Genomic DNA, 72,089 nt, shown 5'->3' on the forward strand with positions numbered 1-72,089 from the left:
AACCACGTTATTTCATTGCTTAAAATGATAATTTCACATCTTAAGGAAAAACACCTACTTTGCTTCTAACAACCTAAACTATGTGAATGACTAGGAGAGAACTCAATTTTCTTAAGATGAAAACATAATGTCTTACAACCCCATTCACACAACAATTTTAATATATTTAACCTAAAGAAAGATGTGTATCCTACTCCTTCCAAATTTGACATATGAATTTTAATAAACTAACACTTGTTTTTAACTATTAAATCCATTTACTATATACTCTATTTTATGTTTACCCACCTAATATTCAAGAGCACCTAAATATTTTCCATACAACCAAGTTAAGAACATTTGTCTCCTTCCAACATCTCACATTTCACTTCCATAAACTTTAATAGAAAAATCATTGCATAAAATGATAACCTTAAAATTAAACTATTTTATTATTATTATTATTATTATAAATACCACATAATATCACAACCAAAAACATGTAAAAGCCCATCAGTTTTTCAAGTACAACTAAAATATGTAAGTGAAAATAAAATATTGTATCTATTTTCTTGTATTAGAAAATTTTAACACTTTTTAAAAATTTAAATTTAAATTTTTCTATACAGTACCCCTCCCAACCACAATTTTTTCATAGGTTGGGAAGATGACATCTGAGAGAGTGTTGTAAATTATGGTTTTACAATAGCTGATCCAATATCAAATGGCACCATCAAATATTTAGCCCATTGATCTCGACATACCCAATATCAAATGCCACCATCAAATTTTCAGTCCATTGATCACTCAAAAATTCAATATCGAATTCCACCATCAAACATTCATTGGAAAACTCGGAGGCTTCTATTCATCTTGTGGTTGGAAATATCTATTCTTGAAGTAGTTGTCCTCTTATTAATATAGTCAAAATTCTGTGAGTCATTCCCAGTTTTTAGGTCATCTTTAAAAGAATGAGACTACTATTATCATAGAGATTAGGGTTTGATTTATACTATAAAAACTATCCCATTCTCCCTTCTAGACATGAACCTGGAAAAAAATACCAAATATGGGGGCTTTTGGTGTAAATATCCTGCAAGATAGCCGAAGTGCTGTAATGAGAAATGCACCATGACATCAGATTCAGGTGAGAGAACAACACTACGAGTATAGAGCAATGCCAGGACGACATGGGATCCAGGGATTTGATGCCATTAAAGGAAGTAACAGTATGAGAATAGTCTTCACGATTATAATCAAAGCCTATACGTAGCATACTAGGCTGGAATCCCATCATTGGATATTAAGGTAACTGGGTGACTAAGTTGTCTTCCTTCCTTTTTCAGTTAACGGGCTGTTCATTAATTGTTTAATGATAACATTTAGTTTGACAGATAACTTATTCTATGAATGAGGACTTTCTACATATTGGAATCATTTTTGTTTTCAGTGCTTTTCATATTAGGCCCTCTCCTTAGGTCTGGTCATTTGGATACATCTGGAATATCGTTCGATCCTTGTATTTCCACCTCTTATAGTTTAACTAGCAACCATATCACCGACACTCGGCTAGATACATCTGGAATAATGTTGCATCCTTGTATTTCCACCTCTTTTTGTTCCACTAACAACCATATCACCGGTACTTGGCTTGCCATCGTACTTGAGGCTTCCCCACTCATCCTCCTTGAACATGTTTAACATCCTCACATATGAAATTATACATATTTTCATCATATTTATCATTGCTATATATATCCTATATTGTATCATCTATGACCATTTGAGCTTACTTCGCTGGAGACGATGTAACTCTATGGATTGACATCCTTAAGATTGCATGTCCTTCATCACATCAAGAACATGGGTCTTATTTAGAGACCACTAATTACTCATCTCTCTAGAGGAAGTGGATTGGCACTTTCACCATTTCCCAACCTTGAAAAAACTTTGGTTTCAGATGTTGTAGCTGATGGTGGACATGTTTGGGCTGTTGTTTCTGTTGTTGCTACACATCATGATTATTGCACTACATTACACAATTGAATTGTAGTTTCCTTCATGATTACACTGTAATAGGATCTGAAAGTGTGGTGAACCATTTCCGGTGGACCTTACCGAAATATATCTCATATCTCTCTTTTTCCGATCAGTTAAAATTATTCTATGGTTTCTTTTCCGTGATGTTGATGGAAGCTTTTTACGAGGGATTATAATTTTTCCACCTTGAGGTATTAACTCCCCAATGTCCATTTGTCATCACATCCTGATTTTCATACATGCCAACTGTTTAGAGGTTGGAACTTTTGGACATTTCCTTCTATCTAAATTAATTTACCAATTAGGGTTTGGATCGGCGGTGGGGTGGCGATGAGTATATTTGTCATGGACACTATGTGATGACCACTTTCACACCTAAAGGGAATCAAATACTCATGGACTTCTTCCCGAGTTAATTTTTAAACTTATTCAAATCATCTCCATCAACCATTTGTTCTCAATGGGGATTTCCTCCGTCTCTTTATCCTACCTACCTCTGACACCCCTACCTTTCTTACCTACTCTTCCCCTTCACACTGGACTGGTCACCCTACCTCCATCGTTTCCACCTGTGGGCCTATGGACCTATTAGATATTTTTAGAACGTACACATTGAAACATGAATCTGATATCAGAGCCACCGTGGAGGCTGAATTGGCACATTCACCTAGCCCTTCTCTGACCCCACAGCCATCTCAATAGAATTCTCATCTTCACCCCACCCGACTGCCCATATGTCATCGCAGATCCATGCAACAACATTACTACCTGACATAGAGACGATCCGTGTACACTCAGCCAAAGGGGGTCTTCCAATCGTCTCACATGCAGAACAACCTCAATTTGTGAAACTCCATGACTCCTCACGGGCTCCTAAGACTAGACATCGCCTCCTAGAGATTGAGACTTCTCCTCGGACATAGTTGTTGAGTTTGGATACTATTTCCTCCTGGACTGAGTGATCGACTTGTAGAAAAGATAGTTTTTGGGTCACTGGTACTTCTCAAATTTATAGGAAGAGGAGATTCGAACATGGGTTTTCACTTAGTGGAAAGCGCTCCTTTGTTACACTCCTATGGTCAACTGACTCATAAATTCTTGTTACAACTTCCACTTCTTACACTAGGAGGACCTAGACAAAATACTCAAATTGTTGTGTGTTTGAGGACATGGTTTTGTATCACTTCACCTTTGGTATATTTGTTTTAACCGACTAAGTGATACCCGTTGAAACAAACTGATTTTGGTGAAGCTTTTAGGACTACCCATTGAGTTTTGGACTAGAACAGTGTTTATAGACATTGAAAATGAAATTGGTAAATTCATTTATATGGATCGGAAGTGCTTGGGGGCTAGGGATGAAAGGGTTACCTAGATTTTGATAGAATGTGGTTTCTCTGGGGACCTTCCTGTGCATATAGATTTGGTTTGGGATAAAATCCACGTACATCAAAGGCTGGAATTTTAGTTTATACCATTTCAGTGTCTCGTTTGGAACCAGACAGGACATTATTTGGCACAATTCCCTCTGAGACAAAAGAATAATGGTGTTGTAGGTGGTGATGCTCAGGTTTTCGAAGGCGCTGGATGGGACATTGTTCATCAACGTGGCCAACGGAGCAATGGATCTTGTTGGACATATCACAAATATCGACAAAAGCTATGAAGTACCCCTCCTTTTACCCACCCCTCCTCTCCTGGTTTGATGTTTAAGGAGTATCAATCTTCCATTTCCCCCGATGTTGGACCATCCTCCCCTCACACCCCCTATTGTTTCATCAGACTCAGGTACTATGCATTCTGTTACCTCAACTCTGTCGCTTTAACATCCCCACATATCCCTACACAGTTTCCCTCCTTTGATTCTTAGGAGTTCGCCTCCCTCGCCCTGTTCCTCCTTGATTGTCCCTCAGAATTTGGCATCCCAATCCCATCCTTCCTTGTTGAGGAGTCTAGAGAATCCCCCACACCCTACGATCTTTCCTCCCCATGGCTCCCCACCCTCCCCTGGATTGCCTGCATCATCCCCCATGAGCTTGGTGGACAATGACATAGAATTTGTGGTTGTGATCTCGACACTTGACCTGAAAACCCAGTCCATACATGAGGAATGTCCTCAGACCTCTTTGACTATCAGCCCCAACTCAAATCTTAATATCACCTTTGACGTCGAGAGAAGAGGGGAAGCAAACATTTTTGTGAGTGACCCAAATTTAAATAAATGTCTTTTGTTGATTCTTCCTCCATTATTAATATCCCAATTGGTACCTATTTCGAACCTCAGTCCCTTAGAGCAACTTTGCTCAGACTGCATGCGTCATGACTCTCTACCTTTCCCTCAATATGCGGTGCCTGGTGGACTCACAAGAATTCCTCTCCCTTAGAGAATTATTTTCATTTGTCAATCCCCATCATATTTCTACAATAATCTTTGACGATGTCTAATCGGGTGTTTGAATACTTGCGATTTTTTTAGTTTTTTATTTTTTTTTATTTTTTATTTTTTTTTTTTTTTTTTTCTTTTCCGAATTAGCATATGGTGGTTGTTAACTATGTGGTTCTTTCCAGGGGTTTTGCGGCACCGTGGAATCCAAGATGAGCGGCTTTTTGAGATTATAGATGCTTTGATGGTATATTGCTCATTGGACGTCTTAGGGGGATGGCTAGTCATTTCCACATGCTAACTACATATGCTCCATATCGGGATAGAGGAACTTTTTGGGACAAATTGGAGTCATCATATATGTTTAAAATTTGATCCCTCATTGTGGTGGGATATTTTAATGCCACTGTAACACTGGATGAATGTTGGGGTTTAGTTTGAAGGGTAGATCCACTTGGCGATAGGCCTAAATCAACATTAAGTTTAATAATCTGATCGACATTCGACCCCAAAAAACTGTGCCCACCCTGGCATAATCATAGATCTAATTCACAACATATTGCTAAGCAACTAGATTGATACTTGGTCCATGAAGATCTGATTGAAAGAATGGGGTTCCTACAATATGAGGTCCTAAAATCATGTATATCTGATCACCTACCCATCACCTTTCTATCCAGGAGAGAACAGATGCATTTGGGAATGCCCTTCAAGTTCAATCAATTTAGTATTCGTTCTCTAGATTTAGTATTTTTATCAACACTTCTCTTAGTCTTAGGTGGCAGTGTTTGCACAGGTTTATATAGGTCTCCACTAGCTGAAGCTATTAGGTATTGGCATTCATCTTGTCTAGCCATAAATTCATCCACATGAATAGATGGTGGCCTCCCACCAATAGACCCTCCACATTGAACATTAACAACATTGGAGTTGCTACTCATGGCATTATTGCTTCTCTCTCTTGAAACATAATCATCAACATGCATAGAAGGTGGTCTATTAGTAGTAGCTTTGCATTTCTGAAATGTGTCTCTTCTAGTTGGACCAGATGAGGAAATACTTGTACCTCTTGCACGAACAAACAATATAGTGGCTTTAGCTCCCACCACAAGTATTTAACCAACAAATTCAATTTTTTGATCCCTATTTGGGCCATCAACTTAAGCCAATATTCTCTTTAATGAAGAGACAAACAATGTAGGCCTATCTGGTGATGAACCTGGGCACTCCCACATAAGTTTGTCTGCAATACCCCCTATAAAATAAGAATCATCTACTGTTACAATAATCTAGATTTATTCTTTGGTTTTTTCATTGGAGGGTGCTCACTCTTTTGAAATATTCATTAGGATTAATAGATTGATGAGGTGGCAACTCCCAAGATGAAACTATAATCTCAGTTGTAGAATATGGAAGCTATTTTTTTGGCACTATCTCTCTCAGCTGAATTATACCTGTAGGTTTATTTAACAAATGAAGAATTTCATTGATATTTTTTTTAGTTTTTCATTAATAACTATTAGCTAGTAGAAAGCAATAAATACAAGAAAGAACTAGATTAAAATGAAACATGCTTAAGGAAACACAATAACTTCAATGTTTGTTACCTGCTCCAAGGTAGTTCTTATGTGCAATGAAACATTTATGCTATGGCCATTTATTCTTTATATGAAGGTCCATCATGGAAAACACATATTTCAACTTTTCTTTAATTTGATGGTCTGATGGCCCCAAATCAAGTCCAAAAAGAGACTTCAAGGCTACAACACCATGTTTACTCCATGTTTGGCCAATGACATTATGGATTGTGAGTATAGTGATTAAGAAAAAATAGTTAATGCTCATGAAGGAATCTACAAAGCACATACTACAAAGGTGAAGAGTCTATGAGGTGTTTTTGATGTAATGGAAAACATGTGATGCAATCCATATAGTACATACAACGAGGAGATGCAACTTAAAGCACCTGATAGAAATTTCAATGTGAAAATTGTGATCAATGAAAAAATTCTATTGCTACATATGCACCTATAAAATAAATGGATTATTAACCACGGAATGTGAATATATTAGTTGAAGAAAGCAAACATTGATGCTACGACAAAATGGAATTGTGAGGATTAGTCAAGTAGCACAAACCATTCAACAAAATGTAACTAACATTACTCCAACATTCAAGGTCACTATAAAAAATATATTGATGTTCTAAAAGATACCTGAAGCATTTGCATCAATTTTGGGTGTTGTTCGAAAAGTTGGTGAAGTATTTCTTGATCGCTCAATAGAGCCTGAGTGACAGTTGTAGAGATTCCAATTTACTTGAAGTGAAAAATATGGCCCTTTTCCATCCATTTTTTCAAATAAATAAAATATCCAAACATGTATACATACCTCAATGGATTAAGGAGAACTAAAATATTGTTGCAGTGTCACCCCTGATTCTTGTTGTTGAACATTTTCAACCTGTTGGCGATAATATTGTGGGTGAATATGTTCCCCTTGATCATGGTGTTGTTTCTCTAGATATCATGAAATGTAGTACATTCTAGTATTTTCACATTAGTTATCTTCCAAATAGTATTTTTCACTGTCTTTCATTTTGCATTACTCTAAAAGAATTTTGTACTCTCATCTTCATCCTTGAGCCAAGTAGCTCTACTGTTTATTCTACATTTAGTTTGTTTCCTTTCCAAAAGGCGCCCTCTATCTTTGTCCAACGTAGCTAAATTGACCTTGATGTCTTCTAAAAATCGAAAATTTAGAAAGCCTATATTTAATTTATCAATTTTATTTTTTGTGCAAAGAAGAGTAGCACCAAAAACATGAAAAATATTCTTTACCCAAGATTTAGTGATACTTTTAATTTTGATTAAGATTTCTGGAATGACTTGCATGGCACGTTCTCCATCATCATGAACATACTTAACGGATGAAGTAAAATTAAATGGTGGGGTGAGGGGTTGAAGTCGAAAATGCGTACTTCAAAAAAAAATTGGAAGGAGATCATATCTCCTCCCTGATCCTACCCAAGAACTGAATCTTCCATTATCCATTAAGAGCCCAAATATTTTTTAAGGAATCTATCTAGGCACTTAGCTACTGCCTCTCTTCCTAACCCCTTATTGCTCCATGATAACTCGAACTTCACATGTACCAATGAGTGCTATGAAATTGTGTTACATGTCTTAATATTTCCGGGAGCTTGTTTCTGGAAAATAATTTTAATAACGCCGAAGATTTCTTTTTATCTGACATTAGGCTCCCATTGTTCACCAATATTTTGCTAAATATTTGGAAATTAAACAAAATTTCATAGAGCTAGTTAGCATCATTATAATTATGAATTATTTACCAGGAATAATTCAAACATATTATTACCTTATTTGCAATCTTGAAATGTGTTTCTTTAGCATCAAATGTAGAATGAAAAAATATAGAAATCCCTAAGCTATGAACTTTGAAGTCATTTTGAACAATTCATAATGGATACCAAAAGAAGACCAATTTTTCCTTCAAAATCCATGCATGTAATCAACTTTAATATGCATATAGTAGAAGAGATGTCAAATATATTCAAATGATCTAGCTCTAAGAATAAGAAAATGGTAATTAAAATTTATGCCGAATCCCCTACCTTTTCCCTTAGACCATACATGCTTTTGAATTTCAATTTTTTTCACTTGGCGTCATCAATAATATCCACAAGAACACTACACATCCTTGTAATGATGGAAATAATTTGTATCTCTTAGAACAATTTCTCATGAAACAATCTTAGAGATGAAATTTGTTGTAGAGTGGAAATTAACACAAACTCTGTTGGGTTGTGTTATATTCATTCCACGACTAGCCCACGTAGTTAACCGGGGGGTTAGAAGCGGGGCAGAGCCACCGCTTCATTGTGCCCATTGCATAGCGGGGAGAGTGATGGGGGGTTTGAGGGGTGCAAGTAACCCCACTCTATGGGGTAAGAGGAAGCGCCCCAGAAAATTTTGTTTTTGGACCCTATATTAGGTTGGGCTGACCTACCTATGGCATTGTGCATGATTTTTTGAACATGGTTTTGGATCAGATGGTTTTTGGTCCATGGTATTAGATGCTTCGATATATATATATATATATATATATATATATATATATATATATATATATATATATATATATATATATGTATATATATATATATATATCTATCTATATATATGTATATATATGTGTATATATATGTATATATATATATATATATACATATATATACATATATATATATATATATATATACATATATATACATATATATAGACATATATATACATATATATACATATATATACATATATATATATATATATATATATATATATATATATATATATATATATATATATATGTGTGTGTGTGTGTGTGTGTGCGTGTGTATTTTAACATTGAAAGGAACATAATGAAAAATCAAGCTGGTAGTCGCGATTTTGGGATCCAAGGGAAAATATCTGCGTATATGTGTTTTATGTGGTATGCTCTCGCATTGTTTATTTTTTGTGTTTTAGAATTCGTATGAAGGTAATTTCTGTATGGGGTTAAATCCTACAAACTCTAAGGTTCTTGATAACTCGAATCACAATCCTTGGTGATTTGTTGGTGAGCCCAAACTAGAAAAATAAAAACTATGGATAGGCATGTGATATGTACATTTTTGACCATATAAAAGAAACATGTTTTGTTGGCATTATTTCTTGTTTAGAACACAAGTAATAGATGAGGAAATAAAGACACACAATAACAATATATATATATGGCATCTAAGATACTCATTTGTTTGTGTGTTGACTTCTTTACGGTACAGATATGAAGTTGAAGAAATTGCAGCTAGGTGCTAATAGCATTGATAATTTGATGTTGTTTGGAAGCACTCAAAGCTTACTGAAATATCAATAACCATCATATTAGGTGATGGATTTCCCTTCTCCGTTCCTTCCATTATGAATGATGCATTTGTTTCTCACCTTAGCCTTTCTTGTTACACACCCAGAGTGTAAATACATATGTATTATAGTGGCATCATGCAACATAAAACATTATGGTGGAGAGATATAGTATAATCAGTCATAATGAGCACCAAGGATCCCTACATTTTCTACACAAGATGAGATTTTGAGGGAAGGTTATGGATCTTTCTTCATCTTCTTTAGGAAATCCATTTTTGAGGGATGTAATGTCATTTATAGCTTTCTTATGGGTGATAGGCCTGACATTGAGGTGGCCATACTCCTATGGATGTAGCTTCTTTCCCTTGCTATTGCTATGATTGTGTTGTTAAAATATACAGGGATAGTGAAAGCCATATTATTAGAATTGGATGAATCAACTTAGTTTGGCAGCTTCAGATGGTTTTTTTGGGCAAAATAAATCCAATTCAGATGCTAATTATGTGCTTTTCTTAAGTTAGAGTTAAACTAAATCAGACAAGAAATTTACTCAATAAATTAAGTATCCTAAATATGCTTTTGATGATCATCTGCATGCTTGACATCTATCCAATGGAGAAGTACCTATCCACTACTACAATCATCAACAAAGTTTCATTGAGTCGCTATTGAAAATAGTTACTCATGTAGACGCTTCTGTAATACTCTCAACTTCCCTGGACTCCTATGAAACTCCTCATGTCTCGTGAAACTCCTTTGGAATTTCTTAAGGATATCCAAACGCCTTTGAAACTCCTTAATATTTTCAGATGCATCGACAAATGAGAGGAGTAGAAAAATCATCAATATTGTTGTGGCTCTCCCTAAAATAACCATGCTCTTGAAACCTATTGATGAATTGTCACATGAAAAGGATGGAAATATGATATATTCATTCTTGATGGATGTTTTGGAAGAAGTTGTGGGTCAAAATGTTGTCCAAGTAATCATGGACAATTCTGCAAATTATGTCGCAGATGGAAAATTACTATGTCCAAAATACCCTACTATTTTGCCTCTTGCATTTTTAGAGGACATGCGAATGTTGGAGTGGGTGCAAGATATTATTTGCAAGTGAAAATGAACAACCAAGTACATTTATAATCATGCTTTGGTGTTGAACCTTATGAGAGAGTTCATAGAGGGTGAGCTCAATTTCCCCATTGTGACATGCTTTGTCACATACCTTTTCTCTGTTAGCCTTCTAAATGAGTATCAAGCATTGAGATGGATGTTTTGTATCCATGGATGGCTATTTTGGAAAGATAACAGAGATTAGGATGCAGTTTTTGTGGAAGTATCTATCTTTAATGATAATTTATGGGATAAAATCACCAAGGTTGTTACTAGTTAGCATGCCTGAGTCATTTGTGAAATTACTGAGGATCATGGATGGAGACAAACCTCCAATGGATACATTTATGAGGGCATAGACATGGGCAAAGAGGCCATCAAAAATTTCTATAAGGCAACCTCTTGGAAGAATGATTAGAAACTCCCCCACAAAAACCACAAGTCTTCTATTAGATTTGCATGGTCACAACTCACTACATGTCTTCCCAGGAAGCTCACGTATCTCACTTCCCAACCAACTCCAAGGTTGATATGGTTAAGGATAATATGAGGTAGGTGTCCTACGTTTCGAATAAGATAATATTGTTTCTCTTTTCCCAACTTTCATCCCCCTAAGCCCCCTTTCTTTCTTCTCTTGTGGAATCGAAGACCCCTATCTTATGTCCTCCATTTCTAGCATTTGTTGTATTTTTATTATTATTAACCTAAGTATGTGATAGTCATTGCATCATTTAACACTCAACGTTTCATTATATGCACATATATGCATTGCTAATCCAGCGATCAAAATTGGGGTATTAGATGGCACATCACCATCATCCTTGTAACTGGTTGAGAAATGTGAACTAGCTCATCATCCTAAACTGTGTGCCACACTGCAACCATATGATATCTTTGGTTTTCTACTTTCATGAAATAACTTTCTTGTATATCTATTTTTCTCATGCAAGCAGTTGTCGGCGTGTTCCTTAACAACATCTTCTTGGATATGTTCACAATTTGATAAAGGGTTCCTAAGGCACCTCACATTCCTTTGGCAGTCTTTGTCATAATGATATGATGAATTAAGGGATCCTTAATTGAATCCATCAACAATATGATGAACTAGGGGATCCTTAATTAAATCCATCAGTTTTTTTCTTCATACCTACTATCTTCTTGTTTTCTTGCCAGATATTTGCAATCTATAAGCAGTGTAACTTCCTTCTCCATATGATACCATAAATATTCCATTTCAGGAGGTTCTTAAAGTTGGACACTGGCTCCAACAAGTGACTCTTTTTCATATTGGGAATGCCCATTAGTACAGTTCCATTGAGCAAACTTCATTCTTGGCTAACTAGGTCAACTAGGGTTTCACACCCCAACACTCTTCTTAGTCACATATGCTGAACATTGGGAAAGGTATTTTAGTCATTCAAGCCTAGACATACTACACATTGAAACCCTGTGACAACTGAACATTGGCACATATATTTCAGTCATTGAAGCTTGGACATATTGCACACTGAAACCCTCTCACAACTATATACTCTTGACAACTTGCCTTTCTGTACCTAGAATCTCGAATATTTTAGAAATTGTCCTATGATACCATTTAGATTTTCCAAACCATGGGAAATAGGTTTTGCACTCTAAGAGAATTCCTACATGAAACTAAACAACTAAAATCTTAAAGCTACTAAAAAATGCATCATGTAATAATTCCTAGAATCTATAAAGACATAAATATATAATGGAAACATAGTAAACTAACTGGAAAAAATTATCATTACTTCTGAAAAAGGATATCTACTATAGAAAAGCAATTCACTACTAGCTGTTGAGCTAAAAGCTCAACGAATAAATATATACCTTTACCTTTTCCTTCATAGATTAAGGAGAATAGTAAGTATAATAAACCTAGACACAAGCACAATAATGCTTGAATTGAACATGATTTGATGTATGAAAGCATGCACCCTATTTACTAGAGTGCATGGGCCTAACTGAAATTACACTGAAGCTAAAAAATTAGAAAAGTCCTTAATACGACTAAAGCTAATAGCCCAAACCCAGTCCAACTCAAATTCTTACGACTCCAGAGCTTGAGTCAGCATTTGATTCAACCAAGTAACCCTCACATGGAAGAGTTAGAAAAAATCTTACTTGGTCGAGTTTGCTTAGCCGATGCATCAACATAATTAAAAAAATACAAAAAGGAAGAAATAAATAGAATAATGAAACAATAAGCTCTGTATAGGTATAGAAGAGGGAGAACCTTAGATGTTACAAACCAATTTGAAGGTGATACACTAGAAAGTGTGCAGCATAACACACCAGTCTAAAGCAATGTTTACCATGAGTTTGAGAAGGAAATTTCAATAATATTTTCTTTCACTTTGTTTGGTGCCTAATGTTTGCATTCTGATTGAATAATAGACATTGTGTTGAAGCATGGTGAAAAGTGTAATTGGATATTAAGTGGAAAATTATGTGACTAAGATGTATGATAAAGATAAAATTGCAGTGTGGCAAAAGTTACAAGAACATAACTGTGACTTACTTAAAGCTTATTCCACAAGATATTATTCAATTGTTTTCTAGAACGACAGTATCAGCTTATGATACTACAAGTTCCACCAACTCGTCCTTTGTTTTCTTTGCAAAATGTCATGCAACCTTCACCTGGTAAATTTTATTTACCTATTCTACCTCGTTGTCTTGTTTCCCCTTTTATTGGCATCTGATTGTTGCAATTGTCATTACTCATTTTCACCCTATTTGTAGTGCAGTCTAGCATCTACACACGGGGTACACTGTCTTGCAACAACCCCTTCTTCCAGAACTTGGAAATCTCCATATAGTTTCCATGTCATGTGGAATATCTAGTCTAGCTGTTGTGAATGGAATTCTTTCTCAAGGAAATTTTTAGTCAATTCGGAGGAGCTCTGCAATAGAGTAAGGCTTGTTTTCTTCATTTTTTTTTCTCAAATTGAAACGTTAATGCTCCTTTAGAAGTTTTAATTCACAGGGAGGCCATTTTAAAGCTGAAGAAGTGGTATTGATATAGTGGTTGTTGATGCAGTAATATTACAGACAATTCAATGGAAGTAGGTTCTGCTATGCAAACACCTTGTAATGGTGTATCATCTATGACTAACATGTCATTAGGTCCAACTTCATCCATTTCAAGTAGTCGCTTCCCCTTCAATTGAATTGATATTTCAGGCATCGATACAAATCTTATGCCCCTTGATGTGCCATTCTTATCTAGTGACATAGTAGGTCCAAATGGAGTTGTCACATTACAGATTGTCCCAGACATTGGAGGAAGAAGCTTAAGGGACTCACTTAGATCACTTGGGAAGCTGCCTCAAAATTTTATTCTTTTAAATCTTACAACATACCTAAAAAATGGAAGAGGTATTATGGTGTTACATTTTTTGGTTGTTTTTCTCTTTTAAGTAAAATATATCATTATAACATAAATAAGTATCTTTTAACTTTAACATGCCTTGACAACAGACTCTTGGTAGTGGGAAAATCATTCACTTCTTACTCAACAATATTCAATACTTATACGAAGGTTAGAAAGAAGGAAAAAATATTTAAATCTATATACTAGGTAAGTACTAAGAACCCCCATAGACAAGATAGAAAAATAAAAACTCTAGATAGACATGTGATATGAACATTTTTGATCGTATAAAAGCAGCATGTTTTGTTTAGATTATTTCCTATTCAGAACACAGGGAACAGATGAGGAAATAAAAACACATAGTTACAAACTTACCTCATATCGAAGACATCTAGGCTATTCAATTGTTTGGGTGTTGACTTATTTATGTTAAATATTTGAAGCCGAAGAAATTGCAGCTAGGTGGCAATAGCATTGATAACTTGATGTTGTTTTCAAGCACTCAAATTTTAGTGAAAGATCACTAACCATCATGTTACGAGATGTATTTTCCTCCTCCATTCTTTCCATTGCAAATGATGCATCTATTTCTATCCTTAGCCTTTCTCGTTACATGACCACAGTGTAAATACATATGGAATGTATTGCCATCATGCAACATAGAAAATTTTGGTGGAGAGATATAGTATAATCAATCAGAATCAGCACAAAGGGTCCCGACATTTTCTACACAAGCTGAGATTTTGAGGGAAGATTATAAAATTTCTTCATCTTCTTTAGGAAATCCATTTATTAGGGAAATAATGTCATTTATAACGTGCTGGTGGGTGATAGGCCTAACATTGAGGTTTCCATACTCCTATATATGGAACTTCTTGATATGATTGTGTTGCTAAAATATACAAGGACGATGAGGCCATATTATTAGACTTAGATGAGTCAACTTAGCTTGGCAAATTCATATGGTTTTTCTGGCCAAAACTAGCCAACTCATATGCCAACTACTCCAGAGCTTGAGTCAACATTTGATTCAACCAATTCACATTCACATGGATGATTTAGAAAAATATGACTTGGCCAAGTCTGTTCATCAGATGTATCAACATAATTAAAAAAATAAAAAAAGGAAGGAAAAACTATAATAATAAAAAAATAACCTTTATAGGTATAGAAGAGGGAGAACCTTGGATGTTAATACCTAAAGTTGATGGATATATTTATCATTACTTTATTTAAACTATAAATCAATGTTACAAGTTAAATGAATAACCCCATTCTAGGAGGTTTTTTGGTTGAATCAATTCCATTAGACCTCACATAGAGATAATGTGGATATATTTTTGGCTTTCAACATATATGCAAAGCAAAGCCTTGTAAACCCTATACTCATTTATCTAGTGATGTAATATGGACAGAAAAACCTTTTAAATATTAGAGGATGATGTATGTTAGATAGAATTAGGGTCATTTAATCAATTGGAGGTGGTTGAGTCAAGCATAGAAAGTGCAAACATTGATCTAGTGGGAATTCTAGAGGATCAAGATACACTAATGATATTGATTAGTCATGAGTCATGAATCATGATTTGTGTCTATAACAAACCTATTAGTGAGTTATTTTTAGATCTGTTATATCTTGAGGAATGTGCCCTTAGACATGGAAGCATAACTCCCTTGAAGTTTGTATGATGTTTATTTTCTCCAGCTTCATTATGTATTTGTTTGGACATAAATTAAATATGATATTGATAGATGAGCGAGGTTACAAAATGGATGGATCAAGTGGTAGAGAAAAGAAGCATGTAAAAGCTATTAGGTTGCTGGAAAATGGTTGATGACTACCGCTTGAAGACAAATCTAGGAGAAAAAATCTCCAATGGGTTCACCCACTGGTGGGGGTTAATAGGTACATAAGAAACCTAATATTTTCTTCAGATAAGGTCTCCAAATGAAGCAATCTCTCTTAAAGTTGTACATTTATCAATTTAAGGATCCTCATGTGGTGTAACCTCAAGCATAGTCTCCAAGTGGCAGGGGCTCCTCATTTCAAGGCTTCTTGCTTTCCAATACAAGTATTCATTGCTCCAGTGCTCCTTGTCAACATATGTGTTCCAGGTCTACATACAACTCTAAGAAATGCATCCTCAACCCTAGCATCCTCAAGTCAATCACTCGTCCTCTTAAGGCATGCCAAGTGGTCCCAATTCCCCTAGAGCTCAGGGGCCTCCATTTTAGTGGGAAATGCTCCTCCTTCAATGTAGATCAAATGACTCCCTATCTTACCTTTGGAAAGACTCCCTTTCATCTTCCACTCTTAGATTCATCTTATGTGTTTCTTCTAAAGTAATCTTTTTGGTGGTTATTATATTATTTATTATACTTTGGTTTTATAGTAGTTAAGCATAACATAAAAACCTAGCTTGCTTTCCATTTGGACTCATGACCATTCACTATTGGGGCCTTTGACTTGGGATTCATTTTTTATTATTTTTGTATATATTGGGGTTTTGGAAAATTTTCTCTTCATTTGTACAACTAAAATATTTCAAGGATCACAAAAGACATTTTCATTGGCGACCTCAGAAACCCTATATATCTAGGGTTTGAGGTTGAATTTTTTGAAGGACGGTAGATATTTTTAGCTCATTTTTATAGGTTTGTATTTATCCAAAGGCTAGATCTGGACTAATTGGGTAGCCACATCCCAAAAGAGGCTAAATTATCCTAGCTGCTACACTCTTTTTCCCTACTATGCTTATTTGCTGATATTTTGAGGAGGTTATGATTACTACAATTGTTATACTTTGATCAAGCATTGTTTTTCCAGACCTAGGAGAAAATTCTTTAAAGGTTTTTGGCAATATTTTCTAGTGAAAAGGAAGAGGCTTGAGACGTGAAAATGAAGAAACTTGAAGAATTTAGGCCCAACGTTATTATAGGGCCTTGAGAGTTTGGTTCTCTTCCCTAGTCATCTATTGCTAATTGATTTCTCCTTTTTGGCAGCTAAGACAACTCACTGTATGACTGTGATAATCCTAGATCAGATTTGAAGTTGATTATATAGTGGTATAATTACATCCTCATCATTCTAAAGAGATCCTAAATAGAAAAAAGACTTATAAAAAATGTTTGGTTGTTACCTTATGTAATTTTGATGACTAATTGAGCCTATTGAAATACTAACATTATCATTGCAGAACCTGATACAATCTTGCAACATTTTGATCTTTCCTCGCAGTGATTGCGTAATGACATCTTTTTATTATTTCTAGCACATAATCTTCTATTTTTTGATTGGTAGTATTCCTAATATCTTGGTGATGCCTTTTGTGCCTTGATTTTCTAACTTTCTTGTGATGCTCGGTGGTTTGATATACCACTTCTAGGATCTGATATAGGTTTGAAAGGTTTTGATTTCACTCTACAGTGGTGTTCTTAAAATCATAATTTGCATAAATCTCTTAAGTTTGCCTTGAGGATAGCATATGTTTATCAATAACATTCTTGGGCTCTAATTGCTTGCCTTTCCTTACAATTTTTGAAGGACTTTCCGGTTAAATTAGAAGTATGATATATGCATCATTAAATATGATCATTAATATAGTCGTGGTAAAAATTTCCTTCTAGAGTCTAAAATGAAATAAATCTAATTGACATGGATTCTTGTTTGAAGGATTGCAATGAACTTTGGAGGATTGTTTAGGCCTGATATATCACTTACATCAGTGATATAAACACCTAATAGGGACATAATAAGCAATCTATAGTGACACCTTCTCATTGGAACATATCTTGCATTGTTGGGTTACTTCACTAATAGGGATTGTATGACACCTCTTGTGATTTGTGGAAGGACTGCCATACCAATCGAAGGTCTGATATAAACAATGTAAGGTCTAATCATATGTTGATAAGTGTAACTAGGTTCAGTATTCCTAACAAAATGTAATTGTGAGTTTGTAAATGATGTAAAGAAGAAATATAAAATCATCGCTATGATTGCTTCATGGGTTTCATGAGCAAGCGATTTTAGTTTCAGATGGCTCCCATTTAGAACCTTTAGGATTTCTCATAAAAGTAAAAGAGTCAATGTCAATGTTAGGTCATATTACAAATGTATTTAATTCTATGGGATTTTCCAATTTCCCTCCAAGACAAGCACATATTTCTCACCTTCTAGTCGACCTCAAGGTGAAGTAGAAACTTATGTCATCTCACTTATTTTGAAGACACATCCACTCAATAGATCATGTCAGCTTATTTACATAGACGAATAACTATATACATGCAAGTATGATCTTCACATTTCCACATTTAGAAATTTGCTTATATCTTTGAAGTTCGAATAGGATTACAGTCAGTAAGTTCAGATACTTCTGAAGTTCAGATGTCAAAGGAACTCAGATAGGGATGGAGGAGCACCGAAGAGCTTAAAGGTTGGACACAATTGCGCTGGCAATGAACAAATAGAAGTTTGGATCTCTGTTATTTGGATCACAGTTAGAGTGACTAGCCAAGATACAAATTCGGTCTCAATACTACAATAGAGGCACACAGTTCAGTCTAAGGTATAGATATTATAGTTCGATGCTATAAAGGAGCTACAGTTATGAGATTTATCACAATTTTTCGGTGATGCTATAGTGATCAAATTTTTGTGACATCACATTGATGTGTTTCGGTGCTATCTATAGTGTATCTATTGTTCGTTGAGGAGATAATCTCAGTGCTAAGAAGGTCAAAGTAGAAGAGGAGTCAAGAAGAAGAAAATAGAAGAAAGATAACTAGTGTCTTGGTCTTGGAGTACCTAATAAGACAAGGGTCTTGGTCTTGGTATTCATCAATTGGAATTTCTATAAGAAGAATGTTTTGCATGGGTGGGTCAAACTACAAAAATATGCTAAGAAGGGCATGAGGTGGGCTCCCAATGTTTAAGATCCAAACTCATACTAATCTTCTTGAATCCATCCAAAACTTGTTTGAAGTTTGATTTACCCCTAAATGTTGTAAATTATTTGTGATCCAATTTGACTAAATGAGGGCACGCGTGGATTGATCAGATTTCAAAAATAATCTAGGAAGGGCCTTAAATTGGCTCCCAATGTTCAATATCTAAACTCATACCAATCTACTTGAATCATCTAAACCTATTTTGTCCCTAATTGTTGTGAATGATTTGTGTACAAATTATCCAAATTTGTGCCATGAGTGTCTGCATCACCACATTCATCAAGATAAGTTGGCACGGCTCAATCTAATTATGAGTAGCCTATTGAGGACTTTGACATGAGTTATCATTAAATTTCTCTTTGATTAGGAAATAACCTATAGTATTTATGATTAGAGATGCCTTACACAATCCCTTGCTACATTTTTTGTCACTTCTCCCATTAACTGTTTTAATCATTCAATGACATTAATATATTTTTTATTTTTTTCCTTCTCTACCTGCCATTACATTTAGTTTTTTGGTTGAAAGTCGATGGAGCTTATTTATATACAAGTATCTGATGGGTGAATACATTATTGTGAGTTGCAACTTTGAAACAAGCAATTTTAAAATCCTTAAGTTGATTATAGGTTAGAAGTTATTTAACGTTTTTTTTCCATTGACCATACTGAAATTTGTTTTATAATTATCATAGGTGAGTGCAAGGACCAAAATACTCTTGATAAATTGCGTGTTGAAAGAGAAGCTAAAATTGATGAACTTAAAGAGTAGACAAACCATTATCTAACTCAACAACGTATTCACTAGTCCAACTATTACAAAGGATTCAAACTTAATCTCTACAAACAAGTACATCTATGCAAACTGCAATTGTCATATTGGATAGCGAGACCTATCCATCAAAGGGATAAAGTTTCGAAAAGAGTGTAGATTTAGAATCTCATCAATATTCTTTATCAAAGGTAGGTGATGCTGCCACATCTGAAGTAAAAATCTTGCAAGTGACCACCTCAACAATGTCATTAAGTGCTCCCTCTAGATACTCACTAACATCTGTAAAAGATAATTGTTGTAAATATGGACAAACCTTCATAATTCGCAGCCTCTGATATTCATCCTTCAACTCAGTGAGAATATATTCAACACCTAAATGCCAATGGAAAACCTATATTAACTCATCAATAAAGTATAGTCACCCAAAGACTTGCCAACATGTAGGGTAACATGATCACCACTCATCAACTTCAAGGTTCATGGGATGTAGTTGTTGTATGGAAAATAATACTAAGTTTCCATTCAGTGACACCCTCTACAGTTTCTTCCTTAAATTATGCTATACAAAGGGAAACTAAGACACATAATGCTCTCACTCGCTTAACTTGAATTTTTAGTCAAATCAATTATCAGAATGATTTAGTTGTATTTAGGAGCAGGTGATAGAAATCATTTCAATAAAAAAAATGAATTCCAAATTAATGTAGTTTTAGCCTCAGACTAGTGAGAAAATCTTAGCCTTGAATGTTGTAGTCATGTATAAGAGTTTGGGTGAATCAGAAAGGTCTACAAACTTAAACTCTCAATAGATTCGTTCAGGGAGAAATCTTGATAATTTGTTCTCTGCCTTAGGATTAGCACCAATAATTACAAGCCACACTAGTTAGTCAAACATGAAAGACGTTCAATCTATAATAACTGTGTGAGCCCCAAAAATCATGACATTGCTAACGATGGAGGGCCACATTCCATATAAACATTAATACTATTTATCTAAAGCAAACATTGGAGCTTTAGTTGCAATTCTTCCTAGTAAACGTAAGAAGCAAGTGTCAAAACTCATTCTCTCGCATGTATATATTACTCAATCTTGGGCGAATCTTCCCACTACAAGATTTTGAGCTACTCCCTAGCAAATCCACTTCTTTTTTTGTTGTTAGTATTTTGTGAATTTATAGAAATGGTTTTCATTTTTTTATTCCTTGTAGTTATAAATGGTTTATGTTTTTTTATGAAGAATAAACCAATGTTCATGCAAAAGGAAAAAGTTTTAATTATTGTTGACCATTTATTTTCAATGATGTTGTGCTAGCATGAGCATCTACAACAATCCGCTTCATAGAAAAGGTATAGTTATATTTAAGGTCTTCCTATGACTATTTTACTATTGGTTAAATAATAAAAATGCATCCTTTCAAATTTGAAGACATCATATGCATATCTTTATTCTTCCTGAACCCAAATTAATCGTATGTTGGCTACAAGAGAGAGATGATATTGATAACCAAGAAGAAGGGGAAGGATCAATATCTCGAGTAAAGAGAAGATTAAAGCTGAAAACTTAGCTGAGGTAGCAACTAATTACCCCAATACTTGATGTGATTGTTCATGATAAAACATGTGTGGAATATGAGAATGCAACATATACACTTTCTAAAATAGACTTGCGAGATGCATGCAAGTTAGCTTCCACCTCTAATAAATATATGGGTAAGAAATATAAAAATGAAAACTTGTATGTATCTAGTTGGATTCACTTAGAATAATTAATCAACTTGATTTCAATTAGGATTTCGGTAGTTCTACTTGTAGTTTTATATCTAGTTTATTATTTTGTAATATTGACCACCTCTTTTAAGTTGCTTTTTCTATCCGAAATATGAAAGTTTTTCTTTTAACATGAAGTCTCTTAGGAAATATTGTACACAATTTTTTACTTACTTGCTTGAATTGTCTATCACATGGTCAAACTATATTTTTTTTCAGTACTAGAAGCATTTGATTGAAATCAATGAACTTCACTGCTCCATTTGGCAAGGTGATCCTGGTCATGGGAGGAGGCCATCAAGATCTTAGAGATTGAAATGGATATTGGGGGGTAGGCCCCCAAGATCTGAAAATTTGAAATTACCAAAAGAAAAAGAGAAGAATGCCCAATAAACAAAACCACAAAGATTTTTTTTTTATTAAAATAGATAATAACTGTAAGGACTACATTATGGGGGACAATCTGTCCCTTTACAAAATGTGACTTGTTACTTATAATATCTTTCAGTTACAATACCACAGGTCAATTCCATGGGTGAATGAATACCATGGGTGGATGTCATAATAGCACAGGTCAATTCCATGGGTTGATGAATACCATGGGTGGATGTCACAATACCATGGGAAAATACCATGGGTGAATGAATACCATTGGTGGATGTCACTTACAATATCGTGGCTGGATAAATACCATTGGTCGATGCCACTTACAATACCATGGGTGGATAATAACATGGGTGGATGAATATCATGGGTTGATGCCATTTTCCATTCAGATCATTCCTCCCTCCTTAAGAAGAAATGGTCCCCATTATGTGAACCTCTGAAGCCTTTGTTGAATATGAAGAGCCAATGAAGAGAAGGGTTTTATGTCATTAACCCATAATGATGATGAAAGAAGATCCAAGGATAGAGATACCCTGTAATTCTTGTGAACAACTGTGATACTGATAGTGTGCGGCCTAACAAATTGACTTCGATGAAGTGTGGGTTTGTGGATGACCCATAACCATGATGAACATAGATCGGAGGATAGAGATACCATTTAATGCTTATGACCAACTATGATACTAATAGTGTGTAGCCTAGCAAATGGACTTCAATGAACTATGGGTTTGTCGATGACCCATAACCATCATCTATAAGTTTATGGGACTATGGCCCACTGAAAAATCTCTACAATCATGGATCACATACCACTGGAAACCTAAAGGAAGGATAGATCTTCACCTTGGGTCTAAGGGTTTCTTTACGGTGGTGTTCACAAATGTTGAAGACAAGGACAAAATATTTGAAGGAGGGCCCTACTTCTATGCTGTTGCAGGACTCTATATGAGACCTTGGGTTATGAACTTTGTCCTAGAAAAGGAGACTTTTACTTCAGTTCCTGTTTGGGTAAGACTCTACTCTCTACCTCTTGACTATTGGAAAAATGAATCGTTAGCAGCCATAGGAAATAAATTAGGATGCTATGTTAAAGCCTTTTAAGCCACTAGAAGGGGAAAATATATTTCCTTTGCTAGAATTTGTGTGGAAATGGACCTATTAGGAGCTCTACCAAAGGAGATAATCTTGGAAGTTTTTGATGAAGAATGGGTACAAACAGTAGATTATGAGCACATTCCATTTATATGTCACAAATGCCATGAACATGGACATCTTTTTAGAGACTGTCCGCTCAACAAGGAAATAAACAAAAGCAGAAGCAATAGAGTGAAAGAATTAGATAGCTTTCAGAAAGTTGTTAACCGAAGTAAAGGAAGTAAGACAGGTCTAAAGAATCCGCAGTGAGAAGAACAATAGTTTAGGCAAAATAGTTTCCAGGTGTTTCAGGAAGAGGAAGAGAATAATAAAGAAGAACAAGCAATGGAAGGGAGTTCTGCAGAAAAGGAGAAAGGAAAAAACCTAAAACAAACACAAAATGATGAGTATCAGAAAGAAGCCACCATGAGTGATGTGGAACAAGAAATGGATCAGGAAATAACCGAGAATGACATGGACCTAGAGGACCATGAACTACTAGAAATTATTGACAAAGAAAACCTAGACCTAGAAGGCTTCTTGAGGTAGGGCACCATGGGGGGAGTGGATTCGCTACCTCAAGAGGAACTCAACAAAATACAACATTTGTTTCTATCAAGATCACAAACAGGGGAGCCAGAGCGATGTTACAACATAGATAAACATGACAGTAGAGGAGTGAAAACGATGAAAACTACACTGGGACTAGTCAATAGAAACCCAGGCAAGAAAAGAGGCAAGAAAAAGCAAAATGAACTCTTGATGGAGTGTGGAAAGCTGATGATTAATTCAGGTAAGATGAAAGACTTAGCCAGCTACTCCTTTACCAATATTTCATAATGAAGTTGACATCTTGGAATATTAGAGGTCTAGGAAGTAAGAAAAAGAAGAGGATGCTTAGTAACAGAATGAAACAAGAAATGTCGGATATAATGTTCATCCAAGAAACGAAATGTTCCATTCAAAAAGTAAGACAAATCCACAACAAATGGCTCAGCAGCTATGAGTTCCTAGAAGTTAAAGTAGAGAATATAGCAGGGGGTATACTCACTCTATGGAATCCCCACAAAATAGCCATTCTGGATGCTGAGGCTTCTAGAAATTACTTATCAGTTGTCATTCAACCGGTAGGAGAAAGGGACACCTTTCTGGTCACAAATGTTTATGGTCCTCAGAAAGTAGATGACAAACTTAAGTTTCTGGACACCCTGGTAGATCTCAGGAATAGACACACAGACAAACCCTGGATCATGGGAGGGGATTTCAACATGATTAAATCCCTTTCAGAGAAAAAGGGAGGTACAAGAGCTCTAAGCAAAGACTCCATGGCTTTCCAAACCTTTTCTGATAACATAAATCTGGTTGATACTAATTGGAATACTGGCCTATTCACTTGGAATAATAGGAGGGGAGGAGAGGCCCTTGTTGCCTCAAAGCTAGACAGATTCTTTATCTCTGAGAATCTTATGCTGAATGGTAAAGAGGTCATGGCATGAGTTCTTCCCTTTGGAGGCTCAGACCATTGGCCAATTCAACTGGAAATCAAAGGTATAGGCACTCCTAGAAACAAACCCTTCAGATTTGAGAATATTTGGCTGTCTCACCCAGACTTCATAAGCAACATTGAGAGATGATGGGTAGAGGAATTTCGGATTTAGGGGACCAATATGTATCTTCTTCGCAAAAGACTAAAGGACATCAAATCCTGGCTTAAAGAATGGAACAAGAAGGATTTTGGTAACATTTTTGACGAGAAGAAAGCAGTTGAAAACAAAATGTTGGTTCTCAACCAAGCTCTAATCAAGGAAGGCTTTGATAAAGACTTTAGCAAGCAAGCAGATAAACTTCATCAATAATGGGATAATCTATGTAAACAAGAGGAAATATTTTGGAGACAAAAGTCTAGAGTTCAATGTCTAAAAGAAGGAGAACGTAACACTAAATTTTTCCACAGAACCACCATGGCCAATAGAACTCACAACAGCATCTCTTCGATCAAGAATGAAGAAGGAGAACCGCAGATCTCCCATAAAGCGATAGAAGATGTGTTAGTTCACCACTTCCAAGGTATAACATAGGAGAACAATTCGGATAGAGAGCAAGCTATCAGGGAAATAACCACTAATGTACTGAAACTGGTATCCAGAGAGGACAACTTCAACCTGAACAGACCAGTAACGGAAGGGGAACTAAGTGATGTCCTCAAAGACATGCAGAATGGCAAAGCTCCAGGCCCGGATGGGTTCAATGTGGACTTTTTCAAAGCTTGCTGGAATATTGTTAAGCAGGACATTTTAAAGGTTGTGGAGGATTCCAGATCTAACAAAACCATTCTGAAGGCCCTCAACACTTCCTTCATCGCCCTAATCCCCAAACAGGAAATTGCTCAAACTCTGGATAAATACAGACCCATAGCCCTATGCAACGTTATCTATAAGATCATATCCAAGGTTGTGGCTAACAGACTCAAACCTTTGCTTCTGGTCCTGGTTTCTGGAGAGAAATCAGGTTATGTGGAAGGCAGACAAATTCTGGATAATATCATACAAGCGCATGAGGTGGTGCACTCTTTAACTAGCAAGAAGCAGGCGGGTATGATCATGCAATTAGATATTGCCAAAGCTTATGACAAGGTAAATTGGGTCTACCTTAAGAAAATGTTGATTGCTTTTGGATTTGATCACAGTTGGGTCAGATGGGTTATGGCACTGGTGACCTCCACCAGTTTTTCTATTTTGGTCAATGGCTCTCCTTCAGAAATTTTTAGTCCCTCAAGAGGCCTCAGACAGGGCGACCCGCTCTCCCCCTTTATTTTTATCATTATGATGGAATGAGTGGGGAGAGAAATAAAGCAGGTGAAACCAACAGGAAGGATCAAAGGTCTACAACTTATTGACAATGGTCAGCCCCTGACTCACCAACAGTTTGTAGATGACACCATGCTGTAGGGGATCCCCACAGTCCAAGAAGTTTCAAACTACAAAAATATTTTGAGGCTTTTTGCCTCGGCTTCAGGTATGGAAGTTAATCTATCCAAATCTAAAATCTTCTTCTTCAATACCAATATTGATATTCAGAAAAATATCTCCAGAATTCTTGGCTTTCAAAGGGATTTCCTTCCTTCAAAATATTTAGGAGTCCCTCTAACTGCAAAACCTTTGCTCAAAAGTATATGGGAACCTTTGATCAACAAGTTGCAGGACAAAGTAAATAAATGGACCATCAGATCTTTAAACCTTGCTGGCAGGTTAGTTCTTACAAAAGCAGTGCTTCAAGCAATCCCTATTTTCATGTTATCAGCCCTCCCTGCTCCAAAAGGGGTCCTTCAACAATTGAGAAATATTCAAAGAAACTTCCTTTGGGGCAAGGAGGAGTCTAAGAGAAAATGGGCCTTGGTGTCTTGGGATAAAATTTGCAAGCCCAAGAACCATGGAGGTCTTGGATTGGATGATCAGGAGATTCTCAGTAAGACTTTAGGGGCCAAACTTTGGTGGCGGTGGGTCCAACATCCAGAGACTCCATGGGAAAATATTTGGAAAGAAAAATATGCCAGCTCTTGGCAGAATGGTAATCTTATAAGAATGATAGGAAATATAAAGGGTTCTTATATTTGGAACAAAGCCTGGGAGAACAGAAGACTAGTACAAGAGAATAGCTTCTGGGAAATTAGAGATGGAAATCTTGCTCTTTTTTGGGAAGATAAGTGGTAGCAAGAACCAATTCTGGCTATAGAAGAATTTTCTGAGCTTAAACAAGAGTTAGATTCCCAAGGGTTAATAAAGATTAAGTATTTTTTGACACATTCTCATCCTACGGATAAGTGGAGAACATGGAGAAACGTAGAATGTAGAAACAACAATCTCCTGAAAACCAAAGTAGAGGAGCTCAGGAAAATACAAGATCAAAGGGAGATCTTAGTGGCAGAGGGACAAGACCAACTGAGATGGGGGAATAATAGTGAGGGTACCTTTATTATTAAGGAAGCTAAAAGAATTCTTCTTGAACTGGATCCTCGGAGTCCAGACAAAATATGCCAAAATCTATGGAGGGATCAAGGGTGGATTAAAATCAAACTCTTCATGTGGGTTGTGTACCACAAAAAAATCCCTACTTGGAATAACATGAGGAAAAGAGGGTTTCTAGGCCTTCTAGGTGCCCACTCTGTAAGTCTCAAGAAGAACCTACGGAAGATTTACTCAACAACTGCATCGTCACATCGTGGTTGTGGTATTTTTTTGCTACTATTTTTCAGCAATCTGATAGAGACAGAGGGTGCATCATTAACACCCTCAACATATGGACGAAAATTTCTTGGAGAATGAAATTATTAACTCAGCTTGGGCTCTCACACCTAGCTTCATCATATGGAACGTGTGTAAAGAGAGAAACAAAAGATTTTTTAAGGAGGAAAAAAATAACCCCCAGCACCTACTAGAGATAATCCTGAAACAACTCAAGGAGACAGTGAGAACTACTATTCATTTCCTCCCTAAAAACCCCCCCTTAGACGTAGATTTAAATGTTCTCAGGCAGCTGGGGTTGAATGGGCTTTCCCTCCTTGGCCTTGACAGGAAGCCCATTTTGTCGGATGTGGAGAAGGATTTTTGGCATCCTCCTCTAGAGGGCTATTTAAAGTACAACATTGATGGGGCTTCAAAAGGGAACCCGGGAACTGCAGGGTATGGAGGGGTCCTCAGAAATGTAGTGGGCAATATCGTTTCCATTTTTCATTGCCACTTAGGTACAGCTACCAATAACATGGCTGAACTAATGGCCATGGAACAATGCCTAGATTCACTGAAGCAAAGCAACTATCTAAACGTCATGATAGAGGTAGATTCGGAGCTAGTTATCAAAACAGTGCAAAAAATTCATAATGGAACTGCCTTAGAAAAATTCTCTAAGCATTATAAGCTTAATCAGGTCTTTCAAAGAATTCAAGGCCACCTTCAGGGCCTGTGACCTATTAGTTTCCACCATGTTTTCAGAAAGGAAAATAAGCTGGAAGATCTTTTGGCCAACCAAGGAGTTAGTTGCACAAAGAATAATATGTTCATGAAGTGGTAGGACTTAAGTCCAAGTAGAATCAGTGTTATTTGCAACGCACAGGCGGAAGAGGATAGGGATGATTTTAGACTCAAAACAAGGGATAATAGCTCGATCTGATAGTCCCCTGGTTGTCGTGTCTTTGTGGGCAATTGGAGCCAATAAGAAGGGCACCCTGTCGGGCAGCCTAGATGCAAGAGCAAGAGGGTTGTTGATCTCTAATTTTTCCCCACGTCGTTGCTCATGGAAACACTCTCTCCAGTTAATTATCCCAACCAGGATGAAGAGGTTATGTGTTTGCAAGTGGATCCAATCCTTTTGGCAGCTGGTGGTCTTAGTTTGCGGGGTCCAGTGTGCAAAACCACCTCCCAGGCGGTTCCCGACTGTTCACACCACCTTCAGGGTGGTAATGGTTTTAGAGTTTTCGCAGCGATCACATACATCCTGCGACACGTGGCAGAGAATGGGTTTGAAAACCACCCTTGATCGCACATTATCTTTCCTCCATCTTGGCCCGTGCGAAATCATTCTCAGTCGTTGGATCCGGAGGCGGCAAATCAACGGTTGTAGTATGGAGGTTAAACTTTAGGCTCTTTTGTTTATCGGCTTCCTCCGCTGTCGTCAATCTCTTCGGTTTGATGGGGCGATTCTTAAGTTGGGGTTTGCTGGAGGGAGGTCGCCGGAAATTTTGCAGGTATCCCAACGAAACGAGTCCCTCCGATCTTCGTTCAGTGTCAAGCCCCTCTTCTTTTCTGGGTTCTAGGTTCAGGCGAGGGAGATCCACATGCGCAGGAAGAGCCCTATTTTTTCCGGGTGCCAGATTTTTAAGAATTTGGGGTCTCAGCTTAGAAACCGCCCCCCAAGCAGTTTCAAGCTGATTGCATGGCTTTCATGCCACTCAACCTCCAACACGTGGAAGGGAGAGGGTTCTGAAAACCGCTCTTCCCCGCTCACTAACGTCAGTCCTTCTTGTCCGGAGTGATATCAATATCATCCGTTGGATTTAGTTAATGGAGATCAACGGTTGAGTTTGATCTTGCAACTTGGGGGGCCAGACCTTTATTCTTCGGTCTTTTTGACTGAGCGTTTTCTTCCTTGGCCATCGATCTCAGTGCTTTTTTTGGAAATCTTAGATGATTCGTGCTTTTCCGAAAGCGGTGAGCGGGAAAGTTCACGGGCTTTCCGAAAGCCAGGTTACTTTTTTGTTCGTTTTCCTTGGGTTCGGGTTTTCTTTGTAAGGCTATAAGGTTCTGCGTGGTAAAATTGTACACTATTTTTCTGTTTAATGAAATAGAAGGACCCACACTTGCTTTAGCAAAAAAAACTGATCTAAAACGGTGACTAAAATTTTCATATATACCACTATTAGTAGGTAATTTATAGTACCTTATAACACGACCAAATTTTTGGTCATATTTCTTTAGTCATTAATTGGTTTTCTTGGGTGATCATTTAGTAATGTATTTTTTTGTATATTTGTTCATTAATTGTGACAATTAATGCCTAAATAAATGACTAAACAAATGACTAACTTGACTACTAGACAATAAAGTTTAGACAAACAATTAATGACTTAGCTATAAGTGATTAAAATTTGGTTATGTTATAAGATACTGTAAATTAGCTACTATTGGTCATTGACTGAAAAATAGTCATTTATATGCAAATTTTAACATATAGTCATTACTAGTGTTAACATATATATTTGTGTGGAAGAGCTTGGTCATTTCTTACTCTTCATGCTACTAAAGGTTGTTCAGATTGACCTCCTTCTACGTTGACATGTGAAAAATATTCTCATCCACATCTCATTTTCTTAAAACCTAGTTGTTTGAATTGGTGGCTATAAGATTCTTCTTTTTATTGTCTTTATTTTTGTTCTTTAGGTTAATATATGGATGCAAATTCGATTTCTCCTCCTTTGTATGACTGTGAATTTACAGAGGTTGTAGTGGTTGCTAAATTTTTTGCATTGGTATGATGTGTTTTCTATCATTTTATCTTTCCCCCTTTCCACTTCTTCTTCCCCTCCTTATAAGCATCTTGTTTCTCATTCTACTTCAATCCACTTTATTTCTATTTCTTTAGGACTACATTCTCTAGGTATTATGCCTATACACAAGCCTCTCCTACCCATCTAGGCTTGAACAAGGTCACTTGCTTCCACATATGGCCATGTCGATCCTCAATATACTCAAGGATCACATCAGGTCCTTTGGAGATATACTTAACATTTTTTCCATCTTTCTAAATTTGATGGTGTATTGTACACTCATCCCCTGCTTCTACATGAAGTAGTGCCATCAAATCCATTGGTCCTATATATACTCAATAGGGTAGAATTATAAATTTATGAGCGTTTTAAATTCCTCCCTCTAACCTCAAGGAATCCATGTGGCTTGTCCATCAGGTCGATGAATGACCGTCTAATTTTAGCACCACAAATAAAACATTCTATTCTTCCTCTATATGATGGACATTAAAATAAAATTATAATCATTGAACCTAGTGATTTAGCCTTAGAGCATCAATATCACCCTTTATACGATTTAATATTGACCTTCACCTCCATTTTGAACATGGACTATCAATGGTTCTTAGCACTTGTACTAGGTTGACCTCTTTTGGGTTGATTATTCGACACATTCTCTATTTATTCCAAATCTCCTCATCTCTTCTCTAATCAATCCTCTATGTTAAAATACCCATATTCTCTGAATAGTCCAATATTATTGGTGAGGAATGAAATGAGGATATTTACACTATGGCTTATATTTACAACTTGTGCTGCCAGCCAAAAAGAACCTGTTCTCTATAAAACCAAAAGGGTTCTTCATATATTCATCAACCATGACTAGCATTTTTTTACTTCTAGCTTAGCCAATATAGGTCCCTTGCAAATCCCCATAATAGATCGAAAGAAACTTGCTATGATACCAATATGATCCATAAACAATCGTGGGTATTCTACCCAATGATTCGTCAAAATAGATATGGAAAGTATATACTTAAAACTAAGAAAAAGTACACTATTATGGTTTAATCCTCTTTAGATTTATGGATCTATAGATAATTGTTTATTTCATATGCATACAAATTAAATTTTAAACAAAAATATAGAGAAAAATGAAATAAAAACTTAAGAAACAAAATTTGACACAAAACGTATCCTCGAAATCCATTTGAGGAGAAAATCCAACTTGAAGGTGAGGTCGTTTTACTCTCTTTCCTTTAATAGAAAATAGTTCTGAGTACAAAGAACTAAGGTTTGTGGCTTCTGGGATACTATAGTGTGTAAATCATCTTTGTGTGTGCTCATCATGTCCCTCTTGCTCTACTCATCTATGGAACAAAATTAACTTGAATATAATTGGGCACCTTTTCCTCCTAGTGGCCTGATTATAACACAACCTGATAGCGTACTAGTGGTTACGTTTCAATACCTCAACACTTAGCCAGAGTTACAATATGAACTCCTTTAGAATATTCTTGATCATGGTCACATTGCTAGCATCTTTTCCATGGTAATGGGGGTTGATATGGCATCCTCCTAAATTATCATGGCCAAAATAGGAAGGTCAACTTTCAAGTGGCACAACTTTTGCATACATAGTTTGATTGAGCTTATTCTTGTGCAATTGGAAAGGTCTCTATATGTAGAATAGGAAAAAATATTGTACAGCAAAGCGAATAAATTTTACTCCAAAAAATATCATTTAATGCATCAAAATTCTCTAGGAAGGTTTCAGATCTCAATTTGCCAAACTAGGTTTCATGAGTAAAACAAGTCATATGAGTTGATTTCTCTATTTTTTCCACTTTCAAAGCATCAAGATGGATGAAAAGCAATATAATGATCTAATCTGTATCAAATGATATGTTTAAGATTTTTAATCTAAGTAGTTTGAGTAACCGAAGGGTTTTGGAGGATGTTGAATCCATCTATGCATTTGAAAACATGTTTTGAACATTGAAAATCCATGATCTTTTGAAAAGTCTCATCATCGAATTCCATGCAAAATGAAAAAAGAAAAAAACATGTTTGATTACTTTTAATTAAAAGCATTATAAAACATCAATAATCTCACTTTCACTATGTTTAGTTTATTAATTGTTCATATTATAACTTAGTATGAAGAAGATGTGCTAAAATATTTGGCTATAGAATATATTCATATCATAAGATATAATATAATTTGATACCAAATTTAAAGAGACAAAAATGAATGTGAAAAATTCAATTACTACCTAACAAATTAATTCTTGATATAAAATTAATATATGACATTTAAAAAATATTAATAATTAATAAGAAAATTTAATTTAAGTGAGAAGTACAATATTTAATATTAATGTATATTTAGAAATATTTTAATAACGATAAAATATTTTCATATCAACAATGTATAAAACAAGTGAGAACTTTGATATTTATATATTCAAAATTATATATATAGTAATTAAAATTTAAAATGTAAAACTTTTTCACATTTTAATAAAATAATTTAAATATATTGAAATACAAACTATTTAATAATTAAATGTTTTCACCAAAATTATACAAATTTCCGTCAAGCTGGCAGACAAATCTATTTTCCAAAAATAACTTCCCATTCTCCACCTCTCCCATAAAATTAGAATCTAAAAACTACTGAAAAGTAAACCCTAAAAAACAATTAATTTCACTTCCCACTTTAAAAATTTAATTAAATAAAATATATATAGAATTGTAAGGCGAGTTCATTGCGTTAACAATGGTAGAGCATTAGCCGACTCTGGAGGAATCAGCCTCCTCGTATCGCTTGTGAAGTTTTAGGGATTGTTTTGAAATTTCAAATTTGTTACACGCTCTAGAAATTTCGTTTAATTTAAGACGAACTAAATTCTGAACCACTTCGTCCAACGGTTAACAATGAATATCAACATTACAACAAAATATATAATACCATAGCAATAGAGAATACTAAACCTCAAAATGTGCGGCCTATTGAAATGGCAATCCTCAAAATTTTCAGGACTGCCATTAAAAGCACCGAGAAGCACAAGTGAGTTTTCATTCTACCGTGAAGTAGCAGTGACGGACAGGCTCCGGGATGACCCTAACGCCTTGAAGGCGCCTGCCCTTAGAACGTACTGGTGGTATGCAGCAGCGGCCGCAGCTCCAACGAGGGGACCGACCCAATATATCCACTGCCATACACGCATTAACCCAAGCAATTAAATACACTACTCACACAACAAAAAATACACAACTCACATAAAAAATCCTAATCAGATCGGGAAAATACAATGAGGGAATCATATTTTTTTCCTTACAAGGTCGTTCCATGATATTTCCCGGTTGTAAATCACAGCGGGCCCAAAGCTCCTGGCAGGGTTGATGGCTGAGCCTGTGATGGGAATGGTTGCCAAATGGACCACGAATACAGCAAACCCAATTGGAAGCGGAGCCAAAACCTGCACGTACCACTTTTAACATTGAAAATTTCCTCGATGACTTAATATAGCTAATACAAGAACTAGGAACTATATAAATGCAGTATGTGTTGCATTGGTGGATTAATGTTTTGTACAGGGATGTGGGAATCGCGGGCGTTGCGCTTGGGGTCTGTTGCAGAGAAAACGGTGTAAACCAAGACGAAAGTGCCAAGTAACTCTGCGCCGATGGCTGTTCCCTTTGTGTATCCCGCCGAGAGTGAACTGGCTCCACCTCCACCGCTATAATAAGATGAATTTTGCATATCCTTTACAACAACGGCCCCGCAGACTGCACCAGCACACTGTGCCACCATGTACAGCACCGCTCGATTGAGGCTCACCCTTCTGGCAACAAGGAACCCAAATGTGACTGCGGGGTTTATATGCCCGCCTGCACCATGCAAAGTTGAATTCTCAATCACAGGTCTTTTCTTTACATCGCTATGTTCACAATTTAAAGAATCATGAACTAGAAAGATTTCATTAGCACGACATTGGCTTTTTTAGTTACTTGTAAAAAAGAGATGGAGATTTATGAGGTGTAATATGTTGCCTTAAGTGGAGTTTAGTCTTCACCCAAATGTTTTGGCTTAAAGGGTGAGGATGGAAGCCAATGTTAGGAGATGGTTGTTCCATACCATTTTTATTCAAGATGGAAGCCAAGGTCAGGAGATGGTTGTTCCATATAATTTTTGTTTAAGCTAACTACCTGATAGCTAATTACTTCAATATGTAGAGTGGTCAAAAAGATAGCTAATTACTTCAGTAGGTAGAGTTGTCTAAATTTATAGGGTCGGTTAATTGAGGAGTTGTATAGTGAGTATGAATGAGTTTGACTTAAGTTTTATTTTGGTTAAAGTGTGTAGGAGGTTAAGAGTTGTTAGTCTAAAAAATTTAAATAATTTTTTTTGTGTGATCAACAGAAGAGTCACAACTCCTGTTATTTTTGTGTGTGAAATTTGGGCTTTACTTTCTATGCATTTCTAGTAAATTGGTATTAGAGTTAGAGGATGTAAGAGGGCAGATAGCATGCAGTAGTAGCTTGCAGAACTGTAATGTGTGGTGGTTGTGTTTAACAGTTTGTGAGTGATAAACACAGCTGAGAAGAAGAGAAGACCGAGAATAAAAAAAATTTAGCAGCCAAGGAGCAATGGGCCTTACCAAAAGATGTTTTTGAATTTCAGAGTGGAAACTAGGGTGTTGTAAGCCTAACTTATGCTTAGACCAATAGACATGTTTGAGTTATCATGAGTCAAGTCTTAGTTTAGAGGTCCAAAGGGTAGTGTTAAAGATAGATAATTACTCCTACATGCAAAGTTGTCTAAACTTCGAGAATCAGTTAACTGTGTAGTCCAAAAAAAATTTAAATAACTCTCACAAGATTCATTGTAATCATCCAGTTTTATGTAATCCCAACTCTTATTATTTTTGGTGTGAAATTTCTACATTACCTTATTTACCTTTCCAACCAACATAACCTCAGCGCAATTAAAAATAAATAAAAATAAAAAAAAATAAAAAATAACACCTGAAATTAAATAAAAAATAACACCTGAAATTCCAGCTGTGCAATACACCAGAACGAAGATCATTCCTCCTGCGGCCCAGGCAATACCGAGGATACCCACGCCGCCACAGGGAGTCTTCTCGTTTGCTTGCCCTATGATTGTGTTAATTACTACATACAGGAACAAAAACGTCGCAACGAACTCGGCTATGATGGCCCTGTAGAAAGACCAGAGGCGGAATTCATTTACGTCTAAAAGCGGAGCAGGAAGGGGATCATTATACTCCACCTTGTCTGATCCTCCTGCCCTAGCCATGCTGCAAAATAATCTCCACTACTATATTCCCTGTTTACAGAACTTAATGAGGGAATGAGAAAACCAAAATATTGGAAGATATTTGTAGGTCAAACGATCCTAAATATCAGCGATGAAACGAATATCCTTGCGAGATGGATTCCCACCTACCCCACGACGTTAATGAAATTTTGTTATGTATTTTATTGGCTTTATAATCCCACATTGACGCTTCAACCTTTTAATTGGTTAATTTTTTATTTTATAGTGCTTCAAAACTCGGCGTCGTTGGATCCGCTCTTAGCTAGATGTCAACGAAAATATGCATTGTATTTTATTGGCTTTTTAATTTGATATTGACGGTTAAATAATTTATTTGATTTAGTTTTTATTTTATACTGGCTTTCTAATCTAATATTGACGCTTAAGTAATTTATTTGATTTAGTTTTCATTTTATATTCTGCTGTTATAATTTGGAGTTGTCTTGAAAATACGTTTTGTATTTTATTTGCTTTTTTAATCCGATATTGACCATTAAATTTAATTTAGTTTTTATTTATGTTTTGCTGTTATAATTTGGAGTTGTTTTGATTCAGATTTTTTGAGTTTCTGGTGTAGGCTGAAAAATTTGTGGTGAAATCTTGATTTGTGTTATTTAAACTAGATTTAAACTAACTTTTTGATTGTGTATATGGATTCAACACCTTGAAAAATACTAGGGCACTTTTATTGTGCAGGGTTTACCCCATCAAACTTTTGATTTTAATGAATTCCTGTCTGATTTTAGAGCAATTAAACCTGAAAAACTTCCAAAAAACCCTCACTATAAACAACTCCCTATATTTAAGCTATTTAACCTTTCTTCTAACACTCTGCCAAATATTTATCACATTTTAAAAACAAACCTTAATTCATAAAAAAAACCATTTCAATTTATCAGATTTTATAATTTGGCGTGGTGTCCAAATTATGTATTTTAATGGATATTTTAAAATTTGATGGAAAAAAGTGAAGTATATTAACTTTTGAATTTTCATGAGTAAGAATGAAGTTAATATTTTAAAAATTTAAAAATATTTTACAAATATAATTTTAAAATTGTGTATTCCAATTGATATTTTGAAATTAGGTAGATAAGAATGGAATGTATTAAATTTTAAATTTTATGAATATTTTAAATATTCAAAAATGTATAATGCAGAATCTCAAATTTTATAAAGTAAAAAGCATGCATCACACTTCTTAATTTAAAATACAATAGCTAGTTCGAAACGTTGGTTTCAAAATTGCTCACAGGTTTTTCCATTTAATTAAATAATCTACCAGCCTGTATGGAATCTCTCTTCAACATAAAATACAATAATCTAGTGCAGTCTAGGAGGTAATACGTCTCTATGACACTTGTTTTTTTAAAGTTTGATTTTAAAACTTGAAAAATCCTTTCATCTGCATGCAGCTATGTCGTTCGGTTTCTTCGCTCTTGTTTATGTATTTTCAAAATATTGTAAATTTCCAAAATACACCAAAATCTACATCAACATTCTCAAATATCAAATTTTATAGCATAGAAATTATGAATCGCTAAATGCAATAGCAGAGTGTAGTCCAGCAGGTACCAAATCTCTACCACAATAAAGATGCAGCCATTGTGTTTGGCTTTTAAAGTTACATTTGAAAACTTATTAAATCCTTTCACATGCATGATTTCACCGCATTTTGTGATTAAATCCTTTCACATGCATGATTTCATCGCGTTTTATTAAATCAAATTAGAAACCTTACGTATCAAACATGATGGGCACTAACACTTATTATGTAAGAAAACATCACGTTCTAACACGTTTGCACAATCAATTATTCCCTAATATCTTGATTTATTATAGTGCAAACATGCGCAGCACGTCTGGATTCCAAATATAATAGAGTTCATGTTAGCCGGAAGTAGTATCCCCAATATCAAATCTCTATAAGACTAAACGTGCGTCCATCATGTTGTATTTGATTCTTAAGGTCTGTTTTAAAACTAAACGTGAAAAACATATTGTTCAGTTATAATGGAATAGTTCATATATATATATATTAAGAAATAAGAAATTAAATTTAAGGGTTTAATTAATAGGAAAAAATATTTTTTTCAAATATTTCGTAATTTTTAAATGATTTAGAGATTTTTTTTAAGGTATTGAATCTATTTATATAATAAAAAATATATTTTAAATAATAAGAAATCATAATCTTATTAGAATTTTGATTGTAAATTTTGACAAAAAATTATTTTATGTATTACTTAAATTAAGTCATTTATTAGTTTTACTAAGTAATATTTGTTTTCCAGAAGGAAATAAGAACATAGTAAAAATGAATTTTGTACTATTTAGTTAATATCTAGATGTGAAGCCAAGGAATTCGACATTCTTTTAGAAGGTATGTTAAGAAGGTAGTAACATGAGTTTTTTAGTATGTAGTTGAACTCTAGACATGAAGACATAACTTTAGTGGAATTGTTGCTATGTGTTTTAGTTAGATTTCCATTAAAGGATTTTATGGATCTCTAAAGGGGATGCAACAAATTTTTAAATTTGCTAAAATATATTGTAGTTGTTTAAGAAATGTAGTGTAATTTGAGTTTACAATTACTAATAATAATTTGAGAAAATATAAAGATGTAAGAATTCAATGTATGTTGGACAAATTCTTGAGTATAGTTGATCACGTGTAACCATAGTTGAGTATAGTAAACTATGTTTTTCCATGGTTGGAAATTTTCTGACATAGTTGACTATATTTTACTAGGGTTGACAAGGTTTAAACATGACTTACATGTTATTTACCATGGTTTCTTCTAGTTGACATGGTTGGAAACGGTTAACATATATGACTATGATTAAATATGGGTAACTATGGTTCACCATGCTCATTATAGCTTAACATGAGTTACTAATTATGTCATATTAAAATATTCATCTAGGCTAATTTAATTGAATTGCTAAGTTTCTCAATGTACATGTGGCATTGCAATGCTAGTAAAGGGTTGTTTCACATTGATTTTGATTGAATTTTGTACAACATGCTTAACAATGGTTGATCAGGGTTGATTGTAATTCAAAATACTTTACCATGGTTGACCATGGCTAAACATTAATTAAAATTAACCATGTTTTATTATAATGATTGACAATATTTAAACATAGTTGATTATGGTTAGCCATGTTTGACTATGATTGGATAGAGTTCACCATGATTAACTATAACTATCTATGATTTACCATTGTTGACAATGGTTTTCCGTGTTTAATAATGGCTACTATGATTAACAATGACTAAATATGTTAAACCTTGTTAAATGTGGTTGTCTACCTTTTTAACTATCTTCAATCATGTATGACTATGTTTGACAATTTTCAACCATGATTAACCATGTTTAATGAGGGTTAACGATGGTTTCAATATGCTTGTTTATGCTTGATCATTGTTAGCCATGGTTGGTCGACTATGTTTGATTGCGATTAACTATGATTGGCCATCTATGAGAATGATTGACCATGTTCAACTTTGGTTGAATCACTACATTCCTTGATGCATATATTGCCTCACATTTGGTTTGACCATGCTTGATTATGGTTAATCATGGTTGACCATGCTCTACTATAATTAACCATGTTTGGTTATGGAAATTATAGTTGACTATATATGACCATGTTCCTTATGCTTAAATGTGGTTGAATTTGGTTATGTATGGTTATAAATGGTTGACTCTTGTTCACAATGGTTGAATAATGTTAATTACAGTGAAAGATGTAATCGATTTAAAAAAATTATTTCAAAATAAATCTACTCATAGAAGAAACCATTCTCAGATGCATATATGTTTTGACCATGGGCAACTAGGGTTAATAAATTTTTAAACCCTTAATTTGTTGTTTGTATATTTTTATCCCTTTAGAACTATTTCTTTCATTAACATAGGGTTTTATATTGTGGAAAAATGGAACAAGGAAAATCAAGGAAAGCATGTAAATAACCGAGTGAGTAAATGAATAAATATAAATTTTATGGTGGTTTTATATATGGTGTGGATTTTCTAGGTGAAGGCCCCATTCATGAGACATGCCCCATGCCCGAATTACGAAGGATGATTTCAAATAAATGTATAATCATTAAGGGAATTTGATGTAAAAAATGGGTTTCAAAATATAAAATATATGAACAAAATTAACTTTAATAAAATTAATAGCATTCAAGATGATGATGCCTCATTAGAGGAAAATGGTTTCAATAAAAAATAAGAAAACTATCTTTTTAATTATATTATTTACTTATCCTTTATAGGTTTATTCAAATGTCATTTGTAAACACTGGTTGGATGTGGAATTAAATTTCACACTTAACGTGTAACCACTATGCTTACTTTTGACTAGAACCACATCTAAGAAAATTGAAAATACACAAATAAAATGTTTTTAACATGTTTTTATTGTATTTATAATTTTATTTGATGTGGGTCTTCTTAGAGCTATATAGAGTGGGTACTCATTGCATTTGAAATTTAAGTGTGCATCGAACAACTATCTACACTAACATTTTAGTAAACCAATAAACAAATAAATTAAAAATACAATTAAAAAAAGGCAGTTTCTCTTTTTTTCTTTAAAAAATCATCTCTTATTTTATTATTGTACTTAGGAGTATTTTATACATCAAAATTCTCATAATGGCATATTTGGACCACCTAACTAGACTCAACTTTTGAAGGAAATATTTTGAACATAATGAAAACAGAAAGGAAAACATATTTATTTAAGCACAACACAATGCATATTGCAAGTAGAACACATTTTTCATTACATATAGAATTGCATAAAACACTCCTTTTTCATGACATATCACATCTAGTTAAAGTTTATTTATGTGTCACACATTGAACATAATTTCATCATTAATATTAATCAAGAAAATAAAAAAAAATTATAGATAAAAATTTGTTTTACTATTTTAAAGTAGGATAAAATGGTAAGGGTTTAAATATGTAAAATTTATTGTAATATTATGTATTACATAGATGAAAAAATTGTGGCCATGTGTTATATCACACTTTAGAGTATTATATAGGATGATGGTTTATGATAGTTTTACCATGGTTGGTTAATTTATATTATCGATAAGCATGGCTGGCCATGGTTGACCATAGAGGAATGTTAAACATGGTTTGACCTTGGTGTTTTATTTACATAATTTGCATCTCCTTATAATGTGTAAAGGGACTTCAAAATGGTAATTTCATTACCACTATAATGGCCATTGGATAAATCTAATATAGAAATGGATTTATGTGTATTAATAGACATGTATCTATTTTATAAGTGGAGAAAGAAAATAATTCATTTCATTGTGGCATAGAGGAAACTTGGAATAAGTATTTTGAAAATTAATAATTTTTAAATGTGGTTAGGTAATGACACACCCTTATATAGGGCTTTGTTTATGCGGGTATTTAAAAAATATGAAATCCTCCTTAGGAATAATGATGGATGGCATGCCCTTAGAAGTCAAGCTTCATTATATATCTTAAATTGATAAGATAGATATTAGATGTGAAGCCACCAAGTGACTGAAGATGATACTAATAGTGTTTTGAGTGGTATGATAACAGTCCTAGAACACACAATCATCCATGTCTGAGCACAAATTTGATGTTGCAGTGTAATTCCCTTTACCGTTATAAGGTCCTTGTCTACAACAAGCATTCCTGGAATTCAAGAATCCTATGGGAAAAATATTTATATTGATTAAGCACTGCAAATTGAATTTAAAACCAAGTATTTATAAATAGAAAACATATTTATTTTAATGTCTGTATACATAAAACTAGTTCCAAGAAGATTATATAATTTTCCTAGTTACTATGGTCATTGTTTCTATATCATATCTCATTTAGTTACTATTTTTATGATTAATACTTGATTATGATTTCTATTTCTCTCTCTCTATTTATTTTATTAGGTTTGACTATGTGCATGATGTTTTGCACCAACCTAGGTCTTGGTCCGCTATGAATATCCTTGTTTCATCAAAGAATAAAATCATGATTATTCCATTTTTAGCCTCGTAAATAATTTTTTAGATTCCTATTTATGATCCATTATTCTTAAGAGAATATTTTTTTACAAAATTTTAATTTTTTGGCTTGAAACCATGGCTAGGAAACTCGACCATTCTACCCACAATGGATGAAATGAAGCAAATATCTTTCTCTTCTTCCTAATGATCAAATTCCCTGTTAAGGATATATAATGATTGAAACAATTAGTTTGTTATAAAGTGCATGATGTCTACCCTTGAAGCATATATTAGCCCATGATATCTATCCTTCTTACCACAAAATAATTTTAAAATTAAATATATATCATCATATTGGGTCAAATATATCTCTTGTAACCTCCCACTTAGTTGTTTAAGAGGCCATCGATTGTTAATGAGGCATAAGAGAATTTATCAAGTTATAATTACACAATATTTGCCACAAAAGCACATCTTAGGGTAGAAGACCAATTGATGTTCCCCCCATCAAATGAAAAAATTGCAATATCACTCTCTTAAGCCATAGGCGCCCTACATATCTGTATCACATGCTCGAATCATGGTTTTCGTTACACCAAAAACAACATGTTTTAATAAATAGACACATCGACAGAGTTAATGGATCCTGGAGAGCCAATTAAAACCCATGAGGAATGCTAGGTTATATAATTCCTAAGACTCACACCCCTATTGTAATCCATGGGTGTTTCAAACTCAATACCTTTGGCTCTGATACCACTTTTTGCAATCAAGATTGTTGTTACACCAAAACCTAGAGGTATTAATAAATAGACACATTGTGAAAGTTAACACATCCTTGAGAGGTCATTAAGCACGTCATGAAACACAAGGATCACTATATTATTCAATTCCAAATATCATCATAGTTATATTAGGCTCCATGGTAAGTGTTAGACCTTTTTCTTGGATTTTAATCCTTAAGAACATTTTTTTTCATAATTTCATGGAGCTTTGCCCAAACCATGAAATTTCGAGGAAGGCCCATCAAATCCCCCCAATGTATCAAACAAATCTCATATCCTACACATACACAATTAATTTTTTTTAATAAGTCCCATGTAATGGCTTAAATTCTTGCACATGTTTCATGAGAACTAAGAGAATTGGTGTGATCATTATGAATGTAATATTTAGATCCTAGGTGCCATATTCCGTTATGATACACATCCCTGGTATTTACGTTAATATATGAGATCATGTGTATCTTCATGTGTTATGATTTTGTTTTCTCTTAGAAGGAATTTGGATGTCATAGGACATCATTCATGGCGTATCAGCCTTAAAAGCACTAGTTTAATCGTATACATTTGTTTTCCTTGGATGCATACCATGTTTTGGGAAATGAATCTCATTTTTGTTGATGCCAAGGGATGAATCCATGCCATTATTCCTTTCTAACACTAAATTATTATATTAAAGTGAAGATATAAGGCAAAGGGATATTTGGATGGCCCACAATCTAGATGAGCATTGGTTTACTCATAATTACATGATTTCGTTCTAGAGATACACATTGAAACTATGAGAACCATACTTATATAACCAAATGGAGGAAATTGGGGTCATATATTTATCTTAGTGATTGAGGCTATGGTATAGGGTCATTTAAACAATTATCCTAATTCTAAATACTTGTGCATATTTAATTTCTTGGTCATTTTATGAGGCTTTACTATGTATTTTTCACCAAGCTTTTCCTTAGATTATTCGATACAAAAGAATACGACTAAGGTACTCTATGATGAAAATATACTCCCCACATTAGACTAACTAAAGAATTATTTCAGAGATAAAAAAGAAAATAGAAGTTGGAATTTAGATTTTTAAAATTTCAGAACTAAAAAAAATTCTTACATACTTAATTAGCAAGATGACCCATTTTTGGTTCTAAAGCTAATTATAAATTCATAGAAACATACCAAAATATTTTGACATTAGTACTTTTCCATTACATAAAGCACACACCTCAAAAATATCTATATTCTTCTCTACTATAAATTCACCCTACCTTCCAAACTCACTTAGTTTATATGAAAAGGAGCATAGATTCATGTCCCAATAAGAATTGGGAGGTTGAAAATATATGCTTTATTCTATAATTTTTGTTATCGTTATTAATATAATTAGTGCAGGAATTATATTAATGTGAGATGTGAAAATGGGTTGTGCCAAAGAAAAGAGGTTGAAAATATATGCTACCTTTTATTCTATAATTTTTGTTATCGTTATTAATATAATTAGTGCAGGAATTATATTAATGTGAGATGTGAAAATGGGTCGTGCCAAAGAAAAAATTTATAGAGCAGGTTTAAGTTCGAGACCCACCATTGAATGAATTTCATCTTCACAAATGAATTTCATGTTCACAATTTTTTTGTGTGCCTTTCTATAATGTTATATTATCTTTTATCCTAGTATTTATCAATGGGAAGATAAGGACATTAAATATGGAAATAAAATTGCATGAAAGAACAAAGAAAGTAGAAGCATTCTTCCAAACTGAAACCTACGATTACTTTAAATATTATTGGCTAATGAAATAACTTATAATTTCTTGTTCCATTTACAATCATATTTTCTACTTAAAATTTGAAGAAAGAAAGTGAACGGTCCTTTCTAGCATTCATTTATCTAGTTACATTCGTAAATTATGCATAATCAATGAAGGAATAATTGGCATGTGCCTTGTATATGGTAGGACATTAGGCATTTTATTTGACAAGAATCCTCCAAGGTTTATTTGAAATAATTATGGCTGAACTAGTTGAACCATACCTAAATGGGGTTGATAAGGATGGTTGATAAGCTCTTTTATAAATACAAAAATGCTCGAAGTTGTCATGCTAGTTCAGGTAGCTTTAAAACGGGATGATTTGCCATTAATGAAGCATACATATTGCATGTATACAATGATGCCATGACCTTTGGTTTTAATTTCAAACGTCCAATGCCTCTTCTTATTCTAATGTTTCCGATCTCTCAGATTTACATATCATAAAATATTCATATTTTATAAAATTCCTACTTATTAGGTTTTTAATATCCCTCTCTCTAATTTGAAGTGGAGATAGTGAGCTGAATAATCATTCTAGTTTTTTCCACGTTTTCTTTTTAAGATATTTAATGAAGATGTCTCAGATAAATAGTTTCGACCTCTACATGATATATAATCAAGTGATACTTTTCCTTGGTGACCTCTACATGATATATAATCAAGTGATACTTTTCCTTGGTGTGTACATGATATATAATGAAATGATAAAAATAATATTCACATGCCCCTTGCAGAAGCTTTCTCTTGATGTGTTTGGTTCGATCATGCAATGTGGGATTATTTTCCAACTTGATCACGAAACTATTTATAAATAGAAGAATGGTAAAATTCACTTATTTATCCTCGAGGTATTCAAGAATTTTCCACATCCAGGCACTCTTAAAAAAAAGTTGCCACATATTCTTCGTTTATCTTGGAATATACTAAAAGTAACTATTTCATGACCTTATTACTCATAATTGAAGACTCATAACATAACTATAACTTTAAGTAGATACTTCAATTTTCATTTCTTCGTTAAAGTCTGAATGAAAATATCCCATCAAACCAACGTTATCCACTTTTTTCAATTGATCAATCTTCTTCAAAATATTTTTTCATAGATATGGAAAATATTTTTACCACAAACGAAATATCTAATATAATAGTAATGAGATAGACACATTGAACAATTTTGAAGTCTAAAATAAACTTCATCAAAATAAACGTTACAAAAATCATTCATATTTTAGAATATAATATCATTCATAAATGTGAGTCCACATTAATTGAATTACAAATATTCTTTTGTCATATATTACAACTGGTTTATTTGGAAATATTTTTTTATAAATAATTATAATTTTTTTTTTTTAAACAGTAATAAATACGAACTTTAAAATAAAATGCTTCACTTTCATTCTATTCATATGGTTTCAATTCAAAATTCATATAATAACACATAATATATAAACACAAATTTTTATTTTATATTTTTATATTTAACTATATAATGAACTTTAGTTAAAATATTATATCATATAATATATATTATAGTTAGGTTAAGAATAGTTACTTTTAAAGTAACCATATCACTAAAATATAATATAGCTTTTAATACAAAATAATAATTTTAACTGTTTATTATAATATACCATTTTACGTAAAATACTAGTTATTTTATTATATTGTTTCATTTTAGGTAGAGTGCTATTTTTCTTTTTTTTCCTTTTATTTTGATATATAAGTTCAATTCAACATTTAAATAATAAAATATAATACAGACTAAACAGTACATTCGATTTTCTTTTATTTTATTACAGTATTCCGCTTCATAAAACACTATCTTTTATTTTATATTGGCATTTTATATTGTAATGTAGTTGAATTAAATTGTTCTATAATATAACATAGTATATATAATATATTATATTTATGTTATTGTAATTATCAAATTATTTATATTAATTTTTTTATTATGAATTAAATTATTATTATTATTACTATTATTTAATTTTAAGTTAGTGTTCAAGTGAGATGTCAAAATTAGTGTATGAGACTTTCGTGACACAAGAAACTCACTTCTATGTAGTGATTTGATTTCACATTAATATAAATTATTATATAATATAATATTTTATATTATATATTATTATATTGAAAATATTCCATATAATTTTTTTGTATTTAAAGAAGTTGAAAATTGAGTTCGTCTTATATTGGTTGACAATGGGTTGATTCAAACATTAACACTATAAATTTTAGGATTCTACATACTCCTCTTTCCTAGGCATAGATGAATTGAGGAGTATTGAACCTCAAATATCCTCACACATAACACTTTACTTCCATGGCCATAATCAATTCAGCGACCCATACAATTATACTAAATAATATTTATATTATGTTCCATAAAATATTTAAATTATACATTATTATATCATTTTTAATTGTATAAAATATTAAAATATTTCTATTTTAATTAACTAAATAAGAGGTTATGAATTTATATTTTTGTGTCAGTTTTGCACAGAACAAATATGACGCGGGTGAGCCAAAGCGACTAGGGTTTTAGGAAATTGCAGGGACTGTCTCTAAAGGAGGGCAACAGAGGGGGAAGCTCAGCTCCTTCCTAGAAAGACACTATTGCCAGGAGAGGAAAAACACCAACAGGGAACAACAAAAGGTTTTGATAATGAAGGGAACAGGGATAATGAAAAGGAGACAGATGGGACCAATACCAAGGATAACAGTAGCACAAAGGACAAAGAGGAAGAAGACAAAAGTCAGGGTTCAAGAGACAAAATATGAAAAGGACCTTGTAAACCAAAAGCAAAAATCACTCCTAGATTAATATTAAATGATCCTGCACTGTAGGCGCACAAGGAACACATGGGGACCTATGCCATTATTTGTAAATTCATGGGACTATGGCCCACTAAGAAAGCTTTACATTCGTGGATGAAGTATCACTGGAAACCCAAAGGAAGCATTGACCTGCATCTTGGGTCAAAGGGATTCTTCACAATGGTATTCTCAAATATTGATGATAAAAACAGAATATTCGAAGGAGGACCTTACTTTTTTGCAGCAGATGGTCTCTATATGAAGCCATGGAGGATGAATTTTGTCCTAGAGTAGGAGACGTTCTCTTCAGTTCTAGTTTTGTTAAGGCTCTCTTCTCTACCTCTTGACTATTGGTAAACTGAATTGCTAGCTGCCATTGGCAATAAACTAGGACATTTTGTCAAAGCTTTTGAAGCCACAAGAAGAGGAAAGTACACCTCCTTCACAAAGATTTGTGTGGAAATAGATCTATCAGGAGCACTTTTGGATGAAGTTATCTTGGAAGTTTTGATGAGGAGTGGATGCAGACAATGGAGGATGAGCATATCCCATTCAGAAGTTGTAGATGCCATGAACATGGTCATCTGTACAAAGACTGCCCTCTCAGTAAAGCAGACAACAAAAACAAACCTATTAAAAAAAAGGACTCTGAAAGCTTTCAAAAAGTAGCAAGTAGAGGAAAAGGAGGAAAATAGGGGCTTAAGCAACACCATAAAGAGGGGAAGAAAGTCAGTCATAACAAGTTTCAAGTGCTAGAAGAGAATGAAGAAATCACAAGAGACAACCAATATCAGGAGGAGGGTCATAATGAAAGAAAGAAAGAAGAGGATAAAAAACAATCTCAAGACATTGGTCCTCAAAAAGAGATGATGATAAGTGAAACAGAAATGGAGATGGACCAGGAAATGACCCAAAGTGAAACAGACCTGGAAGACCATGAACTACAAGAAATTCTAGATAAGGAAAACCTAGATCTGGAAGGATTCTTGATGTAGGGAACCAAAGGAGGAATAGATTCACTGCCTCAAGAAGAATGCAACAGAATACAACAGTTGTTTTTATGGAAAACTCAGGACAGAGGGTTGGATAAAGGTAAAAACATTCACAAATAGGAGCACAGAGGGGTGAAAACAATGAAATCAACTCTAGGATTAGCGACCAGAAACCCAAGAAAGAAAAGGGGCAGGAAAAAGCAAAACGAGCTCTTGATGGAGTGTGGAAAGTTAATGATAGATTCAAGTAAGATGAAATATCTAACCAGTTACTCCTTTACAAATCTTTAATTATGAAATTCATCTCTTCCAATATCAGAGATATAGGGAGTAAAATAAAACAAAGGATGCTTAGTAACAGAATGAAACTAGCAATGGTGGACATAATCTTCATTTACGAAAAAAAAATGCTCCATTCAGAAATTAAAACAAATCCATAGAAAATGGCTTAACATATTTGAGTTTCTAGAAGTTAAAGCAAAGAACATAGTTGGGGGCATTCTCACTCTATGGAATCCCCAAAAAGTTAGCAGAATAGATTTGGAGGATTCAAGAAATTATTTATTAGTAATCATTCAACCAGTGAGGGTTTTAGACACCTTCCTGGTTACTAATGCTTATGGTCCTCAACAAATAGATTAAAAACTTAGATTTCTCGACTTCGTGGTAGATCTTAGAAGTAGACATGAAGAAATGCCTTGGGTCATGGGAGGAGATTTTAACATGATTAAATATCTTCTGGAAAAAAAGGAGGTACCAGAATCTAAGTAAAGATTCAGTAGCGTTCCACTCCATAGAAGATATGAAACTGGTTGACTCTAAAACACACAATGGTGTTTTTACTTGGAATAACAAAATAGGATGTGAGGCCCAGGTCACCTCCAAGTTAGAAAGATTTTTTATCTCAGAGGCGCTGATGCTCACTAATAGAGAAATAATTGCTAGTGTTCTCCCATTTGCTGTCTCTAATCACTAGCCGATTCATTTAGATATCAAGGGGATTTATTCTCAGGGAATATGCCCTTCAGATTTGAGAATATTTCGCTCTCCCACCTAGATTTCATCACCAATATTGAAAAAAGGTGGTCCAAAGATCTACAGATCCAGGGCACTAAGATGTTGCTCCTCCACAGAATACTAAAGCACATAAAACTCAGACTCAAAGAATGGAACAAGAAGGATTTTGGTAATATTTTTGCTAACAAAAGATCAGTGGAAATTAAACTATAGGAACTAAATCAAGCTTTGATCACAGATGGTTTTGACAAAGCCAAAAGTGAGCAAGCTGATATACACAATCAAGAATGGGAGAATTTATGCAATCAAGAGGAAATATTTTGGAGGAAAAAATCGCGAGTTCAATGGCTCAAAGAAGGTGAACAAAATACCAAATTTTTCCATAGATCATCCATAGCCAATAGGGCGCACAATAGAATTTCTTCGATATTGAATAAAAATGGGGAGCCCCAGACCTCTCGTAAGAATATAGAAATGGTGTTGGTTCAACATTTCAAAAGCATCACTAAAGAAACTAATCTAGACAGAGAGCAATGCATTAAGAAAATGACAAAAAACATCCCTAAAATGGTGTCTAGAGAGGACAATTTGAACCTGAATAAACCAGTAACCGAAGAGGAAGTCAGTGAGGTTATCAAGGATATGCAGAATGGTAAAGCTCCAAGACCAGATGGTTTCAATGTAGAATTTTTTAAGGCCTGTTGGAATGTTGTCAAACATGATATTTTGAATGTTGTAGAGGATTCCAGAAGAAACAAGACTATTCTGAAAGCTCTCAACACCTCCTTCATCTCCCTGATCCCCAAGCAGGATTTTGCCTTGACTCCTGATAATTTTAGACCCATTGCTTTATGCAATGTGGTTTACAAAATTATATCCAAGACTTTTGCTAGCAGACTCAAACCTCTTCTTCTTTAATATCAGGGGAACAATCTGGTTATGTGGAAGTAAGACAAATCTTGAATAACATTATTCAAGCCCACGAGGTAGTTCACATACCAACCAGTAAAAGGCAGGCTGGTATGATCATGCAATTAGACATTACCAAAGCGTATGATAAGGTGAACTGGATTTACATCAAAAAGGTCCTTCCTGCCTTTGGGATCGATCAGAGTTGGGTCAATTGGGTTATGGCTCTTGTAACTTCTTCCAACTTTTCTATTTTGGTGAATGGATCGCCCTCAGGAATCTTCACCCTTTCTAGAGGCCTCAGGTAGGGAGTCCCACTCTCTCCATTTTTCCTTATCCTCATGATGGAAGGACTGGGCAGATCAATTTCACATCCCAAAGCCTTGGCAAAGATTAAGGGCTTTCAATTAATGGAGAATGGTCAAGCAATGAATCACCAACAATTTGTGGATGACACCATGCTGCAAGATAGTCCCATAATCAAATAAGCTTCACCATACAAAAAAATCCTAAATGACTTTGCCATGGCTACAAGTATGGAATTTAATCTCTCCAAATCAAAATTTTTTTTCTTAAATACTAACATTGCAATTCAGAGCAGTATCTCTAAAATGCTGGGCTTTCAAAGGGATTCCCTCCCTTCTAAGTATTTGGGAATTCCACTTATAGCTAGACCATTGCATAAAATTATTTGGGAACAGTGATCAACAAGATGCAAGACAAAGTTAAAAAATGGACTTTCAGATCATTGAACATAGCTGGTAGGTTAATTCTGACAAAGGCAATTATGCAATATATCCCTGTTTTCTTTTTATTAGCCCTCCTAGCTCCCAAAGGGGTGTTACAACAATTCAAGAATATACAAAGAGACTTCCTTTAGGTCAAGGAAGAAACAAGGAATAAATGGGCCCTTGTTTCTTGGGATAAAATCTGTAAACCCAAAAGTCACGTAAGTCTAGGCTTGGATGATCAAGAGATTCTAAGTAATTTTTTAGGAGCTAAGCTCTAGTCAAGATGGGTTAAAGAACCAAAGGCTTAATGTTTTAAGACTTGGAAAGAAAAATATGCAAGCTCCTAGTAAAAAAGTGATCTTATAAGAATGTTTGGAAGCATAAAGGGCTCTTACATCTAGAATAAAGCCTGGGAAAACATAAGCCTTGTACAAAACATTAGTTTTTTGGAAATCAGAGCAAGAGATTTGGCTCCCTTCTGGGAATACAAATGGCAACAAGAACTAATGCTGATAAGAGAGAATTTTACGAGCCTCAAGCAGGAAACAGATTCCCAAGGATTAATCAAAGTCAAAGATTTTTGGAATCCTCCACATGACTTAGGAAAGTGGAGAAACTAGTGAAGCATAGACTGCAGTGAGGATAGCCACATAAAGATAAAAGCAGAGGAACTCATGAGCATGTTAAAACAAAGGAAGATCTTGGTAACATATGGGCAGGATCAGTTAAGATGGAGCCTCAATAAATAAGGTACCTTTAATATTCAAGAAGCAAAAAGAATTATCCTAAACCTAGATCCCTACGTTTTGGTGAAATCCTGGCAACATGTTTGGAGCCACCAAGGGTGGATGAAAATCAAGCATTTTATGTGGTTAGTTCACCATAAGAAAATCTTAACTTGGGACAATATTCGGAAAAGGGGTGTTATTGGGCCTTCCAAATGTCAGGTATGTGAAGCTCAAGAGGAGACAGTGGAGCATATTCTCAACAGCTACACCTACACAACTTGGTTGTGGGATTCTTTTGATACCATTTTTCAACAGAGAAATCAAGATAAGGGAAGTATCATTAATACCTTACAAGTGGAGAAAAAGCTTTTCAGAGAATGAGATCCTTAATTTGGCCTAGACCTTTACGCCAAGCTTCATTATTTGGAATGTTTGGAAGGGAAGGAATAAAAGAATTTTCAAGGAGGAGAAAACTACTCCTCTTTGCCTGATGAATCAGATCTTGAAATAGATTAAGGAGACAGTTTCCACCACTATTCGCAATTTTCCCAAGAATCCTCCCACAAAGAATGAATTGAGAACTCTCAGGCATCTGGGTATGCAAGAGATCATTCACCATGGACTAAGAAGAAAGGAAAGAGATTTGGAAATGGAAAAGGAGTTCTGGCATCCTCCACCGATAGGTTATCTGAAATGCAATATTGATGATCCTTCGAAAAGTAACCCTAGAATAGCAGGTTATGGAGGGGTGTTAGGAGACAAAGAAGGAAATATAATCGTTATATTCCACTGCCATTTAGGCATAGCCACCACCAATATGGTTGAATGAATGGCATTGGATCAATGTCTAGAGATTCTACAACTAAATGACAACTCTAATGTCATTATCGAAGCAAACTCAGAGATCTCTATAAAAACGGTTAAGAGAATCAGTTGTGGAAAAGCGCCAGAGAGGGTCTCAAAGCACTGGAGACTAATACAAGTGTACCAAAGAATTCAAAAACATCTCCTGAGTCTTTTAACTGTTAGCTTCAATCATGTTCATCGAAAAGCCAATAAACTAGCGGATATACTGGCCAACCAAGGAGTGATTAATTCAGAATGCAGGATTGAGATGAAGTGGCAGGAAATGCCTCAGAGTAGATTAAAAGCTCTCTGTAATGAACAAGCGAGAGAGGAAAAAGAAATTTTTGGACATTTGGCCAAAGGGAAAGGCACGGAATGAAGCTTTCTAATTAGGCTCAAACATAGTACTTTGGTTGGTACCTTCAAGAAGGGTGGACTCAAAGCGGTTTCAAAAGCCTTTGGTGTAAGTTTTTCAGTCTGCTTCTCACTTCGATTTGTAATACATGGTTTCATTTACAGCCAGCGGATGTTCCCGAGGAACGTTTCATAGCAAGCTTTCGCGGGAAGGGTGGCTGGAACTTTCTAGCAGCAGATATTCTCCTGATTTCCTCCTACGGAACGAAAAACGACACTTTAAGCTGTTTCCAAGCAATCGCAGGGCTTTTGAATGGTAAGTGGTTTGGGAATTTTGAGAGCAATTCCACTAGGCTCTCAACACGTGGCAAGGGTACGGTAAGGAATACCACCCTTCGTCGCACCTTAATGTTCGAGCATCTTTTCTTTGCGATATTTCTCCAAACTGTTAATTTTTGTAAAGAGAATCGACGGTCAGATTTGGCTGTGATTTTTGGTGGGGCCGCTTGTCTTTTCAGGCTTTTCGTAATAGTGATGTAAGTGTTAGCAAAGTTTGACCTTCGGTAAAAAACTATAATGGTTAACTAAAGTTTAATAGGCCTGCTTTACTTCTTGTAGAATGGAGGGTCATATCTATGGCAGGATGTCTTTGATTTTTCCGGAGTCTATGGTGAAGTCAGGTTTTTTTGTTGTATATGCTATAACATTACTTTTTGTTTATTGAAATAGAAGGATTGTCTCTTGCTTGAGCAAAAAGAATTTATATTTTTGTGTCAAGAGGTTTTCTCTCTGCTTTAATGTCAACGCCAATATTTTGAGTTGTCAAAAATAAAATATAATTAAAAAAAATAGAAAAAATATCAATGAGAATTATAAAATTTATAAAGTAAAATTAGTAATTATAACTTCTATCAAAAATCTATAAATTTAAATTAAACTATAAAGTTATTGTGGTGCATAAGCGTATGGCATTGCATAGGCTATAATATCTGTCCTTAGTATTTGTTACTACAGAATATATTTAAGGACTTGAGGAAAACCATTATGGAATGCAAAAGTACCATCTTAGATCCATATTAACTCTCAAATTGATTCCTCTTGACACTTGGTAGATAAATATTTAAGATGGATGTATATTGATTTTATTTCAAGTCCTTAATTGATAATGGATAAAGGAAATGATTGTTTAAGGACATTGGAAATTAAAAAAAAAAAACCTTTTGTTTATAATCACCCTTTTTTAAAGTCGTGTCAACAATATATATATTATTAATTATTTTGGCTTGTAAACATCTTTTCAATGTAACTTAAAAAAAGTTACATGGATTCTAGTGTAAAAAGTAAGTTATAAATATCCATCACACACAAAATTACTAACTCAGAAAGATTTATTATATGTATTAGAAGGTCCATTTTAGACATCAAAATTTGCCATATGAGATTTCGCATAAGCTGTTTGTACTCGGTTGCATCCTCAAATTCATTCCCTTCTTTTAATGGAACCTTGAGATTTTGCATAAGTTGTTTGTACTCAGTTGCATCCTCAAATTCACTCCCTTCTTTTAATGTGACCTTGAGATTCCATTTCATCCTAGTAGATAAATTATTGCATTTAATCATGCCAAACTTGTTCAGCAATTCTCCTATGTACTTCTTTTGAGAGATGAATAGATACTTTGGATGTTGGGTCATTTTAATGCCCAAGTAGTAGTGAATATGTAAATAACATTTGTCGCATGAATGTAATGAAATGAAGAAAATAATTTGAATAAATACTATAATCTTAATATAGATTATTTTGCATATGTATGTTTATATTGACATTGTGATATATCGAATAATTAATATTTGTATCTACTTTCATGAATGAACGGGATAAATTTTAGCAAAAATGGAAAAACTCAATTATTATTACCCTACAAAATCAAACACAACGCTCTGTTATAAGTATTGTTAGATACAAATTATTTTAAACTTGGACATAGAAATTGAGAGAAAATTTCAACAATATCGAGGAAAACTCAATCAATTCTAATTAATCATTAATTCTAATGCTTTCCCTGAATGCTTACCTCACAAATGACAAGACTAAAATTATATAAAATATTTCTGGATTTTGATATTTGTTTATTTTAGTCTTCATTAGAATTTCTACCCGCTTCTGAGCTCTCAAAATCTATGCTCCCTCTCAACCATTTATTTTTTGTTTCCTCTTAATTCATTGAAGATACAATTTCTTCATAACATCAATGAAGTATTTGTAGTGACTAACAATTCTTCAAAACCTCAAAAAATAGTTAAGACGCTGAATCATTATATTAACATACTTACATCTACCAAAACATAACAAAATATTATTTTGACAAATATATAGATAAACAGTGTAGATACTAAATGTATTTAGTATTGACCTTTTCTTTTTCACATACACAAGCTTATGAAAACATAAAGGGGACTAGTAAATACTATTCTTAGAAAAGCGAAGTACATCATAGACTGCCATATTATAAGAAACTAGAGACATAATTAAACTAGTGATGTGTTCTTGTGGCACTAACCACTAGCTTAAATTATGTTACCCCATTCCATGGTTCGTTTTTCATTATATAATTTAAAAATATATATATATTTAGCTATTTGTCTTCTGGATCCATAAGATCAAATTATTGATTGTTAATGTGATTCATGGCAAACAGGAAAAAATGAAAGGAAGAAAATATTATATGTAGAGGCATAAAAAGGAGAGAGATAAGTTTGAGAACAAAAAATTTAGTCAAAAGTAAAAGAAAATAAGGATGATATAAAATATAATAATTTTAATAAAATATTTAAATAAAAAATAAGAAATCCAAAAAATAACCATGAGGCAAAAAATAATAAATAAATAAGTAAATTATATATATATATATATAATAACATACATAACTAATCGTTATAAATAATCGATATATTCTATTAGAGGCTATGTATTGAATTCATTACCATTATCTGAATCATGTGAGTTTTCAAAGATGACATCTCGAAAATCTTCATAGATAGTTATTTAATTGATTCTTTTATTTTTCCTAAAAATATGTTTGGAATGAATATTCTTTAAGTTCCATGTCCATGTTACTAGAAGCATAACTATTTAAACTGAACTAACTTTTATGTCTCCAATTTTTATCATCTTTTCTTTTTATCATTTTTTCTTTTGTTAAGAGCGTTTCTATAATTTAATGCAATATTTGAGAAGAATAATGACTTAAATTTAAAAATATGTTTTCATAATTTAAAAATATATTGTTTAATAAAATTTCCTTTGAATATTTTTAGTTTACATTAGTCTCAATTTCCATAAATTTTCTTATAAAAGATTTTAGATTATTTATGTGAGTAGAAAAGGATGTCTAGTCATGCATTTTAAGTTGAAAATCTATAATTCAAGGAAATTTTGTATCTACAATTTTTAGACCATGATACCTATCTTTTCTACTCACAAATAATTTTAAAATTAAGCATATATTATTTTATTAGGTTAAATATATTTCTTGTAACCTCCCATTTAGTAGTTTAGGAGGCCATTAATTTTTAATGATTCATAAGATAATTTCTCAAGTTATTATTACACAATATTTGTCAAAAAAAAATACATCTTAGAATAGAAGACTAATTAATATCCCCCTATCAAATTAAAACATTTCAATTTCCATCTCTTAAGCGAGAGACACCCTACATATTTGTATCATATGCTAGAATCATGGCTTTCCTTATACCAAAATCCACATATATTAATAAATAGAGACATCCATAGAGTTAATGGATTCTCCAGAGGCTCTTGAAACCCATGGCAAGTACTAGATTCTCCAGAGGCTCTTGAAACCCATGGCAAGTACTAGGTTATAAAATGCTTAACACTCACCCCTAAGTGTAATCCACGGGTGTTGCAAACTCAATACCGTTGGCTATAATACCACTTTTTGCAGTCAAGATTATTATTACACCAACGTTGCAGATATTAACAAATAGACATATTCTGAAAGTTAACACATCCTTGATATGTGGTTAAGTACATCATAAAACTCAAGAAACACTATATTATCCAACTCCCAACATCATCACAATGATATTAGGCTTTGTGGTATCCATTAGACCTTGTTCATGGATTTTAATGTGTAAAAACATTTTTTTTTTCATTAATTCATGGAGATTTCCCCGCAAACCATGAAATTTCCAGAAAGACCCATCAAATGCCCCCTAATTTATCAAACGAAGCTCATATCCTTCACACACATACATAATTTGTTTTTAATAAGACCCATGTAATGGCTTAAAAGTCTTGCACATGTTTCATGAGAACTAAGAGAATTGGTCTGATAGTTATGAATGAAATTTTTAGACCCTCAATGCCATCTTTAGCTACGATACACATTCCTATTGTTTAGGTTAATGTATGAAATCATGTGCATATTCATGGGTTATGTTTTTTTCATTTTTTTTTTTTATCTCAGAAGGAATTTCGATATCATACGACATTATGCATGGTCTGCCCGCCTTAAAAGCACTAGTTTAATCATATAAGTTCGTTTTCCTTCGATATATACCATTTTTTGGGAAATGATTATATATTTTCTGGTACCAAGGGATGAATCCATCCTAATATTCCTTTTTAAACCCAAATATTTATATTTAAGTGAATATATATGGTAAAGGTATATGTGGATGGCCCACAATCTAGATGACCATTCTTTTAGTCATAGTTACATGATTTCATTCTAGATATACATATTGGAACTATGAGAACATTACTTGTATAACCAAATGGAGGAAATTGGGCTGATACCCTTATCTGAGTGGGTGAGGCTATGATCTAAAGTCATCTATAAAGTTATGGTAATTCTAGAAATTTGTGGATATTTAATTTCTAGGTTATTTTTTAGGCTTTCCCATGTATTTTTCACCAAGTTTTCCCTTCTACTATTAGATATAAGAAAGTAAGACTAAGGTACTATACGATGAAAATATACTATCCACTTTCAACTAACTAAAAGATTATTTCAAATATAAACCAGAGAATATAAATTAGAAATTAGAATTTCAGAATTTCAAACTATAAAAAATTCTTACATAATTTAATTAACAAGATGACCCATTTTGGTTGTAAAGCTAATTATAAATTCACATAAATACACCAAAATATTTTGGGATTAGTACTTTTCCATTGCATAAAGCATATACTTACGAACCTCAAAAATATCTATATTGTTCTGTACTATAAGTATAAATACCTTTTGGGATTAAAATTTAGCATACGCTCTGATAGCACTTGGTTGATATGAAAAGAAGCATAGATTCATGTCTGAATAAAAATTGGGAGGTGGCCAATATATGCTACTTTTTATTATTAAAATTTCGTTAGAGTTGTTAATATAATTATTGTAGGAATTATATTAATATGAGATGTGAAAAATGGGTAGTAACAAAGAAAAGAGTTCTGATAAAGCAGGTTTAAGTTCGAGACCCACCATTCAATGAATTTCGTGTTCACAATTTTCTGTGTGCTTTATTATAATGTTATATTATCTTTTATCCGAAGATAGGGACATTAAATATGGAAATACAGTTGCACGAAAGAATAAAGAAAGTAGAAGCATTCTTCCAAACTGAAACCTACGATTACTTTAAATATTATTGGCTAATGAAAATAAGTTAGAATTTCTTGCTTTATTTACAATCATATTTTCTACTTAAAATTTGAAGGAAAAAAGTGAATGGTCCTTGATAGCGTTCATTTCACTATTTACAATGATAAATGATGCATAATCATCCAAAGAATAATTGGAATGGGCCTTTTATATGGAAGAACTTTAGGCATTTTATATGACAAGAATCTTCCATAGTTGATTTGAAATAATTATGGCTCAACTGGTTGCAACATACATGATTGGGGTTGATAAGGATAGTTGATCAGCTCAACTTCTGCGAAGGAAAAAATGCTAGAAGGTGTCATGCTAGTTGAGGTAACTCTAAAACTTGATGATATTCCATTAATCAATTATACATATTTATAGAATGAGGTCATGAACTTCGGTTTTAGTTTCAAAGTTCTATTGTCTCTTCTTATTCTAATGTTTTTTATTTCTTTTATTTACATATTTATAAAGTATCCATATTTTAAATAATAGTTAAGGGTTAGGTGTCTAACACCCCGTCCCCTAATTTCAATTGGAGTTAGTGAGCCAAGTAATCATTCTATTTTTTTTTTAAGTTTCTTTTCTAAGGTATTTGATGAAGATGTCTACAATTTGCTCATTTGTGCAACAATTTATGAGATGAATAGTCTTGGCCTATACATAATATATAATGAAATGATAATTTTCCTTGGTTTTTACATGAGATATAATAAAATGATACAAATAATATTAACATGACCCTTTCTCAAGCATGCCATGCACAAACCAAGAAATGGTCCAATTTTTTTATGAAATTTTGTCTTGATGTGTTTGGTAAGATCATGGAATGTGGAATTATTGGCCAATTGGTCACAAAAGTATTTCTAAATAGATTAAGAGTATAATTCACTTATTTCTCCACGGGGTATTCTAGAATTTTCCTCATCCACACACTCTTATTTTTTTCTTCTGTAGTTGCCACATATTATTCATCTATCTTGGAATATACTAAAAGTAACTATTTTCATGACCTCCAAGAGATAACTCATAATTTAAGACTCATAACATAACCTTAAGTAGATACTTAATTTTTATTTTCTTTGTTAAAGTTTGAATCAGAATGTCCTATCAAGCCGATGTCATCCAAAATATCCCAACTAGCGGATGCCATCCACCTATGAAAATTTGACTCCAAAATCTTGAGCTCCTTTCAAGTACTTAAGAACTTTTTTTGAGTACATGAATCTTCTTCAAAAGAGTTTTGCATAAATATGGAAAGTATTTTTACAAAAAATGAAGTATCTAGTCTAGTAGTGATGAGGTAGACATATTAGGGAAATTTTGATATCTAAAATAGGTCTCAAAATAAAACTTGTATTATCCAAATCAACTTTACAAAAATCCTTCATATTTAAGCCTATGACATCATTCCATAAGTGTGGAAATCATGAGAACTAAAATAAGCCTCAAAATAAAAATTGATTTTCTCTATGACATCATTCCATAAATGTAAATCCGAATTACAGATACTCATTTGTCACATTATAAATGGTTTATCAAAATCCGTAATTAATTTTAGTAATATTTAAAAAGAAAATACTATTGGTAAATTAATTTTAAACCTATAATAAAGACGATGTTTGAAATAAAGGTAATTCACTTTCAGAGATATACAAAATAAATCATTCGTATTGTTTGAGTTCAAAATTCAAATAATAAAACATAATATATGAATTAATGTCAAACCCAAATTTGTATTTTGTATTTCTATATTTAACTATATAATGCACTTCAATTAAAATGTTATATAATATAATATATATTATAGTTATATTAAAAGTACTTACTCTGAAAGGAGTCATATAACTAAAATATAATATAGTATTTTATACAAAATACTAATTTTAATTATTTATTATAATATACCATTTTATGTAAAATACCACTTGTTATTTTATTATAATATTTCATTTTAGGTAAAGTACTACTTTTACTTTTTTCTTTATTTTGAAATCTAATTTCAATTCAAAATTTAAATAATAAAATATAATACCATACTAAACATTACCTTACATTTTATTTTATTTTATTTTATCACAATATACCCCTTCATAAAACACTATCATTTATTTTATAGGGGAATTTTATAATGTAAGGTGGTTTAATGAAAATTTAATATAATATAATATAATATAATATAATAGATATTATATTTATGTTAATTTAATTGTTAAATTATATTGTACTGTTTTTTTATTATGAATTAAATTGGTGTATATTATTTTTTGGTTGATGGGATAAAGGACTTACTTTACATAAGGATTTGACTATTAAATCTATGAAATTATTATTACATAATATAATATATTATATTATATATTATTATATTGAAAATGTTACATATAATTTTTTTGATCTAAAGGAATTGATAATTGAGTTAGTCTTCTACTTGTTCAGGCTTGGTTGATTGAAACATTAAATTTATAACATTTAGGATTTTACATATGGATCTTTCATAGGCACAAATGAATTAAGGGTATTGAACCTCAAATATCCTCGTACATAACACTTCATTTCCATGGCCATAATCAATTGAGCTACCAGAGGAGAGATAACAATATTACATACAATTATACTAAATAATATTATATTATATTTTATATATTTATATTATAAATTATTATATCATTCTCAATTGTATAAAATATTAAATTATTTAGATTTTAATTAACTAAATAAGAAGTTATGAATTTATATTTTTCTATCTAGAGGTGCTCTCTAGCCTAGTATGGAAGCGATGTTGTATTGTCAACATAAAAATTTTGGCTAGTTGAAAATAAAATATAATTAAAAAAATAAGAGGAGAAAATATCTAAATAATGAAAATTATAAAAGTTATAAAATAAAATTAATAATTATAACTTCTACCGTAAATCTATAAATTTAAATTAAACTATAGAATTATTGTGGTGCATAAGCCTATGATATGCATAGCGTATAGTATTTCTCCATGGTATTTGTTATTACAAAATCTATTATAGACATGAGGAAATCCATTATGGAATGCGATAGTACCATATTAGATCCATATTAACTTTAGAATTGATTCCTCTTGAAACTTGGTAGATAAATATTTAAGATGGCTATAGATTGATTTTATTTCAAATCCTTAATTGCTAATGGATAAAGGAAGTAATTGTTTAAGGACATTGGAAATTTTTTAAGATATTTCTTTTATTTATGGTCATAGTTTTTTAAAGTCGCATCAATAATATATATATATATATATATATATATATATATATATATATATATATCTATATATATATATATATATATATATATATATATATATATATATATATATATATAATTAATTTGGCTTTTAAACACCTTTTCAATGTAACTTAACAATAGTCACATGGATTCTAGTCTAAAACGTAAGTTATAGATATACTCCCCACACAAAATGACTAACTCACAATGTTTTATTATATATCCTAGAAGGTCCATTTTAGACTTCAAAATTCCCGATATGAGACTTCGTGTAAGTTGTTTGTACTCAGTTGCACACTAAAATTAATCCCCTTCTTTTGATGTGACCTTACGATTCAATTTCAACCTAGTAGATAAATGATTTTATTTAATCATGCCAAACTTGTTCAATAATTCTCCAATGTACTTTTTTTGGGAGATGAATACATACTTTGGATGTTGGGTCATTTTAATGCCCAAGTAGTAGTGAATATGTACTAAGAATTGAATATGTAAATAACATGTATTCCATGAATATAATGAATAAAGAAAAATAATATAATAAATATTATAATCTTAATATAGATTCTTTTACATATGTATGTTTACATTGACATTGTGATACATTAAAGGCTTAATATTTGGATCTACTTTCATGAATGAATTGGATACATTTAAGCACAAATAAAAAAAATCAAATATTAGTACACTACAAAATCAAATGCAATGCTCTCATATATAATGTGGTTAGATTAAGCTTATTTGAAGCTTGGAGATAGAAGTTGAGACAATATCTCAACAATCTCCAAGAAAGGTCAATCAATGCTAATTAATCAACAATTATAACACTCTCTCTTAATTCTGACATCACAAATAACAACAATGAAATCATAATAAAAAAAAATAAAAATAGATTATAATATTTATTTATTTTAGTCCTCATTAGCATTTCTATCCGCTCCTCTCTGACATGCTATTCTCTCTTGCAACCATTTATTTTGAGTTTCCACTTAATTCATTGAAGATACAATTTCTTCATAACATCAATGATGTGTTTGTAGTGGCTTACATTTCTTGAAATACCTCAAAAATTAGTCAAGACACTGAATCATTCTATTGACATACTTACATCTACCAAAACATAATGAACTATTATTTTAACAAATATATAGATAAGCTCTCTAGATACTAAATGTATTTAGTACTAACCTTTTCTTTTTCACATACAAAAGCTTATGAAAACATAAATGTGAATAGTAAATATTATTCTTAGAGTAGTGAAGTGCAACATGAACCACTAAATTATAACAAAATATAGACACAATTAAACTAGTGTTGTGTTCTCTTGCAACTAAAGAAAATCATAAACCACCAGCTTAAACTATGTTACTCCATTCCATGGTTGGTTCTTCTTTATATAATTTTAAAAACAAAATATATTTAGATATTTTTCATTCCAATCCATAACATCAAATTATTGATTGTGGATGTGTTTCGAACCAAGAAATGTGATTCATAATGAAGATGAAAAGATGATATTGAAAGAATATTATATGATCAGGGGATTAAAATGAGAGAAATGAGTCTACAAACAAAAAATTAAGTAAAAATAAAAATAAAAGTATTAGATAAAAATTAGTAATTTTAATAAAATATTTAGAAAAGGTAGAAAATCCAAAAAAATAACTATTATGAAAAAAATAAAAAATAAATAACTAAATTTTCTGTATATAATAATATAACATACATAACTAACATAACTAGTTATATTCTAGAAAAGTATGAGAGGTTATTTATTGAATTCATTATCATTACCTGAACCTTGTGAGTCTTCAAAGATGGCAACTCGAGAATCTTCAAAGATAGTTATTTTATTGATTCTTTTACTTTTCCATATTTAATGAATATGTCTTGCATGTCAATGTCATTGAACTTTGTGAGTCTTCAAAGATGACAACTCGAGAATCTTCATAGATAGTTATTTTATTGATTCTTTTACTTTTCCATATATAATGAATATGTCTTGCATGTCAATGTCATTAGTTTAAACTGAACTAATTTCTGTGTCTCATATTTTCATCCTATTTTATTTTGTTAAGAGTGATTCTATCATTCAATCAATTATTTGAGAGGAATAGTGAATTAATGTACAAAATACTTTCATAATTTGAATATAGCTTTTTTAATCAAATTTCCTTTGCATCTTCTTATTCCACATCGGTCCCAAATTCCACTAATTTCTTTATAAGGGAATTTAGTTTATTTATGTGGGTAGACAAGGATGTATAGGATGCATCTTAAGTTGGAAATTTCTAATTTAAGGAAGATTTTGCATCTGCAATTTTTTTTTGTCAAGTACGGTACTCAATTGTTATCGTATTTTTCTAGATGATTTTTCTATATCAATAATATGTGGCTGAGAATCTGAAAGACACATTCCAAGGATAGACTCATCTCTTTCCCACATTTTTTAACATTTAATTAACTGTTAGGGATCTGTAGTTCCTACCTTTTTTCCTTTTACCATACCCCATAAGTTCTTATGCATCATTTGTTGCAAAATTTTAACTTTCTAAAAATGGAAATTATTGCCGTTAAATTTTTCAAATGATATTGCTCCGTGTTCAAAAGAAACTAATTTAAAACTATTACCTCATGCAGCAACAAGAGAGGTGGTGCCTTCTTCGTGGAACACACAAAAATTGATGACTCTCTTTCTAGTTTCAACTGCAGAATATCACAATGCTTTTTCTAGCCAATAATACAATTTTGGGTGATAGCTATTGTTCTTCCTCACATACCTTGTGGCCTACAATCCCTTGACAAGGTTCTTGACATGTGCATATCAAAATATTATAGTAGACTCACCCACATGATTTCCCAAATTGCCGCAGGAACAATTTCATGTACTAGCTATCTTTGTTCAACAAGAATGATAGTTCGCGATGTTGAGGGAAAATATCTTACATCACGACAACTGTCCTATAGTTAGCTTTTTTTGTAATGAATATTTTCTAACAAGTTTCTCATGCAGTAGATCTTGTGATTTCTGTGATGAGGAACTTCATGCTATCAATTGTTGGTACTCATTAGACATTATCCACATTGGTGGCAATAGAATCAACACAATGTGTGTTAAAATAAATTTCATGCAAGTTTACACTGCACAAAAAAACACATGAAATTATTACATTCACAACTCTCATGTTTTTTCTGAGCCCTCTTGTAAAGGAGTTACACCTAGAGCATCATACTTTAATATCGATTGGTAATTTTTTTACATAGATTAAAACATCCTTTTAATCCTTAAATTATTGTTACAATAGAAACTCAAATACAGTACACTAGTATAAATGTTTTTAGGCCCATCATATTCTAAACTTGGAGATATAGTTTGAGAGAATATATCAACTACCTCCAAAAAACGACAACCAATTCTAAAATAAGCATTAATTCTAATAGGAGGAACCATTTATTTTGGGATCACTTTCTATTACATTAATGGACATACTCGATCCTTCAATTTAAAAGGAACTTTCAATAGCTTCTCTGAAGCAAAGGAAAGGGTTATTGTACATCACTATTATTGGATCTGTATGTATCATAATTATTTAACTTGTTTGACTTTGTGTTAACATCATGTTAATAGGCATTTTTTTTTTACCCATAACATCATTTTTATATGGATATTAAGTAAACAATTATGATGCTCAACATATGAAAATATAATAATTATTTACTAGTGAGAATTTAAAATAAAATATTAGTAATTCTAATGGATAGTATGAAGGAGATGCGTAATTAATTTAGTGCTCAACATTCAATTTACATGTTTCCTTTTTGAAATAAAATTAGAATATCGTCTAAATAAAATTCAATATCAATTGTCATAAATGTATAGTCTAACTATCATATGTTTTTTACCTTTTCTACAATTATTTTCTAGTTGATTTTGTTCTAAATCCAGTTCAATATCAACTGTAATAAATGCATAGTCTAACTATCATATGTTTTTGACCTTTTCTACAATTATTTTCTAGTTGATTTTGTTCTAAATCCATTGAATATCTTTTGGAATAGTAATCCAAAAACTAAAGTGGATATTCCACTAGATAGCTCACCACAATAGATATGATAAGTCTATACTTAAAATACATAAAAACATACAGTATTATGGTTTTTTCATCTTTGCATTTATGGATTAGTATATTGGTGTTTATCATGTATGAATTCAAATTAAATTTTGTGTAGAAAATAGAGACCAACAAAATGAAAAATTATGAAACGACATTTTACACAAGATATATCTCAAGAAAACCATATAGGAGAAAACCTAGATGGAAAGTGAGGCCAATAAACTTCTTTCTCTAAATAAAAAAAATAAAATATGTGAGTACAAAGAAGTAAGCTTAATGACCCACTGGCTACTATAGTGAATAAATCCTCTCTTTGTGCTCTATCTCTATACCTCTTTGCTACTCTTCTTATATATGGAACAAAATTCACTTGAAAGAAATGAAACCCCTTTTCCTCCTAATGGTCTGGTTATAACAGAACCCAATAGCCTATTAGTAGTTATGTTTAAATACATCAACTCTTAACCAAAAATACAATATGCGTTGCGAAAAATACTGGGGTAATGAATTAGTATTTTAAAAAATCATGTAAACCTTTAAATTTCTTATTCATATTTCTGTACGCTACTATCATTAAGTAAATTAGAATATGTACATGACTATGATGATGGAAAACAACGTATATCTAGTTAATTATCATTTCATTCATTCCATCATCTGTTATACTTTAACCAATGTATCATTACTAAATTATACTATAATAGCCATGATGAGAAGGAACAAAAGAAACCATCACACATAAGAAACAAATCAACACAAGAGGAAATCGAGTTTTTTAGGTGGAAACCCAATGTTGGAGAAAACCATTGTTTTTATCATCTTTATGTTCTTATTTTTGTATAAAGGAAAATATCTTACAATATTGTACTGGCACAGACTCATACCAGTATGCAGGCACCCACTTATATAAGGATACAAACTTCTCTTGTCCTGCAACACTCACTTGGAAGGGACCTCCAACCTGCCTATGTGATTCACAAACTTCGACTGGAAGGAAGCTTTGACTTCCTCACGAAAGGCTCCAATGCTTAGCACCTCTATGGACCATGTTTTAAAATATTTCATAGTGGATCCACCTGAATCATAGTATCAAACTTATAGGTTACTTTTCATAATATTTTCATACTGGACCCACTACCATTATTTAAGATGAATACTAAATAATAATTCTGAAACCAATAATTTTATCAAATCACTCAATCTCTGAACCACCTGAATCATAAAACCAATCACTAAATATTAATTAATCAATACAACCAGATCAAAATATACAAAGATGGATCATATCAATGCACAAATACACATCAATAATCCAAACACTATTACTTATCACATAAACAAATGGTTGCTACTCCAAACCCTAATCAATCATATGTCAGAATATATACTCTATTGTTCTAAGTAATACCCGCATATGTACGCACTTCTACTTAATATGACTTGCACACGTATCTCAAAATACTGAACAAATGAGTCTAAATCAAAGTCATAGTAAATCAACCAGTGAATGACATATTAAACCCTTCACAAATTAGTAAGCGAGATATAGATCTTTACATAGTAGTATCACCACTTAGTCAATTTCTAATTCATAATTAATTCAACCCAATCAGTAATGTCAAACACAAATTATTATAAGATAGACTTTATTAACATGCAACAGTAAACATAACAGAACATATCAACCATTATCATCAGTTCATTATGAAAACCCTAGTAGATGTACATGATACTTACAAATCATATCCATGTCTATAAGTTCTTATAATTCACCATACCTGTGTGCATATCTATCCATATTATAGAATATATGTGCGACTACCTAGTAGTAGATCTGTGTATGTATGCAACTTCTCAGTGAAAAACATGTGTATATATCTGTAATCACTAAGACATACCTTTGTTGCAACACAACATATGTCAAACCCAAATATTGATATGGAAATTGCTACAAACACACATCATAATATCACCATCACAAATCTGTCAAACCCTAAACAAGTTATTCATTATGTGGTCATTTCAAATCCATTAGATTTTATCCATCTCCATTCTCCCTAGCGCACTCCTATTTCAAATCAAGTCATTCAAAAATAATCCATCATCTCTCTCTTAACACTTTGATCTCCATCTCTTGATATAGCTTAGGCCATAGCTAGAACCTTAGGCCAGTCCCTTAGTAATGTCGATGGTATTATTTGACAGGATCAAATATTTGTTGTTGCACTCATTACTATGGGTGAGGAACAATAACTAAGCAATGACTCTCATGAAATATCCTTCAAATACTGGTATCGTTAACATGCATGAAACCAAAGGGAACCAGTCATAAACTACAAAAGCATTTTCCATCTGGATATGTTCATATAGTGCTTAGAAAGGAAAAACATGTTGAAAATAGAAGTCTTATGCCAAACTAGTAGAATAGCCAGAAAATAACCTAAGAGATTTTATAGAGTCATCTCGGGAATTGTCAAAAACAAATACCAAAAGTCCATGTACAAACATTAGCTCTGGAGGAACTATAATTAGTTAGTATTTGTAGATATTCCTGCATTTCTATTCCTTGTTGTAACCATAATCTATAAGGGAGATAATCTCCTTCTAAGAAATAAAAGAGACTAGAGCTCCAAATGCAGAATAGGTTGGTAGCTCAGTTGTGGACTATTTGCCAGTTTTTATAGAGAGGTGGGTTTGTCATACGGAGGCTACAACCAAAATATTTGGACCCATGAACAAACCTCTATGGTCATGAAAATACAAGTATGAGGAGTAGGAGGATGAGAGCTATAATAAGCCTGACACTATAGTAATACTTGAAATGAATATCATATTTGGGAAAAGGAAAAGAAAAATAGAAAGGTTACCATAAAACATGAGTAAGATACCACCAGTGCACATGACATAAATTTCAGTGCGCAAACATAAAGAGAAGGTAGGGAGGAAAAACCCTAGTAGGTGAACCGGGAAGGAAAATGATTTCCCTAGCTAAGGAATTTGGGGAAAATCCCCCAACGAGAATATTTGTATACAAACAGATATCAACACCCAATAAACAAGGAATAATCCCCTACCCTCCCTACCTAAAGAAACAAGGAATATAATAGTAGGTAAACTACTGTGGAAATGCCATAGAATCGGAAACTAGAGGACCCGAGTATAAATACCAAGAAAACCAGGGTAGTGAATTATAAAGAAGCCTTAAAACCCAAAATACAAATGATTCAAAAGTCATTAATAATATACACTCTAGCAATGAACAAATTATATCAGAGTAGAAAACCCATCAGGTGTCTATTAGGTAGATGAGGTTAGGAAAGCCATACTTGGAAAGCGAAAGAGCCCCTGAATTGAATCTCAACACTATGTTGCAATCGACACCTAGTAGTCTCCACTCTCCTTTGACAGACAAAGTGAATTGAAATAAAAAACAGAATGCACCATATTAATTACAGCTTTGTACCTGAGAGTTACATACGTGATGGTTTTTGCCATAACGGTGATGGCTAAATGTGTCGTTTAACTCTACAAGTGCTTGAGAGGTTCTTCCTTCTCCATCGGGACCACCTATCAAGGAAACAAAAATGGTGTTAAATAAGAACCAGTAGAAAATTTTAAGGAAAAAATGCATCTCTCGAAAAGGGATCACAATATTATCGAACTTGAGGGTTGTAGGGGAGGACTCCATTAGATTGTGTCCACAAATATGAAGACCTTGGTGAACATATAGTGAAACCCTCAGATCGCTGAGGAGGGCACTCGCCATAGTTAAACAAGAAAATAAGGAAAGGTTAGGATTAGGTTGTGGCATAAATGAAGGTGTGCAAATATGAGCCAATGACATTAAAAATCACAACCAGACCATCCAAGACCCATAATGCTAACGACCACCATGTGTGCCCATGTGATCTGGAAACCCTGGCAAGTATACACTAGACCACTAAGCACTAAGGGGACGTGCTGACAGGGGAAGGGATGGGAGATTAATACTCCAGTCCAAAGCTTTTATAAAAATATAATGAAAGATATTGAAGTCCTAGACTAAGGTTAATGAGTGTCGAACCCTATCCATCATGATTCTTCCCTAATTTATGTATTGGTTTATCATATGTCCAAGGAAAGGAAAACAAAACATGTAAGGGAAGTGAGAAATAAGTGCTAAGGGTAGTGCCATTAAATGTAGGGGAAGAAGGGATTAGAGCTAGATCTCTAGAATAGGTGTTTAATTTTAGCAACCTAGTTAAGGAAAATGAAAAATTTTAAGAGGAAAGATAAATTACATATTGTATCAAAGCCTAGCAATGCCACTGGGCCTAAGACTTTCTATACAAATTAAAGGAAAGGTAATAGATTTAAAAAGGATGGTACTATAAAATGCTGAATTTGCATCCATGTAATTGAAATAATAGTGATTCTGAATGGCAGAGGAAATTCCATCCAACACTGAGAGCGTGGATTTGTACATTGAACTGGGAGAGGGGATACCCTAACAAATGGTTAGTTTTTGGAGGTCATTAATAATTTGCAGTAAGAGTTGGTGCAGCTAAGAAGTAGCAATGAGCGGTTCCTAAAGGCCAGGGAGGAGGAGGAAAAATGATTAGGGGGCTGATGAAAAAATCCAAACATAAGATAGTGGAACCATAAGTAGAGAAAACTAAGAAAATAGGTACTGGGTTAGAACCTTCAGAATTGGGGGAGAATCTCATAGGACTTATCCACAAAATTAGAAGAAAAAGAATAAAGTTGAACTACAAGGAGAACTTCATCAAATAAAATGCCCTACTTTTGACGTGGAAAATAAGAAGATGCAGAGTCATGGTTGTTGAACATGACTAAATATTTTCAACTATATGAGTATGAGAGCAACTTGAAGGCTATATTTGCCATTTACCAACTACACAGTAAGGCATCTCTCTAGTGGGAGGAAGCTAAAGGAGTACATCTACTTGAGGAAAGGATCATATCATGGGCAGAGTTTGAATATCAGTTTGAAAAATGATACATATGTGAATAGTATTCTGCCATAGTATTTATGGCAGAATTCACAATTTTTCTGTGATACATACATTGCATTATGGAAAAAAAAGCTAAGGTACATTGCTCTGTGAACTTCCTACCTATAGTGTATAAGGAGTGGATCAAGTTTGGTAACACGAAAACCTTGGAGGAGTCTGTCAGAAAAGCTAGATTATGCTATCAATAGTTATGGAATAAAGGTGAAAACTAAAAATTTTGGCCAAACAAAGATAGAAGTAAATATGCTATTGGATAAAAAGGATAGAAACCAACATACTTGAAAAACTTTCGGAAAGATCATATGAGGAAAAAGTTCAACGAAGGAAATATAAACCCGTCATCACAGTCACAACTAGGATCAAGTACTATGAACCTGGATGGGAAGAAAAATTGCAGGGGAAAGGAAATAGAACCCCTGAAATTATGATGATGTAGTGAGCCTCAACTGTTGAGAGATTTTCCCCACAATCCCTAATTCGTGCACAATCTTAAGACTATGCAAGAAGCTACTATGATAAGGGACATTTCTTGGAGTATTTCGAGGATAAGCACTGCAATGGAAGATAAACATACATAACATCAGTCAACAATGATTGAAATTGAAGGTATGCTCTTCAACCAACCTGTTTCTATTTTAAGTGACCCTAGGGATAGTTTAAGGTATATTGGATCTCATATGGTAGAAAAATACTCTCTTCAAACTCAAAAATATTAAATTGTTTGGTTAGTGAAATGGGCCACATGTACAAAGAGAAGAGTGACCAATCAAGTAAAACAATGCCCTCTATATTTACACAGATATGCAACTACAATAAATCTAAATGTCATTCCCTTAGGACTTTATGGCATATTAATTGGAATGGATTGGCTTGAGAAGCATGGAGTTGTAATAAATTGTTTCATGAAGATAGTGATATATGTAGGAATGTAAAAAAATAACCAGATTATCTAACAAGTGCTCAAGGCCGTATCAGTATGGCAGATTTCGACAATGTAAATGAAAATGAGTGCGAGGAAAGGCTATCAATTATATCTAGTACATGTGGAGGAGGGTAAACAACAAGGGCAAGAGCCTACCTTGGATAACTTACCCATTGTTATGGAAGTTCGGGATGTATTTCCAGAAGAAATTCCCATATTACCACCACAAAGGGACATAGATTTCACCATAGGCTTGGTACCTAGGGAAAACCAATGTCTAGAGCACCCTAACAAATGAGCCCACCTAAATTTCTAGAATAAAGGGTGCACTTGTAGGAACTATTAGATAAGGGCTATATGAAGCCATGTTTGTCACCATGGGGGCACTGTATCATTCATTAAGGAAAAGGATGTCACATTCACAATGTGCATTGATTACCACTAGCTAAACAAGTTAGCTATAAAAAATAGGCAATCATTGCCCCGTATCTATGATTTATTTGACCAAGTACGATGAGAAAATGTGTTTCCAAAGATTGATATGAAAACCAGTTATCATGAAATGAGGATAACCTCGAAATATATCCATAAAACAACATTCAGAACAAAATATGGACAATATAAGTTTGTTGCATTTCCGTTTGGCCTTACTAATGCCCCTGGAACGTTTATGTGCCTAATGAATAACATACTCAACAAATTCTTAGACAAATTTGTGCTAGTGTTTATTGGTGACATCTTAATATACTCAAGGATTGAGGATGAACATAATGAAAACCTAAAATTGGTATTACAAAAGTTCACGGAGAATCATGTGTATGCCAAATACAAAAAATGTGAATTTTATAAAACCAAGATACAATACTCGGGTAAC

The 72,089-nt window shown here is 33.2% G+C and overlaps 1 protein-coding gene and 1 non-coding gene across 2 annotated transcripts; one reads left to right on the plus strand and one right to left on the minus strand.

Moving 5' to 3' along the window:
• Positions 1-28,392: 28,392 nt before the first annotated feature.
• LOC149226524 (putative aquaporin PIP2-8) lies at positions 28,393-35,200 on the minus strand. The gene is made up of 5 exons (XM_089380221.1): positions 34,930-35,200; positions 33,473-33,768; positions 33,216-33,356; positions 32,962-33,089; positions 28,393-28,699 (listed from the first exon to the last, which is right to left on the minus strand). Exons 1-5 carry the CDS (start codon positions 35,198-35,200, stop codon positions 28,393-28,395), a joined length of 1,143 nt encoding a protein of 380 aa, XP_089236347.1.
• Positions 35,201-58,592: 23,392 nt separating this feature from the next.
• Positions 58,593-58,695, plus strand: LOC149226525 (U6 spliceosomal RNA). The gene has a single exon (XR_016248504.1). It is a non-coding gene; the product is annotated as a U6 spliceosomal RNA (small nuclear RNA).
• Positions 58,696-72,089: the final 13,394 nt, after the last annotated feature.

This window comes from Pinus tabuliformis, chromosome J (genome assembly GCF_031772625.1).
Source record: "Pinus tabuliformis cultivar Carrire ecotype Pingquan chromosome J, CPIR1, whole genome shotgun sequence".
NCBI lineage: Eukaryota > Viridiplantae > Streptophyta > Pinopsida > Pinales > Pinaceae > Pinus > Pinus tabuliformis.

Coding starts and splice junctions, on each gene's coding strand:
- LOC149226524 (XM_089380221.1), bottom strand. CDS start 35,200: ATGGCTAGGGCAGGAGGATCAGACAAGGTGGAGTATAATGATCCCCTT. Junction 33,090..33,215: donor AAATATCATGGAACGACCTT/GTAAGGAAAAAA, acceptor CGTGTATGGCAG/TGGATATATTGGGTCGGTCC. Junction 28,700..32,961: donor TCCGTCACTGCTACTTCACG/GTAGAATGAAAA, acceptor CGGAAAAAATAG/GGCTCTTCCTGCGCATGTGG.